The sequence below is a fragment of the Aegilops tauschii genome, chromosome 4 (assembly GCF_002575655.3).
Source record: "Aegilops tauschii subsp. strangulata cultivar AL8/78 chromosome 4, Aet v6.0, whole genome shotgun sequence".
In the NCBI taxonomy this organism is placed as follows: Eukaryota; Viridiplantae; Streptophyta; class Magnoliopsida; order Poales; family Poaceae; genus Aegilops; species Aegilops tauschii.
This window is the reverse complement of record NC_053038.3, coordinates 216,918,026-216,990,114: the sequence shown is the minus strand read 5'-3', so window position 1 is coordinate 216,990,114 and position 72,089 is coordinate 216,918,026. Positions and strand designations below refer to the sequence as shown.

Below are 72,089 nucleotides of genomic sequence, written 5' to 3'. Positions count from 1 at the left end.
CCTTGGGAAGTGCACCTTTTGCACCGACCGAGTATCTTTTCTTGGCTATGTTGTTACTCCACAGGGAATTGAAGTTGATAAAGCCAAGATTGAAGCTATTGAGAGTTGGCCGCAGCCCAAAACGGTCACACAAGTGCGGAGTTTTCTTGGACTCGCTGGTTTCTATAGGCGTTTTGTGAGAGATTTTAGCACCATTGCCGCACCTCTCAACGAGCTTACAAAGAAGGATGTGCCTTTTGTTTGGGGTACCGCACAGAAGAAGCCTTCACGGTATTGAAAGATAAGTTGACACATGCTCCTTTACTCCAACTTCCTGATTTTAATAAGACTTTTGAGCTTGAATGTGATGCTAGTAGAATTGGATTAGGAGCTGTGTTATTACAAGATGGCAAACCTGTTGCATACTTTTCTGAAAAATTGAGTGGGCCTAGTCTGAACTATTCTACTTATGATAAAGAATTATATGCTCTTGTTCGGACTTTAGAAACATGGCAACATTATTTATGGCCCAAAGAATTTGTTATAGATTCTGATCATGCATCTTTGAAACACATTAAAAGTCAAGCAAAACTGAACCGTAGACATGCTAAATGGGTTGAATTCATTGAGACTTTCCCTTATGTCATTAAACACAAGAAGGGTAAAGAAAATGTTATTGCTGATGCATTGTCTCGTCGTTATACTATGCTTTCACAACTTGACTTTAAAATATTTGGTTTGGAGACCATCAAAGATCAATATGTGCATGATGCTGAATTTAAAGATGTATTGCAGAATTGTAAAGAAGGTAGAAGATGGAACAAGTTCGTCGTTAATGATGGATTTGTGTTTCGTGCTAACAAGCTATGCATTCCAGCTAGCTCCGTTCGTATTTTGTTGTTGCAGGAGGCGCATGGAGGAGGACTAATGGGACACTTTGGCGTGAAGAAGACGGAGGATATACTTGCTACACATTTCTTTTGGCCAAAGATGAGACGGGATGTTGAGCGTTTTGTTGCTCGCTGCACTACATGTCAAAAAGCTAAGTCACGACTCAATCCTCATGGTTTATATATGCCTTTGCCTGTACCTAGTGTTCCTTGGGAGGATATATCTATGGAATTTGTTTTAGGTTTACCTCGAACAAAGAAGGGGAGGGATAGCATATTTGTTGTCGTGGATAGACTCTCGAAAATGGCACACTTTATACCATGTCATAAAAGTGATGATGTTGTTAATGTTGCTGATTTGTTCTTTCGTGAAATTATTCGCTTGCATGGTGTGCCAAATACTATTGTTTCAGATCGTGATACTAAATTTCTTAGCCACTTTTGGAGAAGTTTATGGGCTAAGTTGGGGACTAAATTGCTTTTTAGTACTACGTGTCACCCCCAAACTGATGGACAAACTGAAGTAGTCAATAGAACATTGTCTACTATGCTTAGGGCTGTTTTGAAGAATAATAAGAAAATGTGGGAAGAATGCTTGCCTCATATTGAATTTGCTTATAATCGTTCATTGCATTCTACTACTAAGATGTGCCCTTTTGAAATTGTGTATGGTTTCCTACCTCGTGCACCAATTGATTTGTTGCCTCTTCCATCTTCGGAGAAGGTTAATTTTGATGCTAAAGAACGTGCTGAATTGATTTTAAAAATGCATGAGTTAACTAAGGAAAACATTGAGCGTATGAATGCTAAATATAAACTTGCTGGAGATAAGGGTAGAGAACATGTTGTGTTTGCACCTGGAGATCTTGTTTGGTTACATTTGCGTAAGGATAGATTTCCTAATTTGCGCAAATCAAAGCTAATGCCACGTGCTGATGGTCCTTTTAAGGTGTTAGAGAAAATAAATGATAATGCATATAAACTTGAGCTACCTGCAGATTTTGGGGTTAGTCCCACTTTTAACATTGCAGATTTGAAGCCTTATTTGGGTGAGCAAGATGAGCTTCCGTCGAGGACGACTTAATTTCAAGAAGGGGAGGATGATGAGGACATCAATACCATTGTTACACCCACAGCCCCTACTGTTACATATAATGGACCAATTACTAGAGCTCGCACACGCCAATTAAATTACCAGGTACTTTTGTTTCTTGGTAATGATTCTAATGTTCACGAGAATATGATGCTGCCTAAATTGGATACTTTTGTTTTGCTTACAAATGAAGGGCCTAGCTTGGAGAAGGATGAACATTGGAGCAAGAACAAGCATGGAGTTGATGGCATGCGCAAGGGGAACAAGAACGGAGTTACAAGTGATGATTTCAGGACTTTGAAGCCACCATAAGGAGTGAATGAAGCCTTGGACGAAATATACAAGATGCCACTTCATAAATTTCGTCCAAAGGCTATTCTAGGTGCTGCGTCACCTTATTATTGGGCCAGGCCCATGTAATTTCGAAATACATAAGTATAGGCTGTTTTTAGAGTCCGTATGTGTGGGGAAATAAGAGATAGGGTTGGTTTCGGACCCCTTCCCCAAGGGCCACGAAATTCCCCCCCCCCCTCTTCCTCCATATATACAGCCCTTAGGGCACCGTTTAGACTTTGGGTTTTGTTTAGATTAAAAGTTCACCATAGCTGCAACTTCGCGTACTTCGTTTGTGTTCAACGACCAGACAAAGGCGTCACAGAACCCCACCTTGATCAATAAAGCTTTCCTCTTATATTTGCAATATCCAGATTGCAATCTTAGTTTCTTGCTTGTTCTTCGTTTGCCTGCAGGAAACAGACCTTCGTGGTCAGGTTGATCGTGCTCCGGCGTGGTCAATAACCTCTCGAAGTTGGTTTAGCGATTGCTAAGGCGCGACGTCCTCGCACGTTCGTAGTCGGATCGTCAAAGTCGACTTCCTCCAAAACGATAGCCACCATCTCATCGAAAGACGGGACACCTTTGCCTCTATCAAGTGGTATCAGATTACCAGGTTGTAGCGGCGAGCACGAGGGGAGGTGGTGGCCGGGCGCGCGGGGCGAGCAGCAGACGTGCACGGCGGCCGCAGGCGCTGGGCAGTGATGGCCCACGGCGACAGGCGGGAATGCGCGCCGGCGGGCGAGGAGGAGGGCCGCCGGCGGTGAGCACGCAGCGGCGGGGCGGAGGCGAGCGGCAACAGTGGCCGCAGGGCAGGGGTGCCGCCAGCGGGGGGTGCGGGGCTGCGCGGCTGGGCGCGGCCGATGAGCTACGGGATGCAGGGGGAAGTGGTAGCGGCGGACCGGCGCGTGTGCGCATGGCAGCGGGAGCCGAGGTGGTCAGTGGCGCGGCGGGCACAGCGGTGGGTTGCGGGGCCGCACGGCTGGAGCGGCAAGGCGAGGCGAGCCGCGGCGGGGAGCAGGGGCGTGGAGAGGTCCACGGGCGCGGACAGCATCGGGGCGTGCGAGGGAGAGAGGATGAGAGCCAGAGGCCGAGGGCCTCACCGGCGGGGCGTGGGGCACGGGGCAGCGGTTGTCGAGGCGGAAGACGGGGACGATACGCGGTGGGGAGGAGATCCGGCGAGGAAGCGTTCCGGTGACGTGGTGGTGGCGACGACGGGCGACGGCATGGGGTCAGCGACGAGGCGAGGCCACGGCTCAGGCGGGAGCCGCACGAGGGAGAGGAGGGGTGCGGAGGAGTCCGGAAGGGGCGGCGCCGGCGCCGGCTGGCGGCGGCCCTGGCGGAGCGGCGACTTCCATCGGGCGTGGGCGTGCGGGAGGAGGGGATCGAATAGGAGCGCCCCTCCTCCGTGCGTCGGCGTGTGTGTGTGTGCGTCGTGGGTGAGGCCTAGGGTTTGCGGGAGGGGAGGGGTGGACCGGGGGATAAGGAGGAGTGGAGTGGGCCTCCTGGTTGGCCTACAGGCCAGCTGGGCCGGGGCCCAGCGGGAGAGGGGGGTTTCTCTTCTATTTTTGTTTGCTTTCCTTTTATATTTTGTTTATTTTCTTTTACTGTTTTCTTTTATTTCTGTGGACTAATTTTGTTTTATTACCACAAAGTGAATTCCTGATTTAGTGTCTCATGATCACCCACTACCACAAAAAGTTTTCTTTTTAAACAAATAGATTAGTATTTTGTAAAATATCAAAAGCAATTATTTAATTGTTGAAACTATTGTTTTAATCAATTTAGAGTATTTAAGAATTTTATAAAAGTGTGGTTTCTCCATCATAATTACCTATGCATTATTTGGCACAACCCGAACATTTTAGTTTTAATGTTTGAAAACTTTTAATATTTGACTTGATTTTGAATTTGAAGTTGAATCGATTCTGAACTAACGCGAGATTAGCAACAGTAATTGAGGTGACGTGGCATCACCAGTAGAGGGTTACTGTAGGTTAGTTACCCGGGCATCACAAACGGTCACTGCACACAAGTCATGGTTAACTAGGTCAACAGGTCAACTATTGACCGATCAACAATTTAGTGCATATTAGCCGATCAACTAATCGAATGAACAAGCAGCAAAAAGGAAAAAAAAAACTAAGCAAACCAAAGGGACACTCCATTTGTTTGGTTGGCCTATGCAAGAGAGGCGTGAGAGCACCAAGCAGCTAACCGGCACTGAAGAGGCGCTCCTCGTATGTATGTTGTTGTTGCTGACCCTTGGAGGCTTTGGTTCGGTCGTGAACCCCAGATATAGTGAGTATATCTTGCTTCACGCAAGAGGGCCGGCCCATTAGCGCATACTAAAAAATGAGAAATAAAACAGGAGAAATAATGCACTCCCCGGGAATCTATCCCAACTCGCCTCAGTAGTGTGAGGTGCTGCTAGGCATTCCGTCACGGTCAGGATTGTGGTAATATAGTAGGCGCGGCCTACTTGAGGGAAAAGAGCCGGGGTTTCTATTTCTTTGTTTTTTCTGTTTTTGAATTTTTTTTTGGTTTTCTTATTTCTTCTCCGGTTTTAATTCTGTTTATTTCGTCATTATACTTCAGGTTTTTTCTTTCATTTTCCTTTTGGTTTCTTTTTGTTTCTTTCATGGTTTTTATTCTTTTTTTTCTCATTTTTCTTCCTTTTTTTCTTCAGTTTTTTAATTCTTAGATTATAACTTTTTTGTTTTTCTTTTTTTTTCGGTTTTCACTGTTTTTCCTTTCTTTTTGCATTTGTTTCTTCGGTTATTTTTCTTTTTTCTTTGGTTTTCTTTATTTTCATTGTTTTTTTTCATTTTTCTTCTTTCTTTTGGTTTTATTTCTACATTTTTCATATAAGTCAAGAACATTTTTCAAAAACACGTTCAACATTTTCAAATACGAGTTTAAAAAAATGCATGGTTAACATTTTTCTATACACGTTTACAACATTTTTGAAATATTTGATTAACATTTCTCAAATACAAGTTTAACATTTTAAAATATGAGTTTAACATTGTTTGAATACATGGTCAATCTTTCGTCTATACGCATTTTCAATATATTTCAAATGCTTGATTAACATTTTTCAATATATGGTGAATTGATTTTTTATACACGTTGTTAAACATTTTTTTAAATTCTTGATTAAAAAAATTCAATACAAGATTCACATTTTTTTAACACATGCTATGTGTTTTTTCTATACACTTTTAACATTTTTCAAATGCTTGATTAACATTTTTTTCAAATGCAACATTAACATTTTTTAATACATGGTCAACATTTGTTCTATATACATTTAAAATTTCCAAATGCTTGATTAACATTGTAAAAATACAAGTTTAACATTTTTTGAATAAAATACAAGATTTTTTTAATACATGGGGAACATTTTTTCCATATACAATTTTTAAGTGCTTGACTAATCTTGGTTACGTACTTGTTTAAAATTGTTTCAAATGCTTGATTAACATTTTTTGAATACACGATCAACTATTTCACACACATTGTAAATTTTTTGTATACATTTTTCGTACACATGTGAAACATTTTCTCTATACACATTCGACATTTTTCAAATTCTTTGTTAACATTTTTCCAAATGTGCTATGTAAAAAAATATAATATATTTATTTAGAATATTTGGAAGTATAAACGAAAGAAGAAAGAAATTAAAAAACATGAAAAAAATGAGGTCGTGGCTTTCCACGCGGCTGGGCTGGCCCATCTAGCGCCCCTGACGCGAGGCCAGAAATAAAAAAAAGTTCATCGAATTTGGAAACAAAAGTTCATCATCTTTTAAGAAAAATCCAACACATTTGAAACAAGATCATGAATTTTGGGAAATTTTGGTGCATCTAAGAAAAAAAGAAAAGAAGGAACAGAAACAAAAGAAAAAGGAGAAAACGAATAAAAACGTGCGGAAACTAAGCAGTAACCTAGGAAAACCGAAGAATGTAATAAATGGTAGACAAAAGCAAGTATGCATCAAGCCGGCGGGCTAGCCTAGCGGTTACTAATGTTCTCTTGGAACACTCGTGTGGAAGTTCAATACCTATCGCCCGCATCTTTTGGGGGGGGGGGGGGGGGGGGGGGGGATTTATAAACAGAAGAAGAAGAAGAAGAAGAAAAGTACATGGGTCGGCCCAGCTTGGAGGGTTCTATAAGAAGAAGAAGAAGAAGAAGAAGAAGAAGAAGAAGAAGAAGAAGAAGAAGAAGAAGAAAAGTATATGGATCAGCCCAGCTTGGACGGGTTCAAGCACCTGAAACATCAAATAGGAATCGCTAGACAAATAGGGGTTGTTTGCTTTGTGGACTGACTGCAAGCTCCAGCTTTCCGTAGGATGGGGAAGAGGGAAACAAAAATGAGGATAAAATTACACATTTCATCCTTCAAGTCTCTGGCGCACTATGATTTAGTCCCGTTACTTAAGAAACACTACAATACAGATCCTATACATGCGAATATGTAACACCTTACGGTCCTTTTACATAACACTCTACGGTCCCCCGCTTGGCTGCCACCGCGTGGCGCTGCTTTTTGCGTATAACCCCCTCGTATTTTGTGGAAACAACTCAGGCTCCTCCGGTCCGTGCTCCCTGCCACCCAGTCCACGCATCCTGCCCCGTCATCGTCGGGCCCACTTGCCGGCCTCCCGTGGTGCGCTGTCATGGAATCCAATGAGAACCCCTTTAAAGCTGCATGTAGGCGGTTCTGGAAAGTTCCCTACGTACCATGTGGACGGCCGCTCGAAAACTGCAAGACGCCTTGCACCGTCGAGAGGTCGCCCTTGCCATTAACGCCGCCCACCGGCTCCCTCCTCGTCGAGCGGCTATAAAAGCCAACTAGGTCGGCCTCCCCCGACGCACATCCCTCCCTGTCGCACTCCTCTACTGATGTTGTTCCTTCCCGCCATGAAGCCCATTCACCGCCAACTCCAAGCCCACTCCTATTGTTGATGGCCAACTACGTAGCCGGAAGCAACCGCGGGGGCGGCACCGCACCCGCGGGCTCATGGCCCTCTAGCCTTAGCCAGCCAGAGACTATGGAGATCTATCGTTGTGGCATGCTGGTGCCGCCGTCATCACGCATAGCAACGGGGTGGCATGTCACTGCCGACATTTACGCCTCACCTGGCCCTGCCGCCATCCTCGAGGAATTGTGCACCCACCCCGCTGGTCGTTGGAACATGGCAGAACACCACCGGTTCTGGGCTGGGCGCAATTTCTACGCCATCCTTCGCGCGTACCGCCGCGGCGAAGCACCCCCGCACCCCTAGCGCTCCCCTCACCACCTGCTACCTCTCCCGCCCAGTCGTCGCATGGTGCAGGCGGCCGCTGCTGCGCGTCTGTAGTCGTCGCCCCAACCGGCCGCCACCCCGCGCTTGCAGCCCCCTGCTCAAGCCCAGCTCCCACCGGAACTGGCTGCGTTGGAGGAGACGGGCGACCCCCGACGACTCGTCGGGGTTCATCTGCGCGATCCGCGACTCCACCGTTGCGCCCAGCTGGATTCCACCACCGGAGTTCATGGACCCTGCAAACCCGGTGGATGTGTCGGGGTACGAGAAGGCGTCGAGGGACTTTGTGGAGGCGCTAGTGAACTCGATAGCAAATGCGGATGAGTTCTTCAACTACTTCCGCGGTAGCGACGACAGTGACGATGGCGCGGACGACGACGCAGAAGACGGCGACGGCGGCGGCGTTGACCTTTATGGGAGCAGTAGCGACGATGAGTAGTTTGTTAGGGTTCGGGTTTATGTTTTCTAATTTGTTTCGTTCACCTTGTAGAAATCCTAAGACTTGAATGAAACTTGCTTGTGATGTTAAACTTAATTGTGTACAGTTTTCAATATGTGGACTAATCATTAGCTCTCTCGATGTTTAAATGCAATGCATAAACATGAGTTTAGTACATTCTTTTGGCTAACTAGAGGGTTCAACAAGTGCATTTTAGCATGGCAAATTGTCACACATGGGCAAATCCGTAATCAAGTGCATAAGATACAACTTACTTCATAGTTCAAAGTTGCATCCCAGTTCAAACTACAACATCAAATTCCATCATCTCTTACTACTACTTCCTCGACCAAATTACATCATCTCTTACTAGTACTTCCTAGCTCAAATTCCACCATCTCTTACTGGTACTTCCTAGATCAACTTGCATCATCACTTAGTACTACTTACTACATCAACTTGCATCATCACGTCTTCCATCCATCTGTAAAACAATGCATGTTAAAGAAAATAACAGTTTATAGTTCAAACTAATTTTCTAAATGTGCGTAATAAAAACAATATAGTTTTAATTATTATTTTCTAAATGTGTGTAATAGCATAATATAATTTAGCTATTTTTTTCTAAATGTGTGTACTAACACAATATAATTTCAACTAATTGTCTCTATATGTGTGCAATAATAGAAATATAATTTTAACTACTTTTTTTCTTTCTAAATGTGTGTATAACAAAATATAATTTTAACTATTGTGTTCCAAATGTGTGTAATAAATAGAATATAATTTTAACTATTTTTTCTAAATGTGTCACTACTAGGAAAAGGGCTATAGATGGAATGACCACTAATGGCGCACCATGGGCTGGTGCGCCATTAGTGTGAAAGACACTAATGGCGCACCAGACATACGGTGCGCCACTAGTAACCAAAAAAAATTCAAACATACTAATGGCGCACTAGGGCACAGTGCGCCATTACAAGTTCTAACTAGTAATGGCGCACCAGCCTCATAGTGCGCCACTACTATATTTTTTTATTTTTTATTTTTTTGCAAAACTACTAATGGCGCACCAGGGAACAGTGCGCCATTACTAGTTTAATGGCGCACTGTTCCCTGGTGCGCCATTAGTGTGTTTTTTTTTGCAAAACTACTAATGGCGCACCACCAGCAGGTGCGCCATTAGTAACCAGGGTTACTAATGGCGCATTTGTTGGTGGTGCGCCATTAGTAACCTGGGACGAGCTAGATATTTTGGACAGCCACACTACCCACTCACTTTCCCCACTTCATTCTCTCCACCTCCTCCTCCAAGCTTGTCTCGGCTGCCTCCTCCTCCTCACCTCATTTGCACCATAAATTCATCCAGATTAAGTGGTTAAATTACCTTTTTTGATAGGTAAGTAAGGGGGAAGCTATCTTTATGTTGTTCTCCCTCCAACAACGTGCACATGCACTTTTTATGGCCTAGCTAGATCTATGTATGTTTGTGGTGTTGCATATGTTTGTGATGTTGCATATATGTTTGTGTTTGCAGGTACCGGTATTTGAAATGCGATAGTTGCCAATATTTTGCCGGAATGTTGATTCATTTCCGTTTCGGCGAGAATTTTGGCACTATGCATTCTTTTTTGTCCTATTTTTAGGGAAAGTCATGCCAAATTTTTTCTTTGTTCTAAAATATCGTTTTGCTCTACCCCGCAGGCGACCATGGTCCGCACGATGACCGAAGGCATCGTGAATAGGTTTTTGAGCTCCGTGAAGGCCGAGATGCTTGAAAAGAACGAGAGATGCAAGCTGAAGAGCCTTATTGCGGACCCGGATTCCGGGCAGGTGCGGGACCACCTGCTCTTGCGTGGTTTCATGGATGGCTATCGGTGGCAAGGTGATGAAGATGACTATGAAGTCGTCCATGGGGGCCGGGCAAGAAATGAGGAAGGGCAGCAAGACAACCACCGCGGCTCGGGCGGGCGAGAAGACGAAGAATCTCCAGGACATGATCACGACGGTGATGCTGTACACAGTCATCATGTAGAAGATGCCGGACATGATGATGAGGAAGATGCCGGAGCAGACGAAGGGCATGATCATGAAGATGAAGATGCCGGCGGAGCAGACCACGATGGACCATCGATGGGCTGGGTGCAGGACCTTCATATTCAAGAGCTGCTTCTCAAGCAGACGGATAACACAAGAGCTGCCGCCCGAGAGAAAGCCAAGCTGGATCAACTGGAGATAGACGCGGTTACTCCATTGTATGAAGGATGCAGGCCCGAGGATACCCGCCTGAAAGTAACGCTCATGGCTCTGGAGATGAAGGTAAAACACAAAATGACCGACGCATGCTTCGACGAGAACATGTCATTCTGGCACGAACGTCTTCCCAAGGGGAACAAGTGCCCGACCAGTTTCGAGGAGGCAAAGAAAATCGTGTGTCCTCTGGATTTACCGCACGTGAAATACCATGTGTGCATGAACAATTGCATCATTTATCAGGACGAGCACGCGGAGTCTACCATATGTCCGGTGTGCGGCGTCACTCGATACAAGAAGAGGAAGAAAGCTCCTCGAAAAGTGGTGTGGTACTTTCCGATCACTCCTCATCTGCAGCGGTATTTCGCGGACCCTAAGGTAGCAAAGCTCCTGCGTTGGCACGCGGATAGGGAGGAGAAGAAGCGAGAAGATGACAGAAATGATCCGGAGATAAATAAAAAAGACAAGATGCTGAGTCACCCTAAGGATGGGAGCCAGTGGCAAGCGTTGAACTTCAAACACCGAGAATTTGGGAAGGATCCAAGGAACATCGTGCTGGGCGCGAGCACCGATGGAGTCAATCCGTTTGGCAGCCAGAGAAGCACACATAGCACCTGGCCTGTGTTTGTGTGGATGTACAACCTTCCCCCCTGGTTGTGCATGAAGAGGAAGTACATTCACATGAGTATGCTAATTGAAGGGCCGAAACAACCAGGGAACGACATCAATCTGTATCTGGGGCTGCTGAAAGAGGAGCTAGACACGCTGTGGAAACGCCAGCCAATACGTGGGACGCCGCAGAGAAAGAATATTTCCCTATGAGAGCCGCACTGCTCACGACGGTGCACGACTATCTCGGTTACGGATATCTCGCGGGGCAGGTGGTCCACGGATTTTCTGGATGCGTCAGGTGCATGGATGACACAACGTATCGCCAGCTAGATAGAGATCCCGGGTCTTCGAAAACCGTGTTCATGGGACATCGAAGGTGGCTTCGCGACGATGACCCGTGGAGGAAACGCAAGGATCTGTTCGATGGTGAAACCGAACCCCGAAGACGCCCGTGTACGAGGAGCGGCGAGGAAATAGACGAGCTGTTGAAAAATTGGAAAGATTGCCCACTGCCGGGAAAGAAGCAAAAGGCGCCAGAGCCGGGAAAGAAGCGAAAGGCGCCAGAGCCGCTGCTGAAGGTATGGAAAACGAGGTCTGTTTTCTGGGACTTGCCGTACTAGAAGATCCACCGTGTGCCTCACAGCCTTGATGTCATGCATATCACGAAGAACGTGTGTGAGAGTCTGCTTGGTACCCTGCTCAACATGCCAGAGAGGACCAAAGATGGGCCGAAAGCAAGGGCAGACTTGAAATCAATGGGCATCAGGGAGGAGCTTCACGCTAATGATGATGATGATGAGGCGAAGCAGGACACGGAAAGTCGTCACAAAGGAAAAAAGGCCAAGAAGAACGGAAATGACTTCCCTCCCGCGTGCTTCACTCTAAGTCAGGAGGAGATCGGTCAGTTTTTCACCTGCCTCGTAAGAGTAAAACTTCCTTACGGTTACGTGGGGAAGATAAGCAGATACCTAGACTCAGCGAAGTAGAAGTTCAGCGGGATGAAGTCTCACGACTGTCACGTGCTGATGACGCAGATACTTCCAGTTGCAATCCGTGGGATCATGGACGCGCACGTCCGTGAAACGCTATTGGCCTATGCAACTTTTTCGACGTCATCTCTCGGAAGTCGGTTGGCGTGAGGCAACTCAGAAGGCTACAGGAAGAGATCGTGGTGATACTATGCGAGCTTGAGATGTACTTCCCGCCCGCATTCTTCGACGTTATGGTGCATATGCTGGTCCATATCGTGGAGGATATCATCCAACTCGGGCCGTCATTCCTGCACAGCATGATGCCGTTCGAAAGGATGAATGGTGTCATCAAAGGATACGTTCGCAACATGTCACGTCCAGAGGGAAGCATAGCCAGGGGCTTTCTGACCGAAGAGTGCATCTCCTACTGCACGAATTATCTAGGCATCGAGAACCCCTTTGGTCTGCCTATCAACAGGCACCTCGGCAGGCTCGCTGGATGGGGTCACCGTGAGGGTCGCCGCGAAATGCATGTCGACTTCGATGGTCGACTCGCCGACTTTGAAAGAGCAAACGTAGTCGCGCTACAACACATAGACGTGGTCGATCCTTGGGTGGTAGAGCACAAAACCTTTATTGAGAAGACGTACAATGACTGAGGCCAACAGAGGACGGACGGAGATATAATCAAAGAGCACAACTCATGTTTCACGCGTTGGTTTAAGCAGAAGCTTCTGTCGTACCCTTTACATGAGGATTCTTCCGCGGAAGGACAACTCATATTCGCCGTGTCACAGGGCGCCGAGCACAACCTGATGACGTATGAGGCGTACGATATCAACGGCTACACATTCTACACCGAGGACAAGGACATGAAGAGCGATGGTTATCAGAACTCCGGGATAACGATGGAATCCTACACCGGTAATGACAAGGACAGATACTACGGAAGGATCGAGGAGATCTGGGAGCTGAGCTACGCTGGAGAGAAGGTCCCGATGTTCCGTGTCAGATGGGCCAAGAGCGTCATAAAAGAAGACCGGTATTTCACCACCATGGTTATACCCGAAGCCAAATCCAAGACCGCAGGCGCGAACGTCACCGCGAAAAATGAGCCATGGGTACTGGCTTCCCAAGTGGACCAATGCTTCTTCATTACCGACCCGTCAAAGCCCAGTCGTGTTGTCGTGAGGAGAGGCAAAAGGAAGATCATCGGAATGGATGGAGTCGCCAATGAGCAAGACTTCGACAAGTACGGCGACCCGAAGATGGAACATGACGACGACGATGAAGTATCAGCATACACCACAAGAAGAAGCAGGACCACCCTACCTAAAGGACGTCCGTTCAAGAGAAGAACTCCATTAACGAAAAATAAGGGCAAGAAGATTGTGAACAGATAGCTAGCTAAAATCGATTGTATTTAAATTGTAGCCTTCATTTCTCGATTGTATTTCATGGGCACTTTTTGAACTCATGAATATTTTTAAGCTTCATGGACACTCGATCCCGATCCCCCTCCATCTCGATCGCTATCCCACCTCGCCAGATCCGGTCCCCCTCGCCGCCGAGCACCCCCCGCACCCTCTACCCCGCTCCACCGGCCGCCGCCGACCCCCACACCCTCCCCCGCTCCACCGCCGCCGATGACCCACCGCATGAAGGAAATATGCCCTAGAGGCAATAATAAAGTTATTATTTATTTCCTTATATCATGATAAATGTTTATTATTCATGCTAGAATTGTATTAACCGGAAACATAATACTTGTGTGAATACATAGACAAACAGAGTGTCACTAGTATGCCTCTACTTGACTAGCTCGTTGATCAAAGATGGTTATGTTTCCTAGCCATAGACATGAGTTGTCATTTGATTAACGGGATCACATCATTAGGAGAATGATGTGATTGACTTGACCCATTCCGTTAGCTTAGCACTCGATCGTTTAGTATGTTGCTATTGCTTTCTTCATGACTTATACATGTTCCTATGACTATGAGATTATGCAACTCCCGTTTACCGGAGGAATACTTTGTGTGCTACCAAATGTCACAACGTAACTGGGTGATTATAAAGGTGCTCTACAGGTGTCTCCAAAGGTATTTGTTGGGTTGGCGTATTTCGAGATTAGGATTTGTCACTCCGATTGTCGGAGAGGTATCTCTGGGCCCACTCAGTAATACACATCACTATAAGCCTTGCAAGCATTGTGACTAATGAGTTAGTTGCGGGATGATGTATTACGGAACGAGTAAAGAGACTTGCCGGTAACGAGATTGAACTAGGTATCGAGATACCGACGATCGAATCTCGGGCAAGTAACATACCGATGACAAAGGGAATAACGTATGTTGTTATGCGGTCTGACCAATAAAGATCTTCGTAGAATATGTGGGAACCAATATGAGCATCCAGGTTCCGCTATTGGTTATTGACCGGAGAGGTGTCTCGGTCATGTCTACATAGTTCTCGAACCCGTAGGGTCCGCACGCTTAACGTTACGATGACAGTTATATTATGAGTTTATATGTTTTGATGTACCGAAGCTTGTTCGGAGTCCCGGATGTGATCATGGACATAACGAGGAGTCTCGAAATGGTCGAGACATAAAGATTGATATATTGGAAGCCTATGTTTGGATATCGAAAGTGTTCCGGGTGAAATCGGGATTTTTCCGGAGTACCGGGAGGTTACCGGAACCCCCCGGTAACTTAATGGGCCTTAGTGGGCCTAGGTGGAAGAGAGGAGAGGAGGCCAGGGCAGGGCCGCACGCCCCTCCCCCCAAGTCCGAATAGGACAAGGAGAGGGGGGCGGCGCCCCCCCCCCTTTCCTTCCTCCCCTCCACCTCTTCCCCCTCTCTCTCCTAGTCCAACATGGAAAAGGGGGGGAGTCCTACTCCCGGTAGGTGTAGGACTCCTCCTGGCGCGCCTCTCCCCTTGGCCGGCCGAACCCCCCCCCTTGCTCCCTTATATACGGGGGCAGGGGGGCACCTCTAGACATAGAATTGATCATTGATCTCTTAGCCGTGTGCGGTGCCCCCCTCCACCATATTACACCTCGATAATATCGTAGCGATGCTTAGGCGAAGCCCTGCGTCGGTAGAACATCATCATTGTCACCACGCCGTCGTGCTGACGAAACTCTCCCTCAACACTCGGCTGGATCGGAGTTCGAGGGACGTCATCGAGCTGAACGTGTGTTGAACTCGGAGGTGTCGTGCGTTCGGTACTTGATCGGTCGGATCGTGAAGACGTACGACTACATCAACCGCGTTGTGTTAAACGCTTCCGCTTTTGGTCTACGAGGGTACGTGGACAACACTCTCCCCTCTCGTTGCTATACATCATGATGATCTTGCGTGTGTGTAGGAAATTTTTTGAAATTACTACGTTCCCCAACAGTGGTATCAGAGCCTGGTTTTATGCATTGATGTTATATGCACGTGTAGAACACAAGTGAGTTGTGGGCGATATAAGTCATACTGCTTACCAGCATGTCATATTTTGGTTCAGCGGTATTGTGAGATGAAGCGGCCCGGACCGACATTACGCGTACGCTTACGCGAGACTGGTTTCACCGTTGCGAGCACTCATTGCTTAAAGGTGACTGGCGGGTGTCTGTCTCTCTCACTTTAGTTGAACCGAGTGTGGCTACGCCCGGTCCTTGCGAAGGTTAAAACAGCACCAACTTGACAAACTATCGTTGTGGTTTTGATGCGTAGGTAAGAACGGTTCTTGCTAAGCCCGTAGCAGCCACGTAAAACTTGCAACAACAAAGTAGAGGACGGCTAACTTGTTTTTGCAGGGCATGTTGTGATGTGATATGGTCAAAACATGATGCTGAATTTTATTGTATGAGATGATCATGTTTTGTAACCGAGTTATCGGCAACTGGCAGGAGCCATATGGTTATCGCTTTATTGTATGCAATGCAATCGCCATGTAATTGTTTTACTCTATCACTAAGCGGTAGTGATAGTCGTAGAAGCAATAGTTGGCGAGACGACAACGATGCTACGATGGAGATCAAGGTGTCGCGCCGGTGACGATGGTGATCATGACGGTGCTTCGGAGATGGAGATCACAAGCATAAGATGATGATGGTCATATCATATCACTTATATTGATTGCATGTGATGTTTATCTTTTATGCATCTTATCTTGCTTTGATTGACGGTAGCATTATAAGATGATCTCTCACTAAATTTCAAGATAAAAGTGTTCTCCCTGAGTATGCAACGTTGCCAAAGTTCGTCGTGCCCAGACACCACGTGATGATCGGGTGTGATAAGCTCTACGTCCATCTACAACGGGTGCAAGCCAGTTTTGCACACGCAGAGTACTCAGGTTAAACTTGACGAGCCTAGCATATGCAGATATGGCCTCGGAACACTGAGACCGAAAGGTCGAGCGTGAATCATATAGTAGATATGATCAACATAGTGATGTTCACCACTGAAAACTACTCCATTTCACGTGATGATCGGTTATGGTTTAGTTGATTTGGATCACGTAATCACTTAGATGATTAGAGGGATGTCTATCTAAGTGGGAGTTCTTAAGTAATATGATTAATAGAACTTAAATTTATCATGAACTTAGTACCTGATAGTATCTTGCTTATCTATGTTAATTGTAGATAGATGGCCCGTGCTGTTGTTCCGTTGAATTTTAATGCGTTCCTTGAGAAAGCAAAGTTGAAAGATGATGGTAGCAATTATACGGACTGGGTCCGTAACTTGAGGATTATCCTCATTGCTGCACAGAAGAATTACGTCCTGGAAGCACCGCTGGGTGCCAGGCCAGCTGCAAGAGCAACACCAGAGGTTATGAACGTCTGGCAGAGCAAAGCTGATGACTACTCGATAGTTCAGTGTGCCATGCTTTACGGCTTAGAACCGGGTCTTCAACGACGTTTTGAACGTCATGGAGCATATGAGATGTTGCAGGAGTTGAAGTTAATATTTCAAGCAAATGGCCGGATTGAGAGATATGAAGTCTCCAATAAGTTCTACAGCTGCAAGATGGAAGAGAATAGTTCTGTCAGTGAGCATATACTCAAAATGTCTGGGTATAACAATCAGTTGATTCAACTGGGAGTTAATCTTCCGGATGATAGCGTCATTGACAGAATTCTTCAATCACTGCCACCAAGCTACAAGAGCTTCGTGATGAACTATAACATGCAAGGGATGAATAAGACAATTCCCGAGCTCTTCGCAATGCTAAAGGCAGCGGAGGTAGAAATCAAAAAGGAGCATCAAGTGTTGATGGTCAATAAGACCACTAGTTTCAAGAAAAAGGGCAAAGGGAAGAAGAAGGGGAACTTCAAGAAGAACAGCAAGCAAGTTGCTGTTCAGGAGAAGAAACCCAAATCTGGACCTAAGCCTGAAACTGGGTGCTTCTACTACAAGCAGACTAGTCACTGGAAGCGGAACTGCCCCAAGTATTTGGCGGATAAGAAGGATGGCAAGGTGAACAAAGGTATATGTGATATACATGTTATTGATGTGTACCTTACCAGAGCTCGCAGTAGCACCTGGGTATTTGATACTGGTTCTGTTGCTAATATTTGCAACTCGAAACAGGGACTACGGATTAAGTGAACACTGGCCAAGGACGAGGTGACGATGCGCGTGGGAAACGGTTCCAAAGTCGATGTGATCGCCGTCGGCACGCTACCTCTACATCTACCTTCGGGATTAGTATTAGACCTAAATAATTGTTATTTGGTGCCAGCGTTAAGCATGAACATTATATCTGGATCTTGTTTGATGCGAGATGGTTATTCATTTAAATCAGAGAATAATGGTTGTTCTATTTATATGAGTAATATCTTTTATGGTCATGCACCCTTGAAGAGTGGTCTATTTTTAATGAATCTCGGTAGTAGTGACACACATATTCATAATGTCGAAGCCAAAAGATGCAGAGTTGATAATGATAGTGCAACTTATTTGTGGCACTGCCGTTTAGGTCATATCGGTGTAAAGCGGATGAAGAAACTCCATAATGATGGACTTTTGGAATCACTTGATTATGAATCACTTGGTACTTGCGAACCGTGTCTCATGGGCAAGATGACTAAAACACCGTTCTCCGGAACTATGGAGAGAGCAACTAATTTGTTGGAAATCATACATACAGATGTATGTGGTCCGATGAATATTGAGGCTCGTGGCAGATATCGTTATTTTCTCACCTTCACAGATGATTTGAGCAGATATGGGTATATCTACTTAATGAAACATAAGTCTGAAACATTTGAAAAGTTCAAAGAATTTCAGAGCGAAGTTGAAAATCATCGTAACAAGAAAATAAAGTTTCTACGATCAGATCGTGGAGGAGAATATTTGAGTTACGAGTTTGGCCTACATTTGAAACAATGCGGAATAGTTTCGCAACTCACGCCACCCGGAACACCACAACGTAATGGTGTGTCCGAACGTCGTAATCGTACTTTACTAGATATGGTGCGATCTATGATGTCTCTTACTGATTTACCGCTATCGTTTTGGGGTTATGCTTTAGAGACGGCTGCATTCACTCTAAATAGGGCACCGTCGAAATCCGTTGAGACGACGCCTTATGAACTACGGTTTGGCAAGAAACCAAAGTTGTCGTTTCTTAAAGTTTGGGGTTGCGATGCTTATGTCAAGAAACTTCAACCTGATAAGCTCGAACCTAAATCGGAGAAATGTGTCTTCATAGGATACCCAAAGGAGACTGTTGGGTACACCTTCTATCACAGATCCGAAGGCAAGACATTCGTTGCTAAGAATGGATCCTTTCTAGAGAAGGAGTTTCTCTCGAAAGAAGTGAGTGGGAGGAAAGTAGAACTTGATGAGGTAACTGTACCTGCTCCCTTATTGGAAAGTAGATCATCACAGAAACCAGTTTCTGCGACACCTACGCCAATTAGTGGGGAAGTTAATGATAATGATCATGAAACTTCAGATCAAGTTATTACTGAACCTCGTAGGTCAACCAGATTAAGATCCGCACCAGAGTGGTACGGTAATCCTGTTCTGGAGGTTATGTTACTAGACCATGACGAACCTACGAACTATGAAGAAGCGATGGTGAGCCCAGATTCCGCAAAATGGCTTGAAGCCATGAAATCCGAGATGGGATCCATGTATGAGAACAAAGTATGGACTTTGGTTGACTTGCCTGATGATCGGCAAGCCATTGAAAATAAATGGATCTTCAAGAAGAAGACTGACGCTGACAGTAATGTTCCTGTCTATAAAGCTCGACTTGTTGCGAAAGGTTTTCGACAAGTTCAAGGGATTGACTACGATGAGACTTTCTCACCCGTAGCGATGCTCAAGTCTGTCCGAATCATGTTAGCAATTGCCGCATTTTATGATTATGAAATTTGGCAAATGGATGTCAAAACTGCATTCCTGAATGGATTTCTGGAAGAAGAGTTGTATATGATGCAACCGGAAGGTTTTGTCGATCCAAAGGGAGCTAACAAAGTGTGCAAGCTCCAGCGATCCATTTATGGACTGGTGCAAGCCTCTCGGAGTTGGAATAAACGCTTTGATAGTGTGATCAAAGCATTTGGTTTTATACAGACTTTTGGAGAAGCCTGTATTTACAAGAAAGTGAGTGGGAGCTCAGTAGCATTTCTGATATTATATGTGGATGACATATTGCTAATTGGAAATGATATAGAATTTCTGGATAGCATAAAGGGATACTTGAATAAGAGTTTTTCAATGAAAGACCTCGGTGAAGCTGCATATATATTGGGCATCAAGATCTATAGAGATAGATCAAGACGCTTAATTGGACTTTCACAAAACACATACCTTGACAAAGTTTTGAAGAAGTTCAAAATGGATCAAGCAAAGAAAGGGTTCTTGCCTGTATTACAAGGTGTGAGATTGAGTAAGACTCAATGCCCGACCACTGCAGAAGATAGAGAGAAGATGAAAGATGTTCCCTATGCTTCAGCCATAGGCTCTATCATGTATGCAATGCTGTGTACCAGACCTGATGTGTGCCTTGCTATAAGTTTAGCAGGGAGGTACCAAAGTAATCCAGGAGTGGATCACTGGACAGCGGTCAAGAACATCCTGAAATACCTGGAAAGGACTAAGGATATGTTTCTCGTTTATGGAGGTGACAAAGAGCTCATCGTAAATGGTTACGTTGATGCAAGCTTTGACACTGATCCGGACGATTCTAAATCGCAAACCGGATATGTGTTTACATTGAACGGTGGAGCTGTCAGTTGGTGCAGTTCTAAGCAAAGTGTCGTGGCGGGATCTACGTGTGAAGCGGAGTACATAGCTGCTTCGGAAGCAGCAAATGAAGGAGTCTGGATGAAGGAGTTCATATCCGATCTAGGTGTCATACCTAGTGCATCGGGTCCAATGAAAATCTTTTGTGACAATACTGGTGCAATTGCCTTAGCAAAGGAATCCAGATTTCACAAAAGAACCAAGCACATCAAAAGACGCTTCAATTCCATCCGGGATTTAGTCCAGGTGGGAGACATAGAAATTTGCAAGATACATACGGATCTGAATGTTGCAGACCCGTTGACTAAGCCTCTTCCACAAGCAAAACATGATCAGCACCAAGACTCCATGGGTGTAAGAATCATTACTATGTAATCTAGATTATTGACTCTAGTGCAAGTGGGAGACTGAAGGAAATATGCCCTAGAGGCAATAATAAAGTTATTATTTATTTCCTTATATCATGATAAATGTTTATTATTCATGCTAGAATTGTATTAACCGGAAACATAATACTTGTGTGAATACATAGACAAACAGAGTGTCACTAGTATGCCTCTACTTGACTAGCTCGTTGATCAAAGATGGTTATGTTTCCTAGCCATAGACATGAGTTGTCATTTGATTAACGGGATCACATCATTAGGAGAATGATGTGATTGACTTGACCCATTCCGTTAGCTTAGCACTCGATCGTTTAGCATGTGCTATTGCTTTCTTCATGACTTATACATGTTCCTATGACTATGAGATTATGCAACTCTCGTTTACCGGAGGAACACTTTGTGTGCTACCAAACGTCACAACGTAACTGGGTGATTATAAAGGTGCTCTACAGGTGTCTCCAAAGGTATTTGTTGGGTTGGCGTATTTCGAGATTAGGATTTGTCACTCTGATTGTCGGAGAGGTATCTCTGGGCCCACTCAGTAATACACATCACTATAAGCCTTGCAAGCATTGTGACTAATGAGTTAGTTGCGGGATGATGTATTACGGAACGAGTAAAGAGACTTGCCGGTAACGATATTGAACTAGGTATCGAGATACCGACGATCGAATCTCGGGCAAGTAACATACCGATGACAAAGGGAATAACGTATCTTGTTATGCGGTCTGACCGATAAAGATCTTCGTAGAATATGTGGGAACCAATATGAGCATCCAGGTTCCGCTATTGGTTATTGACCGGAGAGGTGTCTCGGTCATGTCTAAATAGTTCTCGAACCCGTAGGGTCCGCATGCTTAACGTTACGATGACAGTTATATTATGAGTTTATATGTTTTGATGTACCAAAGGTTGTTCGGAGTCCCGGATGTGATCACGGACATAACGAGGAGTCTCGAAATGGTCGAGACATAAAGATTGATATATTGGAAGCCTATGTTTGGATATCGGAAGTGTTCCGGGTGAAATCGAGATTTTTCCGGAGTACCGGGAGGTTACCGGAACCCCCCGGTAACTTAATGGGCCTAGGTGGAAGACAGGAGAGGAGGCCAGGGCAGGGCCGCACGCCCCTCCCCCCCCCCCCCAGTCCGAATAGGACAAGGAGAGGGGGGCGGCGCCCCCCTTTCCTTCCTCCCCTCCACCTCTTCCCCCTCTCTCTCCTAGTCCAACATGGAAAAGGGGGGAGTCCTACTCCTGGTAGGTGTAGGACTCCTCCTGGCGCGCCTCTCCCCTTGGCCGGCCGAACCCCCCTTGCTCCTTTATATACGGGGGCAGGGGGCACCTCTAGACATAGAATTGATCATTGATCTCTTAGCCGTGTGCGGTGCCCCCCTCCACCATATTACACCTCGATAATATCGTAGCGATGCTTAGGCGAAGCCCTGCGTCGGTAGAACATCATCATTGTCACCACGCCGTCGTGCTGACGAAACTCTCCCTCAACACTCGGCTGGATCGGAGCTCGAGGGACGTCATCGAGCTGAACGTGTGTTGAACTCGGAGGTGTCGTGCGTTCGGTACTTGATCGGTCGGATCGTGAAGACGTAGGACTACATCAACCGCGTTGTGTTAAACGCTTCCGCTTTCGGTCTACGAGGGTACGTGGACAACACTCTCCCCTCTCGTTGCTATACATCACGATGATCTTGCGTGTGCGTAGGAAATTTTTTGAAATTACTACGTTCCCCAACACCGCACCCTCCCCTGCTCCACCGCCGCCGACGACCCACCGCACCCTCCCCGGCCCGCTCCACCGCCGCCGACGACCCCCCGCACCCTCCCCGGCCCGCTCCACCGTCACAAAAAATTATTACTGTTTTTATAAAAAATTATTACTGTTTCATATTCATATTCATTTTCTAAAAAATTATTAGATGCAACAAAAAATAATATTAAAAAATTACTTATGGCGCACCTCTGGCTGGTGCGCCATTGCTATATAAAAAAGATTACTAATGGCGCACCTCTAGCCGGTGCGCCATTGCTATATAAAAAAAAGATTACTAATGGCGCACCGATCGTGGGTGCGCCATTGCTATCTAAAAAAACATTCTAATGGCACACCGCTTCGGGGTGCGCCATTAGTAAGTTTCCCCCCTAGCTAATTCCTCCCTCTCCCTCGCCAGATCCCCTTCGTCCCTCTCCCTTGCCAGTAACTCCCCGACCCCCGCCGGACTCCACCCCCGCCGCCCCCGCGCCCCTGCGCCCCCCACCACTGCAGCTCCCCTGCGCCGCTGCCCCCGCGCCCCCACCACTGCAGCTCCCCCGCGCCGCCGCCCCCGCGCCGACCCGCGAAGCACGTGGCCGTCGGCCTCCCCACGACCAACCGAGGCGCCCAGGAGGACCGCCGCCGTCTTCCTCTTCGACTACGAGGACCCGGACGAGCTCGGACGCCCTCGAGCCATCCCTTCGACGCCGCCACCGCTGCCGACCCCGATCCCAACCCCGACCCCGACCCCTCCGGCGACCGGCCGCGCCCGCCCAGGTCCCTCTCCTCCTTCCTCCTTCCTCCTTCTTGTTCAGCACCCGCCGCCCCGACAACATCTCCAGCAGCACCACCCCGCAGTTGTCCATCTTCCCCTTCTCTTCTTCCCTTTCTAGTTTTCTTCTTCGTCTTCCGCATCTCATGCGTGCGTGTGTGCAGTTTGTCAGGAACAAGATCGCCAACGTCGAGGGGCTCCGGGAATTGACGAAGCTTCGCGTACTCAACCTCTGCTTCGACCCCCTCCGGCCTCCAGTGTTCCAGGTCTCACCCCTCCACCCAAATTCACTTCTCTTTGTTTATCAAAATCCCTGCTCATTTTCCCCTGCACGAATCATATGCCGATGGCACCACTGTTAGCCCCATCTGATCCACCATTGCGTTGGGAGCCTGCAAAAGAAACACACAGATTCAGATAGACACCAACCTTCGGAACTGAAACTGAAGAAAGCAGTGGCATCCTTTCCACAAGCTGCATTCTCTTCTTTGATACACACTTGGGTACTGTGATAAGTGTCAACACACAACAAACACGAAAAAGGAAGAAAATGAAAACAGTTACTCTCACGCTCCTACTTCTACCCCACCTTGAAATCACATTTTGCTTTGTCAGAATACTTGAGTCTGGATGGATGTTGTAGTGTAACTAGGGAGGGGGAGGTGGCCTGGACTTGGGACTATCTTGTTCTAAGCACTGCTATTTAAGAAGGTTTTAAGCATAAAAACTTTAGCTTCAAGAATGGCTGTGTTCTACTGGTGGTGTGGGGGGTTCAGTTTTGTAAAGTGACCAAGCTTCCCTCTCAAGCACCAAAGATTCTTGGCAATGGGGGCAAGAGCTCCTTTCCCTTTTTTTTGCAGAAGTGACTTTAGTCATGTTAGTACTCCTACTACTATTAGCACATTGTTTGGTTTTGATGCCCATTTTCTTTTTCCCTTGTCACTGTATCAGTTTCAGAACCAGACAGTAAGTTTTGGCACAGAGGAAACAAACAAGAGGTCAGCAAACAAGGACCAATACACAATCTGCAGGTTCTCACCTAATAAAGTAACCCTGCTCAGTAGAGAGGCTTTTGCCAGTTCCCCATCCTGCTTTGCCTAGCCTATTGTACATGTCCACTTTTTGTTACATTGCGTTATCTTTCTGTAGAGTAGTAATGCTCCACTTCCACATATTTTTAGTTAGTTATCTTCCAGTAGTATTTCAAATTGAAGCCCTGAGCAGCAACACCTCTTGTGTTGTTCACTATCACATAGTTGCAAAACTGCAGTTGCTTTGGTGCAGTTCTTCTGGCCACTGGCAGTTTTTATGCTGCATGACACTCCTAGTTCATGGGGTGGATGGTCCATGGCTCATAGCTCAGAAGATGGATATATGGCTATTTAATTTGCAGTCTCTTATCTACCCTGCCAGTTAATAAACAAGTACTCTATTTTCAGATAGCTTGATAGTTAATCAACAAGTACTCTGTTTTCAGATAGCTTGATCATTGCAATTTGTTGCTGTCAGCATGAGTTTATGTTGTTATAAGTTTATGATCGTACAACTGCAATTTCATTTATGTTGTTATAAGTTTGTTGCTGTCAGCATGAGTTAACTTGCTGTCATTTATCAAAATTCAGAATGTGCTGGACTATATGTTCATTGGTACTACTTGTGATGCTGCTACTGTACTACTTGGGAATTTTGTCAACTTGTGATGCTTCTGCTGTACCCCGAGAGGCCCTTGAGTTTGCTGGAATGTCGATTAACTTCCGTTCCGGCAAATTCGGGTACTCCATATGTCCTATTTTTAGCAAAGGTCATGCTGAAATTTTCCATGAATTTTAGCATGACTTTGCTAAAAATAGGACATATGGGGTACTTGTGACTAATGCATGGGCCGGGGTCTTAGTACTTAATTAAGTAGGATCAACTGCCCCTTTATTCTTGCTGCATTAAACCATAGGTGGCAATAGAGCCAAGTGATTAGGCCCAACTTAGAATTCTCCTTCCCAGCTTAGCTTTTAGGGTGCCTCGGTGTCGATGAGAACCTAAATGATGTACGCTTAGGCTTTTAGGGTGCCTCGGCGTCGACAAACCCTAAATGATAAAAGCTTAGCTTTTAGGATGCATCGGTGTCAACAAACCCTAAATGATGAGACCATGATCTTGTTCCTTGACAATAACCAACTTTTTGACCAAACTTTTTTCCTATTTAGAGCGAAACATGGCCCACAACGATGAGGCCGGCGGTTCGGACGGCAAGCAATTCTGGGAGCTGTCACAGGAGATGGAGGAAGAACCTCACCGCTATGAGGACGCCGCCGCAGAAGACACCGATCCTGACTACACAACCCCTAGTGGCGTCGGGGATGACACCACTGATGGTGCCGCCGAGGATGCCACCACTGATGATGGCGGCGCACGCACAGATGGCAGCCAACCGAAGAGGCAACGGAAGGACAGATGTGCGCCATTGCTATATAAAAAAATTTACTTATGGCGCACAGATGGCAGCCAACCGAAGAGGCCCAGTGATGACTGCAGCTCTCTTCTATGTGATGGTAGTTTAGATGATCGATATCGACTTGTAATGTGAAGACAAACTCGCTACTCGCGGTCTCGAGACTTGTAATGTTCTATCTTTGTTCGGTCTTTTAAATTCGGAGACTAATATGATGAATTGTATTCAGAGACTAATCTTCTATTGTATTCGATGAATCTGCTGTTGCTGTGTGGTGCTGTTTATATTCTGTCCAATAATATATTTTGTAATCTGTGCAAATATCAGAAAAGAAAAAAATCCCTAATATACATACTAATGGCGCATCACCCCAACGTGCGCCATTAGTATGCCAAAGGATACTAATGGCGCATCACCCCGCAGTGCGCCATTAGTATGGCAAAGCACATGGGTAAATATGGCCCCCTGGGAGGCATACTAATGGCGCACCATGGCCTATACTGGTGCGCCATTAGTAAAAAATACTAGTGGCGTGGTACTAGTGGCGCACCAGTAGTGCGCCATTAGTAGGCAAAACTGGTGCACCACTAGTAGGCCTTTTCCTAGTAGTGTGTGTAATAACATAATATAATTTTAATTAATTTTTTATCTAAATGTGTGTACTAACACAATATAAGTTTGACTAATTATTTTTCTAAATGTGTGTACTAACACAATATAATTCAAACACATTTTTTTTCTAAATGTGTGTACTAACACAATATAACTTTAACTAATTTTTAATCTAAATGTGCGTACTAACACAATATAATTTTAACTAATTTATTTTCTAAATGTGTGTACTAACACAATATAATTCAAACAATTTTTTTTCTAAATGTGTGTACTAACACAATATAATTCAAACTAATATTTACCTAGCTAGCTACAATATAATTCAAACCAATATTTTACCTAGCTAGCTATAATATAATTCAGAGTAATATTTTACCTAGCTAACTACAAAATAATTCAAACTCATTCATGCTTACTAAACCCTAATACAAATTTTCTACCGAATTACAATAAAATTGAGATTGGTTTTACCTCTACGGCGTGCCGGCGGAGCGTGCAATCCTCGGAGAGCGCCAGGGGAAGCGGGGAGAGCGACACGGCAGGGTCACCTCCTTTTCCCTTGCATGCATCCTCCTCCTACGTAGGTTGGCTGGCGAGGCACCGGGCAGCGCATCCAAGCCGCATCACCATGACCGCCCTCGCCATGGCCTTGGTCGCCCTCGCCCGCGCCCTGGACGCCCTGGCTAGCTGCATGACTTGCGCCGGCGCCAGTGCCCCGCCCAGCGCCATGAGCCGCGCCATCAGCAAGGCTTGATTTGCATGCCCTCCAGCAGTACCTCTACACCGGATCGTTGCTCTCCGCCTCCATCATTGCCCAGTAGAGGTACTCCACCAGAAGAGAGCGGTTCGGGCGCATGCGGACCTTCTCATCGTCAATGAGACAATAGGCGATGTCGACCGCCTCCTTGTAGAGCATCACAAGGTCAGGGAACCATGAGCATATCTCGTGCAGACGGGGGAGCTTCTCCGCATCGCCGGCAACCACCTGAATGAGGAGTTGTGCCAGCGAAGGAGTGATCTCCATTGCCGATTAGAGATTGTAAGGTGACGGCTGCAGATCGATTGGCGAGGGTAAGGAGAAGGGTGACGGATTTGGGGGAGATGAGGAAGAGACGAAGCGAGAGGAGTGGTGGTGTCCGTGGCGGCTGGCTCGGAGTGGTGGACTGGAGGCGGATGGCTTACTCAATAAGCATGCCGATTTGACTACCGGACGTGGGTGGATGACAAATGGGTCCGCGTGGAAGGGAGCGTGGACCGGGGGAGCGTGGGTTGTTTCCACAAAATGCGAGGGGGTTATACACAAAAAGCAGCGCCACGCGGCGGCAGCAGAGCAAGGGACCATAGAGTATTATGTAAAAGGACCGTACAGTGTTACGTATTCGCATGTGTAGGGACCATACTGTAGAGTAGCGAGACTAAATCGTAGTGCGCCAGAGACTTAGGGGATGAAACGTGTAACTTTCTCCGAAATGAGCTCGCTCGTGGGAGGAGACTGCTCGAACCCGTGTGCTCTTCTGTCACTTGGGGGGTGGCATTCCATCATAATTTTAGTCAACTCCATCTCCTGCAGAAGCTGGCAGCCCGGAATGAGCAGCTTCCCTACTCCAAGAAATTTGCACTACGGGCACCACCAACTCTCCTCAGCTCGGAGGTGATCAATGCGTGTTCAAGCCAGGAAAGAATACTGAGCGAAGGTACTGCAGTTTATGTTGATTGTTTTATCTTGCAGGTATGATCGCAAGTCTTACACTGCCTGAGGGAAGGCAATAGAGCTGCTCCTAATATTGCTAAATTTGCATATGATAATGATGTTTCCTATAATTGAGTTGATGAGCCCCCTGATTTTCTTGTGAATGACCTTCTGAACGATGTAATGACATTGCCAAATCAATAAAATTAGACATATGGCATTCTCCCGAAAGAAAAGAAAAACTATCAATAAAATTAGACATATGGCATTCTCCCGAAGAAAAGAAAAATTCTCCTTCTCAACTCCGCAGAGTTGAGACGTCCAACCCGGCTCCGACCACTGAGTTGGAGAAGCTGGCAGCTTGACATTCATTTGGAATTACTCGGTATATCATTACAGACAGCAGAGGAGAGAGTTACAGAACAAGAAAGGTTGGGAAAGATTTCACCACAACTGGATTTTGGCGCGAGATTTTTCGCAAATTTTATTGTAAACTTTTTAAAATGTGTATTTAGACAATGGGTGCATATGCACCTACGAGCCATTGCCAATTTCCGGATAATAACAGTCTACAGCTATTGCATTTACAGGTACATATCTAGTAAAACAAGAAAATTATTGAGCTATCTACAAATACTATCCTTTTGTCGTGGAGATTCAGAACACATCAAGGGAGGGCCGGGAGATCCTATCATCTTCCAGTAGCTCATATGGATCAATGTATGGTGGTGGCGCGACTGGTTTCTTGCTCCCGTCGTGTACAAAGCTTTGCCCAAAATACTGCAATGAGAAATCCAGGACAAGCACAGTGTCAGCTTTCTTACATCATGTAAAACTTCAAAGATGCACTTTCGGTCAACTCAAAATGTTGTCAAAATCATAGACAGAAATCTCCCTTCGTGTATTATTAGATGATGAAGCACAAGAGACAAGAGAGCACTGAAAAGAACAGAAATTATATATTGTTTATGCTTTCTGCTATTATTTCGTTTCTTGTATAGTTCCAGTATCTAGGGAAGAAAATGTTCCCAACAAGCTTGTGCATCGTCCCATGACTGCTCTGCGATCACTCAGTTTATGATTCGGTTTAAGGAGTTTAACTTGCATTGATTGTACCCCTCCTTTTTCTCTGTGTGATGATGACAATGTGTGGCCACCACTCCAAATTTATCATGTTGAGCACAAGCTCATAATGTCACATCAAACCTTAAGATGTTCAATTGGTTATGTAAACAATATGTAAATAACCAGATCATATCCAACTCTCCTATTCAAGCTGTACAATATAAACATTCAGTGTCAAGAGCCAGAAGCGCTACACAGGGAGATTACGAGCAAAGCACATACTGGAGATAATAAGGTGTGTATTCTGTATTCCAATTGTACCATGCTGAACAAAAATCATATAATGGTCTCAATGTGTTCAATTTGATTTAGATTAACATAATCAGATACTAACTGAAATTGTACAGCGTATATGCACGCCATGTCATAATAGGGTCGACAAATTGCTACAAAACTACACGCAAGTAAATCAGGGGCCAAATACATAATGACTACATGAGCGAGTATGAGCACACAAAGAGATTAGACAGCTTACCAGATAAAGACCAGCAAATAGAGAAACCGTGACAATAATCAGAGGACCAAATGCCAGGAAAAAAGTACCACCAAGTGATAATAACAGCTTTGCCCGTGGTACTAGACCCTGAAAATAGATAAATAGATGATAACAGGTAAGGCTTCCTGGTGATTGTATCATTATCATCTCAGTGTAAACTGATAAGCAATCAGTGGCGACGAAATAGCGAAACATGAATGTTTACTATACAAACTTTCAGACGATTATTTGTATCAAACATTTTGAATCACATATGACAATGAAAGGCTTCAGAATATTCATGCAAAATTACTTTAACTAAGCCTATGCTGATGCCCGTCGACATTGGTTGGGGAACAAGTAATGTGCATAACAAGGAAAAAGGGCAAAAGGTAAAATGGAGCATCAAACAATAAGGGAGACATGCTATAGACCAAGAAATACATGTTGCATAAATGGCCTAGCTGGGGTGCATGATTTCAACTACAGAAAGGAAAATGTACAAGTAATCACTGGGTATTGCAGTAAGCGAGGACACACGGTGCCACACATCATAGACAAACAAAGAGAAAATATAACGGATTACTTTGTTGAGATCATGAACATTATTTCTCAACAGAAACAAGAGCTATGCCGATACAAGGTAGATTTCTCAATGATGGTTAAAAGAACCATGACTATTTTTCGCAAGGAAAAGATTTCAGTGTCTACCCCACAAAAATAGATTATGCGTGTTCATAATTTTATAGGCAGTTCTGTAGTCAGAATGGCTCGCTCTCGCTCCGCCCAGCCCCTCCCTCCTAGCTCCGAGTAGCCCCCCAGCATCGCCGCCGTCGAATACCCGCCGGTAGCCCTCCCTCCCCTAGCACTCCAGCCCCGCCGCCATCGAATCCCCGCCGGTAGCCCCCCTCCCACCCCTTCCTCCCAGCCCCTTCCCTGTCCTGCCATGGCGTCCTCCAGCGCTGACCCCGCCGACCACGGAGTGACCCTCTCTGACGAACGTGTGTCCTCCAGCGACCGCTAGCTCAACTCAGGGAGCAAGTCCTCTGCGCGCTCCTACTGCAAGGTCGCGCGCCGCCCGGCGGCCCTCCCCACGTCGCTGGCGCCCCTGCCCCTGGCCACGCGCCGGTGCCACCCAGATAGCCTGCTAGGAGCCGCCTCGGTCCCCGCTCCGAGGTGCACCACGTTCCCGGGGCCAACGCGGTCGATGCCGACAGGTTCCAGCAACCAAGGCGCATGAACCGCCGTCGCCGCCCGCGCCAGGCCGATGCGCCCAGCTCCCATCCGCGCCGCCCATCCCTTGAAGAGGTGGCTGGGCTCTGCTTCCGGTGCCTGGACCCCCGCCACCGCATGAGGGACTGCACCAATGACATCAGATGCCGCCGCTGCCTGATCTGCGGCCATGACTCCCGCTCTTGTGACGCCCAGAGCCAAGATGCGGAGCGCCGCCCCCGCGCTTCGCCTGGCAACTCCCGGCCGGTTGCTGTCGAGCCTCCTCGCCCCCAGGCCACACTCCTGCCCCCGCCTCCGCAAGCAACTCCAACAGCACTGTTGCCTGATGTCCGCCCGCCCAAGCCGGAGCGCGTCATCGTCCCACACACCATGGAGATGGAGGAGACGGAACAGGTCCTGGCTCGCGCGCTGGTGGCCTCCGTCACTGGCAATCGCCCGCACGTCTCCGCCAACGAGGTCGGCGCGGCGCTCTACGACTCCTTCAGGCTGGTCGACGGGGACTTCACCGTGCACGCGCATCATCCGGAGGACTTCCTGATCCTCTTTGGCTCCCAGGCTGCCATGGACCGCCTCGCCGGCGAGCACTTCATCCGCTCGCCCCGCTTCTCCCTCTCGATGCGCCCATGGAGCAAGCTTGCCCACGCTGGCTCCGGCGAGTTCGAGTACCGCGTCAAGCTTGAACTCCGCGGCATTCCTGCTCAAGCCTGGCACCTCTCACTGCCGAGCACATCCTTGGGAGGAGCTGTGGGATCGAGCGCCTCCATCCCCAGACTCGTTCCCGCGCCGACCTCGCCACTTTCCGTCTGTCTGGGCGCACGCATGACCCTGCCGACATTCGCCGCGTCGCCGTTCTGGAGGTCGTCGAGCAAACCCCCGCGCGCCTTAGCACCGACGCGCCGTCCATCAGAACGGTCACCTTCCCCATCTCCATCGCCATCGTTCGCACCGAGATGATCAGAACTGCACATCCTAGCGTGCCGACGGGTCCAGGCCCGGACCGGAACAGGGGCACCGGCAACGGGCCAGGCCATGGCCATGGCCATGGACGCGCGCGCCGCTGCGCCGATGCTAAGGCGCAAGCCGCCGGCCGCGGCGATGGCATGGCGGTCGACAGCCTCGGCTGACGCGCCGGAGACCAAACCTCCCACGCGAATGGTGTGGCCATTGCGACGGGGTGGCCCGCTCCGCTCGGCGCGACGACGCGTACGGCTGTCCAACCACGGAACGGTATGCTACCATGGCCGGTCAGCATGGAGCCCACCGCCGTCGTTACCGTGCCAGAAAAGGAAAGATAAGCCTACTTTACCCGTGGGACAGACATGCAGTGCTGTCGCCGCCCCCTGATGGCGCACAGCCAGGCTCGACAGGGACAACCGGCAGCGTGCCAGTGGCTACGGCAGCATTGGATCCATTCAGAATTTTGAATTTGGCGGCCACCCACGAGCCCGAGGACGATCGCGCGGGGCCGCCAACTGCCTCACCTGATCCTTCGGCCTGTCGGGACCTGGCCGTGCTCAACGAGCTTCATGCCAGAGCTGACACCCACCTTGTCGGGATAAAGTGGTGTTTCCCCCACAACCGATCCCAAGGTGGAGCCAACCCCGTGTGCTGACTAGTCCTCGCCCCCGTCCGCGCACGCTGGGACGGACCGCACGGTGCACGAGCTTCGCGCCACTTCTCCCGCCCGCGCATTGGTGACCCCACCCTTGGACAGATTGCTACCGCCATCCCCGGACCAACGGGACCCGCAGACGCCCATGCAGAATCCCATGGCCCCGGTCTCACCCGGGCCCACTGGGGCTCTCCACCAACCCCGAGCAGGCACGTCAGAGCATGCATGGGTCTGGGCCAGGCCGCTTCGCTTCCCCACCAATAATCATGCGTCAATCCCGCGGATGTGCACCTGTCGCTCGCTCATGGACGCTAGGGGACTTTCTAGCCGCTGCCACCAAGGAGCTCAACGCTGCTTTGTCGGCGCCAGGGAAGAGGTCCCGTCATCCTCTTGATTTCACCCCCCGCCATGGCCGCTCAGCTGCCGCTACGCCCACGACCGCTGCTCCTCCCACCGCCGCAAGACGCGCACAAGTGCAAGTCCTTCGCACGGTTGGAATTGTCGGGACCAATCAGAAGATCTCGGCCGCGGAGGTGAAGGCATACGACGATCTGTTCGCGGCGCCCATCCCGCTGTCGGTGCTTACGGCCATCGCTGCGCTGGTCGATTGTGAGATCCCAGCTTACCTTGTGGTGCAGCCGACTACCCCGGCGCGTGTCGACATTGCGTGCGAGACTTAGGCCCCCCTAGACGTCCGCTCTCGTCGATCCAATCTTTATGGATCACGGCCTCAAGACCGTGGTATGGAATGTGCGCGGTCTCAACGCATGCATGCGGCGCCACGCTATTCGCATGTTGCTTGACACAACTGATGCCTCCATTGTATGCTTGCAAGAAACGAAGATGGAGTTGATCTGCTCGTCCGTTGTTCTTGACACGCTTGGTTTGGAGTTTGACGATTGCACATACCTCCCGGCCCAGGGCACGCGCGGCGGTGTTCTCCTTGCGTGGAAAAGCGGGGCTGTGACTATCACGACCCCTTTGTTCACCACCAACACGATCTCTGTCTGTGTCGCCACGGCCGCCGGCACGCCGTGGTGGATCACAGTTGTATACGAACCCCGGGATGATGCGGCCAAGGTCGCCTTCCTGGAGGAGCTGCGCGAGTTCAGAGCGGACTGCCCCGGACCATGGATGCTTTGCGGTGACTTCAACCTCATCCTCTGCTCCGAGGACAAGAATACGAGCAACCTCAATAGACGCATGATGGGCAAATTTCGCCGCCTAGTCAACGATCTCGCACTCAAGGAGGTATACCTCAACGTGCGAAGATACACGTGGTCAAACGAGCAATCACCACCGACCCTGGTGCACCTCGATCGTGTGTTGTGCACCTCGGACTGGGAGGACGGGCACAACAAATGCCACCTGAGGTGCCTCGCGTCTGTTGTGCCAGATCATTGCCCCTTGCTGCTGGATTGCGCCCGTGATGCACCGCAGGTTCCACTTCGAGGACCATTGGCTGTGTTTGGATGGATTCCACGATACGGTGGCCGCGGCATGGGGCTCCATTCACGACATCGACCCCTTCCACCGCCTGATGCTGCGTCTCCATGCCACTGTGCGTAGCTTGATGAGTTGGAGCGCCAAAGCGGTTGGCTACATAAAGACCAAGCTGGCCATTGCTAGAGAGCTCATTGCGCGTTTCGACAAGGCCCAAGAGGACCGCATCCTCACGCCCTCGGAGGACTGGCTGCGCAAACAACTGAAGGTTTTGTACCTTGGGCTCGCGTCCCTTGAACGGGCGATCGCCAGACAGCGCGCCCGCATTGCTAACCTCAAAGACGGTGATGCCAACACCGCCTTCTTCCACAGGCAATGCTCCTTTCGACAGCAGAAAAACCGTGTCTTCAACCTCTCCGTGAATGGCACTGTGCTCACAGATCACGATGAGATGGCCGAGGCTGTATTCCGGCACTATGACACATTGCTTGGTACTGCTGTCGAGCGCGATCACACGTTGGGCCTATCGCAACTTATCGAGGGTAGCGATCTCTCCGACCTCGATGCACCCTTCTGCCCGGCGAAGATCTGGGACTGTGAAGCGCCTTCCTACGCGCAAGGCGCCAGGGCCCGACGGCTATGCTGCTGAATTCCTCCGCGCGTGCCGGAGCATCGTCAAGCAGGACTTCATGGATGTGTTCCGGCAGCTTTTCGAGCTGCGTGGCCATGGCTTCTGCAAGCTTAACCGGGCCCTCCTCACGCTGTTGCCGATGCGCGCCGATGCCCAGGAGTTGCGCGACTACCGCCTGATATGCCTCATTCATCTCGTGGCCAAGGTATTCGCCAAGGCCCTCTTGCTTCGGCTCGCTCCAAAGCTTGACCGCATTGTCAGCCGCAATCAAAACGCATACATCATCGAACAGAGCCTTCATGACAACTCCGTGCTCGTCAGGCAATCGCTCAAACTGTTGAGCCAACTAGGGGCCCCTAGGGTGATGCTTAAGCTCGACCTCACGCGCGCATTCAACTCCATCTCCTGGTCGTTCCTCTTTGAGGTCTTGCGCCAATATGGGTTTGGGGATCGCTTCCTCGAGTGGATTGCCATCCTCCTGTCCTCGGCTAGCACCCGTGTCTTGATGAACGGTGTACCAGGCCCACCGATATGGCATAAGGGAGGGTTGCGGCAGGGTGACTCCTTGTCCCCGCAGCTGTTCGTGCTCATGGTCGGCTGATGCGGCGCGCCCATGAAACGGGTATCCTCCAGCCGCTGCATCCTCAGAGGCCGATACCGGCTATATCTCTATAAGCCGACGACGTCATGCTCTTTTGCCATGCCATAGAGAGCGACGTGACCGCAGCCAAGGAAATCCTTGCCCTGTTTGGCAATGTCTTGCCTGAAGGTGAACTACGCCAAGAGCTCGGCCATGGTTCTGATGGGGACCAGACTGCCTCCGAGATGATCATCAGCTTGGGATATCCGACCGCCAAGATCCCGGTCACCAACCTCGGCATCCCCCTGGCGATGCGTCGCCCCTCCGCCGGGCAGCTATAGCCCCTTGTCGACAAGGTTGCTGGCCGCTTGCCCACCTGGAAAGCATGGCTCATGAACAGAGCCGGCAGGCTGGCCCTCGTCAAGTCCGTCCCTGCGCCATCCTGGTGCACCAACTGCCTGTGTTGCCCCCTCCCCCCAAGAAAACCCTGCAGCGGCTCGAGAAGATACAGAGAGGTTTCCTATGGGCCGGGTGAACTGCTACCAACGGAGGGCACTGCCATGTCAACTGGCGCCATGTCTACTGCCCCCTCGAGCTCGGCGGCCTTGGAGTTCACGACCTCGAGCGCGCGGGTCTCGCGCTTAGGTTGCGGTGGCTATGGTTCTCGCGAACGGACACAGGACGCGCCTGGCAGAGGCTGGACCTCCAATTCTCCAGCAACGAGCGCACACTGTTCTCTGCTTCCACCTACATGACCATTGGAAACGGCCTGAACGCCCTATTCTGGGAGGATCGCTGGCTCAATGGGCGCTCAGTTGGCGAGCTCATGCCTTTGCTCTACAACTACACCCCCAAACACCGGCGCAAGGTCAGAACGGTGACCGAAGGCCTTAACAGCAATGCATGGGCCCGCGACATTCATGGTGTCCTCGGCATCCATGAGATTGCCCAGTACCTGCAGCTCTGGCAACTCGCGCAGCATACCACGCTTACCGACGTCCCTGACCAGCTGATCTGGAAGGGGTCCGCGAGCAGCATCTACTCGGCACAATCTTGCTACGCATCCACCTTCCAAGGATCAACGCACGGCTACTCCTGGAAGCTGATTTGGAAGACTTGGGCGCCACCTCAGGTCAAGTTCCTCCATTGGTTTGCCAATCTGGACCGTTGCTGAACTGCCGACCGTCTGGCCTGCCACGGGCTGCAGCATCATCCGCGCTGCCTACTCTACGATCAGGCACCGGAAATGCTCCGGCACCTGCTGCTCGACTGTCCCTTCTCCAGACAGGCATGGCACGAGACCCTGGCCTAGCTTCGCACACCAGCGCCGATTCCCAACCAGGAGCCCACCCTCACGGACTGGTGACAGCACGCCGCAGGCACAACGCAAGGCCCTACAATCCGTCGCACTACTCGTACCGTGGATGGTCTAGAACCATAGAATAGCTGCGTCTTCGACAACGCAGCACCCTCCCTAGGCACGCTCATGGACATGATCAAGGAGGAAGCCTGTTCCCGGGCCAAGGCTGGAGCAGCAGGCCTTAGAGTAGTCCTGCCTCCTTCATGGGATGTGCACTGAGCGTTGTATCCCGATCCTCGATTGTTCGTCCTCGGACGACTGTAACTGACTTACTACCTTTTCAATGAAAAGAAACGCAAAGGACTTTTGCGTTTTCTCGAAAAATAATTGTATAGGCTTCCTGGTGCGAAGCACCCCATGGACATCACCATGGTTCCTGCACCAACACCCCAAGCACAAAGTGGACCTATGACACGAGCACAAGCACGTGCCATAAAAAACGAGGTGATTTCACTCCTACTTGAGTTTGCCTTCCAATTGAATGATACATGGGTTCTGTTAAGCTTCATGCACTAGCCAACGCAATCAAAAGTCCGAATTGATAGGGCTAGGCAATCCACATATACACTTTAACACCCCCTCTCATGTGTGACGCGGGAAGTCAACACGTAAATATACTCAGAAGTATGACTTAAGAGGCCTACACGTGGACACGGAGGGGGCAGCAACAACTTATAGCTATGACTTCAACTCAAGAGCTTAGGCTTTGATACCATCTTAAGCTTCATGCACTAGCCAACGCAACCAAAAGTCCAAATTGATAGAAAGGGCTAGCCAATCCACATATACACTTCAACAGGTTCTACCTCAATCCAGAATGTACGAAGGCATGGACCTAGAAGAAGCAAGGATGGAACCCCAAGACTCAAGCGAGTAGCGGAAGCATGAAGAAAGAGAAAAGGAGTTGTGCATACTTTGCACAACAAGGTTAGAATAGCACTATGGATAATTGTATTATCTCTCAATTATCATCTTGTAGTGCGAAAATTATACATCAGATTTTTAGTTTTTTGGTTCAATTCTTGATGTTCACCGGTTATGAAGAGAAGAGTGTTGTCAAGCACCTTAATGATTAATTCTTTTTAAGCATCGCCTAACTAAACATGACTTTGCTTGGGGATTGCATGATACTCTACATGAAAAAGAGAATTAGCAGCTAAGTTTTTCCGATAAAGTTAGTACTCCCTCCGTCCCAAAATTCTTGTCTTAGATTTGTCTAAATACGGATGTATCAAGTTTAACACGGATGATGTGGTGCTAGTTGACGATAGTCGAACGGGGGTAAATAGGAAGTTAGAGTTATGGAGACAATCCTTGGAATCGAAAGGGTTTAGGCTTAGTAGAACTAAAACCGAGTACATGATGTGCGGTTTCAATACTACTAGGTGTGAGGAGGAGGTTAGCCTTGATGGCCAGGTGGTACCTCAGAAGGACACCTTTCGGTATTTGGGGTCAATGCTGCAGGAGGATGGGGGTATTGATGAAGATGTGAACCATCGAATCAAGGCCGGATGGATGAAGTGGCGCCAAGCTTCTGGCATTCTCTGTGACAAGAGAGTGCCACAAAAGCTAAAAGGCAAGTTCTACAGGACGGCGGTTGGACCCGCAATGTTGTATGGCGCTGAGTGTTGGCCGACTAAAAGGCGACATGTTCAACAGTTAGGTGTGGCGGAGATGCGTATGCTGAGATGGATGTGTGGCCACACGAGGAAGGATAGATTCCGGAATGATGATATACGAGATAGAGTTGGGGTAGCACCAATTGAAGAGAAGCTTGTCCAACATCGTCTGAGATGGTTTGGGCATATCCAGCGCAGGCCTCCAGAAGCTCCAGTGCATAGTGGACGGCTAAAGCGTGCGGAGAATGTCAAGAGAGGGCGGGGTAGACCGAATTTGACATGGGAGGAGTCCGTTAAGAGAGACCTGAAGGATTGGAGTATCACCAAAGAGTTAGCTATGGACAGGGGTGCGTGGAAGCTTGCTATCCATGTGCCAGAGCCATGAGTTGGTTGCGAGATCTTATGGGTTTCACCTCTAGCCTACCCCAACTTGTTTGGGACTAAAGGCTTTGTTGTTGTTGTTGACGGATGTATCAAGTCACATTTTAGTATTAGATACATCCATATCTAGACAAATCTAAGACAAGAATTTTGGGACGGAGGGAGTAGTAATTTTATCTTATTGGCAATGGAGAGTTGGGTCTACACTAATACAAATGTAACCATGTTTCTATAGGCAGCGAAGTGGGAAATTATTAAATTATTATGATAGTTACTCTTATCAATTTTTATAGGGTCGAAGTGGCAAATTATTGAAGCAGCACAAAGGTTGTGGAGGAGCAACTCCACCTTGCTGCTACAATGTGTACAACACAAGTATTGAAGGAACAACTTCAACGTGTTGCGCTAGATATCGCTCGAGGCGAATGTAGGCCGATATGGCAGCAAGAGTTCAATCCAGAACTCCTAGAGCACAAGATCTACTCCGAGATCTTAGATAAGAACAACAAGTTCTATTATAGGTAGTGGGTACATAGTCTGGGTTACAAAGTAGAGGTGAGGACCTCTACTTATAGGGCTTTGGGAAGCCTTCACATACTTCTACTTATAGCTGGAACACTCTAGAAAACATTATTTAGGATTCACCATTCTACTCACAGCTACTTATAACTAGAGAACTCTAGAAACAGGAGGTAGGGTAATGAAAAGAAAAAAAATACTACACTAGAGTGGAAGCATCTAGAAGTAGCCAGAAAAATCTGATATATGATTTTTTTTCTCATCTAGTGTTCCTCATCATTCTCCCCCGGTTGTTTGGAACTTGCCCTCGAGTTATCTTCATAGAGCGCTTCTTCTGGATGGTAGAGAGTCAAGTCCGCAACACTGAAAGTGTTGGATATGCCATGTCGCTTGGAAGATCTATCACATAAGCATTATCATTTATCTTCCTCATGATAGAGAAGGGCCCATACCTTCGCTGCCTAAGCTTCCCCTTAACACCTAAAGGCAGACTCTCTTTTCGGAGGTAGACCATCACCTTATCACCAACTTGGAATGATTTTGGCCCCCTTTCGCAATCAACAAGTTGTTTATATTTCTGATTTTGTGCTTCCAGACCACCACGAATCTCTTCAAATAACTCGATGTAATTATCAGCAAAGGACAATGCTGATTTTGAGTTTCCCCTTGATGGTAGCTTCACCAGGTCCACCACATGTGTTAGAACTTTAGTGTCGACGATGAAAAAAAGGACTCCTTCCTGTGGATCTATGCTTGGAGTTATTGTAGGAGAACTCTGCAAGAGATAGAGCCAAATCCCATTGTCCCCTTCTTTCTACACAAATGCAACGGATCAGGTTACCCAAAAACTTGTTCACCACTTCCGTTTGTCCATCTGTTTGTGGATGAGCAATGCTAGAAAATTTCAATTTAGTGTTGAATTGCTTCCACAAAGTGAGCCAAAATGCAGCAAGAAACTTGCTATCACGGTCTGAGACAATGGACCTTGGAACTCCATGATGTCTGACCACTTCTCGAAAGAATAGGTTTGCCACATGATGAGCATTCGTTGTCTTGCGGCATGGGATGAAATGAGCCATCTTAGAGAATCTATCCACGACCACAAATACAGCATCACTTCCTCGTCTTGTTCTTGGCAAGCCCAAGACGAAGTCCATAGAGATGTCCTCCCATGGAGCAACAGGAACAGGCAAAGGCATGTATAACCCTGTGTTCTGGACTTGGCCTTTGCAGGTTTGACATATGGGCACCGCTGAACAAACTGGCCAGCATCTCTCTTTAGTTGTGGCCAAAAGTAGCGAGCTTCCAGGTTATCGATAGTTTTGTCCCGTCCAACATGGCCACTAAGATCACTTGAATGGAGTTCTCTAATTAGTTTGTCACGCAGAGAACTCCTTGGGATGCACAAACGGTCATTTTTTAAGAGATAGCCATCCTGCACCAAATAGTTGTCACCTAATGGCTGGCCCTGATGTGCTTCACCCAAACATGGCCAAAGTCTACATCATCCTCATACAACTCCTTTATTTGATCCATGCCTGAAAGTTCAGCTTCAAAAGAAGTCAAGAGGCATGCACGACGACTCAAAGCATCGGCCACTCGGTTAGTTGTCCCAGATTTATGCACAATGAGATAGTTAAACCTCTCCAGATATGCTGCCCATCTCGCTAGCATGCGGTCAACATGCTTTTGATTTCTAAAATGCTTCAAGGATTGATGGTCACTATATACAATGAACTCTTTAGGCAGCAAATAAACTTCCCAAGTTTTCAAGGCTCTGAAAATGGCATACAATTCTTGTTGATAGGTAATCCATTTCTGTCTAGCTTTGCTTAACTTCTCACTAAAGAAAGCAATGGGCTTCCTTTCTTGAGATAGAACAGCTCCAATGCCTACTCCACTTGCATCACACTCCAACTCAAAAGTCTTGATGAAATCGGGTAGCACCAAGACAGGAGCTTGTGAGAGTTTTTGCTTGATCTCATTGAAACTAGTTTCAGCCGCTTCTGACCATTGGAACTTTCCTTTCTTCGGGCACTCGGTAATTGGTGCCATGATAGTGTTGAAATTCTTCACAAATCGTCTATAGAAAGTTGCAAGGCGATGAAAACTTCTTACCTCAGAAACTACACTAGAGTGGAAGCATCTAGAAGTAGCCAAACAAATCTGACATATGATTGTTTTTCTCATCTAGTGTTCCTCATCAATTATTATATAAATGCAACCATGTTTTAAAATCGTGTTTTTATCAACTTGACTTGGCCCACCATATTGAAGTCCCGGCTTCGCCTTTGGATCTGGACCCCCTATGCTCAAATCCTGGCTTTGCCCCTGGACGTGTCGTTCGCTGATGCACTCATGTCATAAAACTAAGTCCAAAGCTCAATCTCATGGTCTTTACATTACAAATTCCATATGCACCTTGGGAGGACATAAACATGGATTTCGTACTTGGCTTGCCTAGAACTAGCAATGGAAAGGACTCGATTTTTGTGGTTGTTGATAGATTCTCAAAGATGGCACATTTTATTCCATGTAACAAGAGCAACGATGCTTCACACATTATGTAGGGAAATATTGCGTTTGGATGAGTGCCCGGGACAATTGTCTCAGACCGTGATATCAAATTCTTGAGCTACTTTTGGAAGACAGTATGCGCCAAGCTAGGAATCAAGCTATTGTTCTCCTCAGCATATAATCCTCAAACCGATGGCCAAACGGGGGTTGGTCAACCGCACACTCTCCACCCTCCTTCGCGTACTCATCAAGAACCTCAAGGAGTGGAAAGGCTGTGTGCCCATCATTGAGTTCACCTACAACCGTCCAAGACATACAACAACGTTGAAGTCGCCATTGGAGGTTGTCTATGACTTCAACCCCTTGTCGTCATGGGACATACTTTCGCTTCCTCTACAAGAGTGTGCCAGTATGGAGGCAAGCGACCGAGTCGAGTTCATGAAAAGGTGCATGAAGATATAAGGACCACCATTGAGCGTCAAGTCCACAAGCATGCTACCAAGATCAACATCACCAAGAAGCCAATGGTGTTCCAACCCGGAGATCTTGTTTGGTTACATCTTTGCAAAGACTGCTTTCCGGACGAGCACAAATCCAAGCTTCTACCTCGAGCCGATGGTCCCTTCAAAGTCCTAGAAAGGATACAACAACGCTTACAAGATAGACATCCCACTCGACAAGTACTCGGTGAGCAACACCTTCAGTGCCGCCGACTTGGCTCCATTCCATGGCGATGAGGTTTTCGATCCGAGGACGAATCTTCCCCAAGGAGGGGGAGGGATATGGTGCAGGGCAGCACATGGATCACCATGGATCCTACACCAATCCCACAAGTGCCAATTGGACCAAAGCCTAAAGCCCGTGCAAGTGCCAAACCAAGGTGAATTCATTCGCTTCAAACTTTCTATGCATTCATTTGAGACAACCTCAATCTGACACCCTATGCATACTGAGGTACTAAGGATTCATCCATGAAGAAGTGAGGGTAGAAGGCCAAGCAAAGAGAAGGGACAAGGAGAAAAGTTGTTGAGCTACACGAGCCAGATAGTCCAGCCAAGAAGCCGGACTGTCCAGCATGAATCCCGGAGACATTAGAAGCTAAATACATGTAGTCTGGCGTGTCGTCCGACCACTTGCCTGACTATCTTGCCCCTGAAGATTGACTGGTGCTTCTAAAGCCTGTGCCAGCCCGGAGCCGCACCAGCGTAAGCAAACGGACTGTCCGGCTTGCTTCTCGAACTGTCCGGTCTGAACCCAGACTATTCGGCTTGATTCCCGGACTGTCCGACCCTTGCATGCAGATCTAGCCAATAGGCCATGTATCCCCTCTCTTACCTACCCCCTTTCGTCCCTTAGCTATATAAAGATACCTTGGACTCAAATTACGATTAGCAAAGCATTTAGATAAAACTTGAGAGGGCATTGCTCATCTATCCTCTCTTTTGGAGATCAAGGCCTCCACAAGGAGAAGAACCCTTGTGGTTAATCAAGACCTCCATATCATTTGGATTGGAGAAGATCTACCTCTCAAGACCCCTCTTCTCTTAGAGATTTGGAAAGAACTTTACCTTGTTTCCTTGTTCCTTTTGTTGGTTGTGGATCTTGATTTGTCTCATACTTTGGATGCTTTGAGAGGACGCGTGATGTGAACCTTGTTCATTAGTATTATTCTTCTTGAGTTTCTTGTGTTCTTTGCGTTTTGCTCCTTGCCACCTTCAAATTGTGAGGATTGGGACAAACCTAGGCCTTTGTCCTACATCACAGTTTTACCATCTGCAGATAACAAAGCATCTGGAGGACAAAAAAATCTACAAGTCAAAGATACCACTAAAAGTTAAAAAGATAATACAGGGTATCTTCGCCGAGGTACGGTTCTAACAAATGATAATCTGCTCGACACAATTTGCAGGGAAGTAAGAAGTGTTATTTTTTCATCATGACGAGACAATTGAGCATGTTTTCTTTCAATGCACTTTTGCGCGCTCTACATGGTCAATCATGCGTCCAACTTGTATCCTCCTCGCAAGGTTGCTAACATGTATAGTCACTGGCTTGATGGTATAACTCACAAGTTTAATGCACTTACAAGGGTGGGAGTGTCTGTTTTATTATGGTCAAAGTTCCAAAAGGTGTGCCTTTTGTGAGCTCCTAATCATGTCCACGCGCGAAGCAATGGGAGAATGCATCGCGCCTGTTTATGTGATGAGCCCAACCAGGCAAAGCGCTTTTCCAATCTATGCTCGATTAAGCGTGTGTCAGCAGCGCTACGCACACGTAACCGTTGCTGGGCGAAGAGCAAACAGACCAAAATCGTAGAGGGAAAAGAGGGGTCTGTTGGCCATAATCGCAGCAGCAAAGATATAGGAAAGGGTGGCACGGGCTAGATTTTGATGAGTAAAACGCACACACATCTCTCATGGGCTCCTCACATGATAGGATGTCGAGGCGGCGACTCTGAAGCCGTTGACCCTGACCTTGCGCCGCCCCGACCTCCTCCTCTCGTTGCACCCCGGCACCACAAGCTACTCCTCGACTCGCCACATGCCGCCGACCTCCTCGTCCGAGCCCGAGCTTCTCCTCCTCGTCTCGCTCTCTTCCAACGCGCCCTGCTGGTCAGCTCCAACTCCCCTTTTTCTCTCCTCCCTCTTAGGTGATTGATCCCTTCCCTCTGGTCTAGTCCGTTCCAGTGATATTGCTGTGAGCCTGTGATGTTGATTTTGTGATATGATCTATTGTATTACCTATTAATTTGCTCGATCTCCCTTCTTCTCCTATTTTGTGCTTCTGCTCTGCCATGGGACATGGCTACTATCTATTGCTCCCTAGCCTCCCAGATTTGTCCCATTGGCCTTTCCGTATGAAACGCCTAGGCAGCGCAATAAGCAAGTTGGGTGCAAGTAGGTCCCAAAACCTATAATTAAGCCTAATGCCTTTTTGAACTTCGATTATGGTCGATGAGGCTACGTAGAAATGATATGGTTTTCAATGATAAAATTTCCTGTATTGCAGGTTATCTACCAAAGCATGCACTGGCTCTGTTCCTGGTGTACTCTGCAACACATGGAACATCAACGGTGAAATGATATGGTTTTTGATGATAAAATCTCCTCTATTATGCAGGTTATCTACCAGTGCACGCACTGGCTCTGTTCATGGTGTACTCTGTCCGTGGCTCTGTTCGTGGTGTATTCTACAACCCAATCATTTCTACGTTGACTGATTTTTTTTACAGCTCTGTACGTTGGTTGATATTATTATAAGCAAATACTACAAATGTATTAATCACCAAATTCGGGAATGAAAGCTAAGATTTAACCAGGGAGGGACAAGGTCAGAGACCTCAAGGCCTTCGCTGTTGAGCGCCACGGACCGCTCTCTCTGCCCGTCCGCCCCCGACGCAGCCCTCTCGAACTCCGCCGCCGCCGCACCGACCCCGCGCTTCCTCCCCGCCTCTCCCCCTGGGCCGCCTTCCTCCGCCTCCGCGGCTGCCCCCGACTTCTCCCCGGAAGGGACGGACCCCGCCGCCATACCCCGCCGCCTCAGCTCCTTTGCAAACAGCGACTCGGGCTCGTCCTCCTCGCTCCCCCGGGCTCCACCCCCCTCATCCCCGTCGATGCGGCACCTCACGCGTAGGCGCAGCATGCGCCGTCCACGCGGCCGCAGCGAAGGCGACGGTGTGAGGGCTGGGCGCGCGAGGTGGATCACGGCCAGTTCCATGGACATGGTTTGCTAGCTTCAGTTGGTTGCGTGGCTGCGTGATCCCTGCTGCGTCGAGGTCACGGAAGCACAAGTCTGACTAGACTTGGCGACAGGGTGACCCCTCGGCGAGGGTTCTGACCGTCGGTTCGGTGCTGAGATACGCGATTAGGCGGATGGACAATGCGGATCTAGCGGAGGGTTCATGCGGCTGGTGATGATTGAAAGCCGAGGACGCAAGGAAGCGGGACTAATGTATGGTTGTCGTGGTTCGTCGGAGCTCGGAGATGTGCGGGCTCATCTCCAACGATGTGTGTTTTTTACCGCGAAACAACGATTCTTACGGGATAATTTTCTACTCCCTCGATCTTCATGCAACCCGTAAATTTCTTTCTGCATCCGTTCGCGGACAGAAGAGACGAGTCCGCGGACACAGATTCAAAAGGATGACATTCAACACTAGTTGTATATATTTTGGCAACAACTCAAATCAACCGGACGAAATCCGATCGAATCGGGCGAATTTGGATATAAACACGGCGAATTTCATTAAAGCTAGTATAATTTATACATAAAACCAAATGATATTCCGTTTGATGAACTAATAACCTTAAATTAAAACCCTAAATTATTCTATATTCGACAGTGACCTCATAGGTCATGCCGAGCTGGCCAGCGGCTCCTCCGTCATTGACGCCTAATCCGGCGTCGTCATCGTTATCGGGCGACGGAAGGTGGTGGCGTCGCGGCAGGGCTTCCCGGCGGCCGCCTGACACTCGCGGATATCTCCGCTTCCCCATGTCGTGCACAGTATGGCCGCGGCCACTGAGGACGTCGGCTGGGGGAGAGGGCGGCGGTCGTTGGAGGAGGCATCATTGGCGGCGTCGATCTCAGCGAGGGACCATTCCTCGCCGTACATGGCCATCTCCCCGTCGAGGCGGCGGAGACGGCGCTTGGCCGTCTTCGACATCGTCACCGAGCGGTCCAGGGCCCAGGCGTACGCCAGGTCCGGGTCAGCCGCGATGTGTGGCGGGGGCGTCCAAGTCCACGAACTTGGAACAGCGCGCAGCATTGCGGCTGTCCCGCCCACGCTGCTCCCGGTCGGCGTACTCCTGCACCATCATGGCGCTCCAGGAGGACGAACAGCTCCCGCCGCTGCCGAGGTAGTGCAGAATGCGACCGCACGCCTTGGGCAAGGGCGGCAACGTGTGACGCTCCTCCTTGACGATGCACCGGGGCGGCGGCTGATGTCTACTATGCAACTTTATTTCTTGTAGACTTTGTTGGGCCTCCAAGCGCAGAGTTTTGTAGGACATCAACAAATTCCCCTCAAGTGGATGACCTAAGATTTATTAATCTGTGGGAGGTGTCTGATGAAGATGGTTTCTCTCAAACAACCCTGCAATCAACTACAAGCAATTTCTTCTATCCCCAACACACCCAATACAATGATAAATTGTATAGGTGCACTAGTTCGGTGAAGAGATGGTGATACAACTGTAGTATGGATAGTAGATATAGTTTTTTGTAATATGAAATAATAAAAACAACAAGGTAACAAATAACAAAAGTGAGCATAAACGGTATTGCAATGCTTGGAAATAAGGTCTATGGTTCATACTTTCACTAGTGCAATCTCTTAGCAGTGCTAACATAATTGAATCATATAACAATAGCTCAACGTGCAACAACTAATCACTCTAAAGTTTCTATCGGAGAACGTAGGACGAAGACGTGTATCAACCCCTATGCCTAGATTACCCCAATGTCACCTCAGGAATCCGCAAGTTGATTGCCAGAACATATATCAAGTAACTCAATAGAATACCCCATTGTCACCATGGGTATCCACATGTAAGACACACATCAAGTGATCTCAAAGAGCAAGACTCAGTTCATGACAACAAGATAGAGAGGAAAAAACATCATATGATCCGACTATATTAACAAAGTCCATGGCTACATCAAGATCGTGCCGGATTAAGAACAAGAGAGAGAGGGGGAGGGAGGGAGGGAGAGAGAGGGAGAGAGAGAGATAGAGAGAGATAGAGAGAGAGGGAGAGAGAGAAAGAGAGATCAAACACGTAGCTACTAGTTGATAACCCACAAGTATAGGAGATCGCAACAATTTTTTAGGGTAGAGTATTTAACCCAAATTTATTAATTCGACACAAGGGGAGCCAAAGAATATTCGTGAGTATTAGCAGTTGAGTTGTCAATTCAACCACACCTGGAGAACTAAATATCTGCAGTAAGGTGATCAGTAGCATAGTAGTATGGTAATTTGATAGCAGTGGTAACAGTAGCGGTACTAACGGAAACAGTAAGAGTAGCAGTTTTTGTAGTGATTGTAACAGCAGCAGCAGCGAAAGTAACTTAGCAAAGATCAATATGTGAAAAAGCGTAGGCATTGGATCGGTGATGGATATTTGTGTTGGATGACATCGAATAACAGTCACAACCTAGAGCGATACTCAATAGCTCCAATTCATCAATGTAATATGCGCATGCATTCTATATATAGTCATACGTGCTTATAATAAGAACTTGCATGACATCTTTTGTCCTACCCTCCCGTGGCAGCGGGGTCCATAAGGAAACTAAGGGATATTAAGGCTTCCTTTTAATAGAGAGCCGAAACAAAGTATTAACACATAGTGAATATATGAACTCCCCAAACTACGGTAATCACCGGAAAGAATCCCAACTATTGTCACTTTTGGGTATGCGGATCATAACACGTAATAGATGCGTATAACTTGCAAGATTGATCAAGAACTCAAATATATTCATGAAAACATAAAGGGTTCAGATCTGTAATCATGGCACTCGGGCCCTAGTGACAAGCACTAAGCATGGCAAAGTCATAACAACATCAATCTCAGAACATAGTGGATACTAGGGATCAAGCCCTAACAAATTGACTCAATTACATGATAAATCTCATCCAACCCCATCATCGTCCAACAAGCCTATAAAGGAATTACTCGCTCCCGATGGTGAGCATCATGAAATTGGTGATGAAGGAGGGTTGGTGATGATGATGGCGACAAATCCCCCTCTCCGGAGCCCCGAACAGACTCCAGATCTGGCCTCCCGGTGAAGAACGGGAGGTGGTGGCGGCTCCGTATCATAAAATGTGATGAAACTTCTTCTCTATTCTTTTTCTCGGGGAAAAGGAATTTATAGGCTTGAGATTAGGGTCAGCTGAGCCCCGTGGGCCCCAGAAGGCAACCTCACGCGCCTGGGGGGTGGCTGCGCCCTATTGCCTTGTGGGAAACAGGGGGCCCTCTGGTGGGTCCTGGCTCCAGTATTTTTTATATATTCCATAAAAATCTCCAAAAAGTTTTGCCCAATTCCAAGAACTTTTATTTCTGCACAAAAAACAACACCATGGTAGTTTCGCTGAAAACATCATCAGTCCGAGTTAGTTTCATTCAAATCATGCAAATTACAGTCCAAAACAAGAGCAAAAATGTTTGGAAAAGTAGATACAATGGAGACATATCACTAGTGCATACCCTCAGCCCTGAGAGTGAACTACTTTGATGTGGAGCATCCTATGGTCATCCCCATGGACCTACCTACGTCGCAGTCCATCCGTCGTTGTTAATCAACCGACGGAAATCGTCGTGGATTCATTTTTCTTCTAACTGATTCGAGGGTTTTCATTCAAGTGTCCACAGTGCAAGCACAAAAAGTGTGGTCGCGGCCAGTCGGAAACGAAGTTCTATCTCACCATTTCGGATAACTTCAGGGAGCGCTCGGTATGTTCAGTCTCACCCTACCACAGTCGGCATGGCCTAAATTTGTAAACATATACCGTGTATTGCTACATTTGGATAAAAGGCATGGTGCCACATGCAGCCTAAACGTCGAAGCCGATTTCCCCCCTATATTAGTTAAATTAATGATGTATTGTTCATTCAGTTACTCTCATATTTGCATCAAATCTTTGTTACATTATCTCTTTTTAATTATATATTTTTTTACTTTGCTTTTAGCTATATATTGTTCTGTTCTCTCGGTTACTCCCATATTTGCATCCTGCTCTGTTATTTCAGTATATCTAATTTACGATCTTAATTTTCATTCCAAGAAGTACATCCCTTGCTTTGCAAGAACACAAGTAGAAGGAAATCTTAGGCTTTACTTTGTTGATGACTCCATGGATGTCATATTGACAATGCATCATGGATTTACAATGACAGTTAGCATAAAACTTGATAAATATGGTCACTCCTTTTTTTATGCGGACATTTGGAGAAAATTTTCTAAGTTTTATGAACTGAAAGATGGCAATAAAATTCTAGTGTGTGAACCCCATGTTGGTCTAATTAACATGGATATTTACTTCCCTAACGTCATCAGCCGATCAAAGTCTGATCGAGGTTAGTGTTCTTTCAACTTTCTCCATGCTGGCATATTACTTAGCAAAATCGGGGTATTTTTTTTGACTAACTAATCACTATTTAAGCAACCAATTGTGATTTCATTTTCTGACTCCGTTCCTAGGCAGTAGCAAATTATATTTACCAATTTTATGCGCACTATATAGTCTTCTGCCATGTTCTGAATAAATAATACCTTTCCACCTTTTAAGTAGGATATGTTGGATGCATAGTTAATGATCTGTATGTTACTCAGCGTACCGAATTTCACTAGAAAGAATTGAAGCATGTCATAAAATTTGTTGATAATCTGACAGAGATAGCATAGCGTATGAATGCTGGATTTTGGATGGGATTAATTCTACCTATGGTGCACACATTGAACAAGACCAAATTGTATGCACAAAATGCTGGTACAAAGTCTTATTTTTATGTTGGTGTTCATTAACTATATATATCTTCAACGATATGTTACAATTGGTTTTGATTCTACATTTCAACAGAAATTGCCCGCTGAAGCTGTTCCGGAATCGATTTCCCGGCATGGTCGAATTACACTCGTGCCTTGCTAATAACGCCAAAGTGATTGCAAGGTACTGCATTTCCCACAGAAATGGAGCATTCAAATTAACAAGTTCTCACTTGTCGTGGCAATGCACCCACATTGGAAAACTGGAGACACTGTTCTACTCATGCTCTACCAAGGCACAAGAGTGTTCTTCCTTTTCATTGACGAGATGCCGAGTCACCGTGATCAAGCTGCTTCTAGCGGATTGTTATGGTTGTTGGCCCTTAGCCTCTTAAAATGTGCTAGTTGTTACTATGTTAAATATGTAGATATGGACCATATGGTTTTAAAACCGTGTTACCAAGATCCGCCTTTTGTCGAATAGTGTCACCACTATATATATGTTACTCAAGTGTTGTTAGCCAAGTTCTTAAATTTTCATGGAAAGTATTAGTATCATACACAGTTGTGACGCCTGGATAATTAAGCTACAGTAATTCTCTATTAATGATGCCATGTCACTACTTTTACTCTTGCTAAACCTCACTTGTTTCAAACACAGGTCAAATTCAAAATTCCAAAAACAAGTCAAATTCTAAAAAAAAATTCAACTTGTCAAGTAAAAATGTTTGATGGGTTGAAAATATTCGCTGACTAATTGTCATGAATGATTCAACATCATTTGAGATATTTAATTTCCCTTGGAAACTAAAACAGTTCCAAATCAGCTTGTTTTTATACTTTTCCATTTGTGAAAAATCCAAATCAATTCAAACTCCTCCCAAACTTTTTGTGGCAGTGCCAAATATTGTAATGTATTTATGTGGCCAAGTTCCACATTTTACAAAGACCAATGGCAGCTCAGAATATTGCGAACAAATTCTGCAAACAAATTTTGTAAAATAAAAATAAAATAAAAAGAAAAGGCCTAACTACTATGTGTTAATGGGCTCTAGTGCCATTATGCACTTTGGCCCATCTAACAACATTGGCCCAGCCCATCTATGTTGTCCCCAACCTCCCGCTACAGGAAGGAGGGAGGGCGTGTCAGCCATCCCGCGGCCATGGACGCGCTCGGCCACGTGCCAACCATCCACCGACTCCTCCCGCGTATATAGGCTCTCCCAAAACCCTGGCGCAACCCTAACTCAGTTTTCCCCCTCCCTCTCGCTCGCCCCTTCGTCTACATCGACATCCAACGTCGTTGCCACCATGCCTCACCTCGCCACCATGGCCAACGAGCTCCTTGGCGGCTGAGTTGCTGTCTAGGGGAGCCAATGTGCTCGTCTACTTCGTCTACCCCAACAAATCGAAGCCGAGAGCCCCTGCATCACCGGATCCGTCGCCTTCTTCAACCTTCGGTCGCCGGAAAACTTCACTGATTCCTACGCCGTCACTGCACCCCACGCCTCCTCGAGCGATTCCTCGTCAACGATGTGAGCAGGCGCCCGAAACCCCTCAGTTTCCCTATTGAATCTGTGCCCGTAGCCTAGCTTCCCGTCATGCCCGAACCTCATCGTCACCATTGCCGTAGCTGCTACTACTCTGTTGCCTGCTGTTGCCGCTGCCTTGCACACCCGCACATGCCCCCGAGGCACCCCCTGCTCACGCCTCGTTGCTCGCCGCTCATTGTTGCCTGCGTACCCCGCCCGCGCGACCCTACTGCCGCAGCTCCGTCGTGGTTGCCCGCCTGCGCGTCGCGAGCGCCGCGCCCGCCGTCGCACCCCTGCATCGCTGCGCGTGTGCACGGATGTGCCTGCTGTTGCTAGTGCTGCCGCTCGCCACCTACGTTGTCGCGCTGCTCTGCTGCTACCTCTGCCGGCCGCCGCACCTGCGCCCCCGCTCACCCACTGCTGCTGCTTCCCGCGCGGCTGCTGTCGCCGCCGCTGCGCCAGCCGACGCCTACCGCGCCCGCGTCACGCCCTGGCGTCGCCCCCGTCGTGGCCTCACCGCTGCCGGCACAGCCCCGGTCGGCCGGCCTCGCCCCTTCGCGTGACGGGCGCCTGGGTGCGCCCCGCCCCAGCGCCCGTTAGCCGCACCCGCTCCAGTGGCCAGATGGGCCACTGACAGCGGGGCCCCACATCCCCTTTTTCTTTAAAAAATAGGTGTTTTTTTAAAAGATATATATAAGAAAATAATAAATAATAAATAATTAGATTAATCTTGTCTAATTAGGCTAATTACCTAGTTTAACTAGTTAAAACTGTTAGTTAGTCACATGTCTCAATGACACGGGGACCCCACCCCCTGTTGACCAGTCAAACGTTGACTGGTCAACTGGGACCCCCTGGCCCACTTGTCATCCTCTGTGTACACTTCTGTGTACACATAGCTGGGTACACGTAGCAATTTGTTATTTAATTTCGATTTAAAATAATTTCAGGAAATTTCTTAAAACTTTGAAAAATCATAGAAAATAAACCGTAACTCGGATTAAAATACTTTGTACAGGAAAGTTGCTCAGAACGACGAGACAAATCTGAATACGCGGTCCGTTCGTCCGCCACACATCCCTAGCATAGCGAACAAGCAACCGCCCCCCTCTTTTCGTCTATCCAAAAATGCCAAACTTCGGGGAAACATTCCCGGATGTTCTCCCCCTTCGCCGGTATCACGTAGTACTATGTTAGAACACCCCTAGCTCTGCTTGTTGACTTGTCATGCATCTGTGTGCTTTGTATTGACTGTTTCTTCCCCCTCTTCTCTCCGGTAGACCCCGAGACTGATGTTGCCCTGTGATCGACTACGTCGACGACGACCCTTCTTCCCTTTCAGCGGAGCTTCCAGGCAAGCCCCCCCTTTGATCATCCCGCTATCGCCCATGATTTTGCTACTGTAATTGATTGGTCCTATTCTGATGCATAGCCTGCTTTTTGTAACCTGCTGTTGTACCTTACCTGCTTATCCTAAACTGCTTAGTATAGGTTGGTTAGTGATCCATCTAAGACCCCCACCTTGTCCTTGTTGCCCCTGCTTCATCATCTACGACTTGATCAACGTGATCGACGACCAAAGCCCGACACCTCACATCACATCATGCCCCTTTTGTTGCTCGACTCTGCAGAGTTACCATCAAGTGCCGAGGGTGATACCTCGTACATCACTCCTGATGTGACCTCTGTAGTGTAGCTATTCTGTCGTGGTCATCGAGGGTGATTCCTCCCTAACCACTTTCAATACGACTCTGTCGTGCAACCCCTCAAGTGTGAACCTCGAGGGAGGTTCCTCCTACGTTCACCTTGATGATTACATCGAGTGGAATCCATCGAGGGTGATTCCTCGGGGTTTCCTTCTTGATGTTTGGACACATGGTTACCTTGACTTTACTTGAGACCTTTGTGAAAGTCGGGCGGGCCCGGAGAGCACCCATAAGATAGTTACGTGGCACGGCCGGGCATTCTGGGCCCTTGCCGTAAGTCCACGAAACGGGGCAACGGGGTCACATTGATCGTGAGTATCTGCTCGTCTCCGCAAGCTAATAATACACTATGTTTTGGGTATTTGTTCTGAGTTGGCCTTTGGCCTTTACGCACTAACCACCACGCGATAATAGTTATGGGCCTCGACGACGTAGTATCAGCCGAAGCTTTGTCAGATGTCCAGTTTATCATTGCGGCACGGCTGGGCCGGCACCATCCTGTAGTGGTGGAGCCTGGATCCGCCGTGCTCGCAACGACCCGGAGTGCAACGGGCGATGGGCCCAGATCCCGGAGTGCTTAGGATGTAGACCGGCGGGGACCTCTCTGCTGAGCCTAGGTAGGGCTACGACGTGTTGATCTTCCGAGGCCAGGCATTGACCCAGAAAAGTGCGTACGACCAGAGTAATCAAGCGTGTTGGAAAACGTGGTGCACCCCTGCAGGGAAGATTATCTATTAATAGTCGTGTCCACGGTAACGGACGTTCAGACTTATATCCTGATCTTTTACAACTAGAACTGGATACTTGAGATATGTGGCCCCGGGATTGCTTTCTCGCAGGGAGTCGAGGAAGGATCTCTGGGCATTATTGCTTCAACATGCTTGTTAATTATAAACTGCTATTCTTTACTCTTCTACATGTTGCAAGATGCTTGGAGCTGCTTGAAGATGCTAGTCTTCGATGGACTAGGCCTTCCCCTCTATTCTGGCATTCTGCAGTTCAGTCCACAGATACAACCCTTCCATTTGATACCAATTCATACTTAGTATAGGTCTGATGCTTGAGAGTACTTTGGATGAGTACTCACGGTTCCTTTGCTACCCCTTTCCCCCCTTCTTTCTTCTTTCCGGTTGTTGCAACCAGTTGGTGGATCCCTGGAGCCAGATGCCACCATCGACGGATACTACTACATGGAGGCTGCCGAAGACCAGGAGTAGTTAGGAGGTCCCAGGCAGGAGGCCTTGCCTCTTCGATCGTGTTGCTTTTGTGCTAGCCTTCTTAAGGCAATCTTGTTTAACTTATGTCTGTACTCAGATATTGTTGCTTGCGCTGACTCTTGTGTATCGAGCTTTTGTATTCGAGCCCTCGAGGCCCATGGCTTGTAATATAAAGCTTGAATTATTTTAAAATTCGTGTCTAGAGTTGTGTTGTGATATCTTCCCGTGAGTCCCTGATCTTGATCGTACACATTTGCGTGTATGATTAGTGCACGGTCGAATCGGGGGCGTCACAAGTTGGTATCAGAGCCGACTGCTTGTAGGAACCCCCTTTCCAACTCCTTGGCCGAAGTTGAGTCTAGTCTTTGAAAAACTGATTTACTAACATGGTTGTGTGGCTTACGGGCCCACATCGCCATTGGGTGGTATTAGGATCTTTTATTTCTCGTCTGTACTCTAGGAATCTGATCTCTCTTCTATTCAGGTCAAATGATTTTGCTAACTCTAACTCTAGGTTCTCGTAAATGCTTTCTCCCGGAGAGCCCCTCACTTGAGATGATTGCTTGGTGCACCAGAAGATTCTGAAGATACTCTCCGATGTTTTCCCGAGACCCATGTGCCATTCGCCGTTGCGATCCCTACCACCGATAAATCCTTATGTGTAACTACCTACGTTGTCGTTCATACCTTCATTCCTAGTTGCTCTTGTTATTACAAGATGTCCTTAAATACTCCTCGATGTTTCGAGAATCCTTTATGCTTACTGTCCTGCAGTTCCTTGTCGCATGAATACCCCTATGGATAATTACTCACGCTTGCCGAGTAACCGTTCGTCCATAGTTGTTCATGTGTTTCACAAAATTCTTTGGAATGCTATCCGATCTTCCGAAACTCCTCAGTAGCCTATTACTCATGTTCCTCCTTACCTGCTTACATTATGGTTACTTCCATATGTCTAGCAATGTTCATTAGCATCCTTTGACATCGTAATTTTGAGCATTTGATTTGGTATGTTTGTGAATGCTAGCAATCATAAATCACAATTAGAATTCTTCCCTTCGGCTCAGACGTCACCCCGGACATGAGCTGGTGTTCGGCAAATAAAACCTTGATTGATTGTCGATCTATGTCTATTCAACTTACTTGTCTTTGATTAGAGCCTCTACTGTTGATCCCCCATTTTGGAAATCATAATTCCTTTGCATTTGAGTTCTGAATTAGTCAGTTGTTTCTATAATCTGATTTCCTTGCATTCTTTCTTCTTCTGGTTGAGTACCGATGCTCACATCAGATCCCTTGTGGACCAGCAGATCCTTTGTTGGGTTTTATCCGACAACGTCCTTCATATTCAGTAACCTTGTGAGCCTTTCCTCGGATACATAATGTCGTTGGTAAATTGTATCCCCCACTCTTATCAACCATACTTTGCTTCCGGGCTTAGTTATTTACTCGTGAAGTTTGTGGTATATGTTCCTAAGATGCCCCAGTGGGTTGAACCTACGCCTTCCCTAATCTGTGTGAGCCCGAATATGTGGGTTATATCTACCGGCGTTTCTTCGGATAAATTTCAATTCTACAACTTTGTTGAAGACGAGAAGTGAATGGAAGGTTGTGCATTAGAGAAGTGGGAGTCGACCTTGAACGTTTGTGTTCATGCCCATGGACCCGATGTGGAACTTATCTATGAAGCTTCTTGTAATAAAATAATAATCCCCTTGTGATAAGTTCATTTTGTATCTATGTTTGGTCCTTTGCAACCGTGGTTCCTACCAGATTGTTCTTATTTGATCCCATTTCTCGGACAAGTTGAAGTACTTGTCTTCTGTAGATCATTTCACTGGTCCAACCTCTATCCTATTCTACATTCGAGTATTACCCTCTGGTATCTCGAAAATATCACGGAACTACGTAACTTCTAATGAGTTCTTCATCAACTATTATTTCTCGCTGGCTCAAATTTTCCACCGGTTCCGAGTTGTTAGACACTCAAGAACACTGATAACTGACTCGTGTCTACACTTTCCCTTCCATTGTTTTGTTTAACATTTCTTGTAACCTAACATATCTGGGCAGTGATAATTCCCTGCTTATGTAAACACCTCGGTGTACAAGCTCTGTCAGTAAGACCTTGTTACTATTGTTGATGACATTCTGGTAGCCACCGATGGATGAGAACTTTGCCTATTGGTCCGCCTCATCTTAACAAGCAGGAAAATGGTTCTCTTCGTCCCTCGCCCTTGGTACCAACATTGTTGCCAACATAATTGACAGGCTATCCTCTGACCTGCCTTGCCATCATGACCGTGCAAAATGTTAGCGGCTTCCTGCTTTTAACCCACATGGTGGGCCCATAACCCACAGTTCCACAGGATCAAAACCCGACTCTCCTGTACATCCTTGTTTTCCAAAATTCTCCCTCGCACTTGGCTTCGTATGTAAATCACGAGCCACCTTCCTAGTGTTCTATTCTGGTATCAGACGCAACACTTATTCCCATTGCTCTGAACCCCTGTCACCCTCTGTTTCAGGCAATGAACGATTGCCTACCCGGTTGAAGCTTCTTATTGCACCTTCTTACCTTGCTCTCAATGACTTTCTTGAATTTCAACTCCAGAGATGCCTCTATGCCATGTTGAGGTACTTATCTTGTGTTGAGCCCGTCCTTCCTGATTCTTTCCCCCTTACTCCAACCCTTAAATCTCGGGACGAGATTTCTTGCAGTGGAGCAGAATTGTGACGCCTGGATAATTAAGCTACAGTAATCTCTGTTAATGATGCCATGTCACCAATGTTCCTCTTGCTAAACCGGACTTGTTTCAAACACAGGTCAAATTCAAAATTCCGAAAACAAGTCAAATTCTTATTTCTTCAAACTGTCAAGTAAAAATGTTCGATGGGTTGAAAATATTCACTGACTAATTGTCATGAATGATTCAACATCATTTGAGATTGGAAATTAAAACAGTTCCAAATCAGCTTGTTTTTATACTTCTCCATTTGTGAAAAATCCAAATCAATTCAAACTCCTCCCAAACTTTTCGTGGTAGTGCCAAATACTGTAATGTATTTATGTGGCCAAGTTCCACATTTTACAAAGACCAATTGGCAGCTCAGAATATTGCAAACAGATTCTATAAAATAAAAATAAAATAAAAAGAAAAGGCCTAACTACTACACGTTAATGGGCTCTAGTACCATTATGCACTTTGGCCCATCTAACAACATTGGCCCAGCCCATCTATGTTGTCCCCAACCTCCCGCTACACGAAGGAGGGAGGGCGTGTCAGCCATCCCGCGGCCATGGACGCGCTCGGCCACGTGTCGTCCATCCACAGACTCCCCCGTGTATATAGGCTCTCCCGAAACCCTGGCGCAACCCTAACTAAGTTTCCCCCTCCCTCTCGCTCGCCCCTTCGTCTGCATCGACATCCAACGCTGTCGCCACCATGCCTCACCTCGCCACCGTGGCCACCGAGCTCCTTGGCGGCTGAGTTGCTGTCTAGGGGAGCCGCTGTGCTTGTCTACTTCGTCTACCCCAACAAATCGAAGCCGGGAGCCCCTGCATCGCCGGATCTGTCGCATTCTTCAACCTTCGGTCACCGGAAAACTTCGACGATTCCTACGCCGTCACTACACCCCGCGCCTCCTCGAGTGACTCCTCGTCAACGATATGAGCAGGCGCCCGAAACCCCTCTGTTTCCCCATTTAATCTGTGCCTGTAGCCTAGCTTTCTGCCACGCCCGAACCTCATTGTCACCATTGCCGTAGCTGCTACTACTCTGTTGCGTGTTGCTGTCGCTGCCTTGCACACCCGCGCATGCCCCCGAGCCAGCCCTTGCTCACGCCTCTCTGCTCGCCGCTCACTGTTGCCTGCATACCCCGCCCGCGCGACCCTGCTGCCGCTGCTCCGTCGTGGTTGCCCGCCTGCGCGTCGCGAGCGCCGCGCCCGCCATCGCCCTGGTCGCGCCCCTGCATCGCTGCGCGGATGTGCCTTCCGCTGCTCGCCACCTACGCCGCCAAGCTGCTTTGCTACTACCTCTGCCGGCCGCCGCACCTGCGCTCCCGCTCGCCCACTGCTGCTGCTTCCTGCACGGCTGCCGCTGCCGCTGCGGCACCCGCCGACGCCTACCGCGCCCGCGCCGCGCCCTGGCGCCGCCTCGCCGCTGCCGGGCACAGCCCCGGTCGGCCGGCCTCGCCCCCTCGTGTGATGGGCGCCTGAGTGCGCCCTGCCCCAGCGCCCGTTAGCCGTACCCGCTCGAGTGGCCAGATGGGCCGCTGACAGCTGGGCCCCACAACCCCTTTTTCTTAAAAATATAGGTGTTTAAAAATATATATATATATATATAATTAATAATTAATTAGATTAATCTTGTCTAATTAGGCTAATTACCTAGTTTAACTAATTAAAACTGTTAGTTAGTCAGATGTCTCAATGACAGGGGGACCCCACCCCGTGTTGACCAGTCAAATGTTGACTGGTCAACTGGGACCCCCTTGGCCCACTTGTCATCCTCTGTGTACACTTCTGTGTACACACAACTGGGTACACGTAGCAATTTGTTATTTAATTTCAGATTAAAATAATTTCAGGATATTTGTTAAAACTTTGAAAAATCATAGAAAATAAACCGGAACTCGGATTAAAATACTTTGTACAGGAAAGTTGCTCAGAACGACGAGACGTATCCGGATATGCGGTCCGTTCGTCCGCCACACATCCCTATCATAGCGAACATGCAACCATCCCCCTATTTCCGTCTGTCCGAAAATGCCAAACTTCGGGGAAACATTCCCGGATGTTCTCCCCCTTCGCCGGTATCGCGTAGTACGATGTTAGAACACCCCTTGCTCTGCTTGTTGACTTGTCATGCATCTGTGTGCTTTGTATTTACTGTTTCTTCCCCTTCTTCTCTCCGGTAGACCCCGAGACTGATGCAGAGCTTGTGATCGACTACGTCGACGATGACCCTTCTTCCATTTCGGCGGAGCTTCCAGGCAATCCCCCACTTTGATCATCTCGATATCGCGCATTCCATTCTCTCATGCTTGCATTAGATTTTGCTACTGTAATTGATTTCTCCTATTCTGATGCGTAGCCTGCTTTTTGCAACCTGCTTTTGTACCTTACCTGCTTATCCTAAACTGCTTAGTATAGGTTGGTTAGTAATCCATCTGTGACCCCGCCCCCCTTTCCTTCCAACGGAGAGGGGGAAAGGGGAAAGGAGGGAGAGGGAGAAGGAAAGAGGGGGCCGTGCCCCTACCCTTGTCCAATTCGGATTGGGGCAAGGGGGCGCGCGCCACCTGCCGTGGCCTGCCTCCTCTCCTCCACTATGTCCCATTAGGCCCATTAACTTTCCCAGGGGGTTCCGGTAGCCTCTCGGTACTCCGAAAAATCCCCAAACCTTATCGGAACCATTCCGGTGTCCGTATATAACCTTCCAATATGTCAATCTTTACCTCTCGACCATTTCGAGACTCCTCGTCATGTCCGTGATCTCATCCGGGACTCCGAACAAACTTTGGTCACCAAAACACATAACTCATAATTCAAATCGTCATCGAATGTTAAGCGTGCGGACCCTACGGGCTTGAGAACTATGTAGACATGATCGAGACACATCTCTGGTCAATAACCAATAGCGGAACCTGGATGCTCATATTGGCTCCTACATATTCTACGAAGATCTTTATCGGTCAAACCACATAACAACATACGTTATTCCCTTTGTCATCGGTATGTTACTTGCCTGACATTCGATCGTCGGTATCATCATACCTAGTTCAATCTCGTTACTAGAAAGTCTCTTTACTCATTCCGTAATGCATCATCCCGCAACTAACTAATTAGTCACATTGCTTGCAAGGCTTATAATGATGTGCATTACCGAGAGAGCCCAGAGATACCTCTCCGATACACGGAGTGACAAATCCTAATATCGATCTATACCAACTCAACAAACACGTTCGGAGACACCTGTAGAGCATCTTTATAATCACCCAGTTACGTTGTGACGTTTGATAGCACACAAAGTGTTCCTCCGGTATTCGGGAATTGCATAATCTCATAGTCTGAGGAATATGTATAAGTCGTGAAGAAAGCAATAGCAATAAAACTAAACGATCATAATGCTAAGCTAACGGATGGGTCTTGTCCATCACATCATTCTCTAATGATGTGATCCCGTTCATCAAATGACAACACATGTCTATGGTTAGGAAACTTAACCATCTTTGATTAACGAGCTAGTCAAGTAGAGGCATACTAGGGACACTCTATTTGTCTATGTATTCACACATGTACTAAGTTTCCGGCTCATACAATTCTAGCATGAATAATAAAAATTTATCATGATATAAGGAAATATAAATAACAACTTTATTATTGCCTCTAGGGCATATTTCCTTCACCTACCTTCGTCTACCAATTGCCAAGTGGACCGACGACACGTGCACGTGCAAGAGCTCTCGATACCGAGGTGACATCACTCATTTTGCAATTCCCTTTTGAAACACGCGAGACATGGCTACTATCTGAAGCGGAGACACTTTGCATACTCATGTACCAAGGAACTAGCCATAGACAACCTAAGGAGCAAGGCCGAACGAAGGGAGAAGAGGAACGTCAAGACGAGGAAGAAAACGTGCAAGTCAGAGGCCGCCCGGACGATCTGGACAAAGTCCCGGATGATCCGGACCATGCCGGGATGATCCGGACTCCATGCACGAAGAGTACAGCAACCCTCCAGATGAAGCTGGATCATCCAAAACTATGCCTAGCTCATCCGGACCCAGCCGGACATCCGGACTAGGTCCCGGACATCCGGACCCCCCTCCCCTGAAGCTACTATGACACATCCGGATGATCCGTACGGCCGCCCGGATCATTCGGACCCCCGAAGCCCAGATCATCCGGACAACCATAAGGATCATCCGAAGCACGCTTGCGTGTGTGACTTGGGCCGAAGCCCATGTAACTCTACCTACCCCTAGACTATATGTACTCCAACTCCGCCCAAATTTTAGGGTTAGCATTGTGATAGCTCAACATTGATATTGGGCATTGCTGATCCACTTATCCCTACTCCTATGGAGACCAAGACCTCCTAGGAGAAGATCCCCCAAGTGGATTCAAGACCCCTCTTGAGAGAAGACCTCCCTAGTGGATTCAAGACCTCTTTCCTCACAGATTGGGATGAACTAGTTACCGTGTATCCTCCCTTGTTGACGTTCGATCCTGTATATCCCCTTTGTGTATGTGGATTTAGCACATGTGTGATTGGATCTCGTAGATTTGAGTGTTTTCATCTCGTGTGTTCATCGTGTTCTTCGGGAATTTCCCTCCAAATTGTGAAAGATCGGCCATTAGGATTCCACCCTACACCGGCGTGGCTTATGTATGTTAGTTGATACTATTGATCCATATACTCTATGGGTGTTTATATGTCTGTTAGTTTTCTATATTATTGGTTGATTGACTCAGTATTTTGAATTTTGAAGCATCGCTTATCTTCTGAAATTCATATCTTAATGGGAGTACACTAGATGTTACATGTGTCATTCATGTTACAGTTGACTTGGACATAAAGTGGTTTCAAATTTTCGAATACACCTTAAACTAGACTCTACCTTCTGAATTCGAGTATCTGCATTTGTAAATCATTTTCATATATGAAAGTGGAATTCATCTTTGTTGTGATTTTGAAGATATATAAAAAGAATAGAATGATATATAAAGATTCGTATAAGAATACAAAATGGATTCAAATTTAGTTGCCAGGGTAAACATGAATGCTTATTCTCCCAAAATTTGAAAGAAGCGACAAAACACCCAGTCCCATGTCGGCTGCCCGAAACTAGTGTTTGTAGTATGGAAATCACTGTGTACCCCTGACACGCACAACCTATCGGCCCGATTTCCACTGCTCTCAATAGGGGTAATAGGGGTAGGTTAGTAACTTCAATCAGACGTGACACAACCGCCTCTCACCCCACTCACACATGGTTGGCGCCAAACATGGGCGGCAAAACACATTAGATTCAAGATCATATGAAAGACCTCTGGCTCTCCTTTTATTTCTCCATTCATACACGGTGGGCGGCAAAAGAAACTCTCCTCGGCCGAAATTGATCTAGGCAAATATTTTAAATAGGGGCAGGCTTGTAACTTCACTCATATCTGACACAACCGCCCTACCTATCATTCCTTTTCATACACCCTCTCCTCGCCCCAAATCGCTCTCGGCAAATATTGGGGAGATGCGAGATTACCGTCCTATCCCAACCGACGAGATGTCCAAAATTTTCAACGTGCACTAAGTTTGTAACTTCCCCATATTTCAGACAAGCGCGTCCCAAAGACATGGTCCGCCTTAACTCTCCCTCCATTTTTCCATTCATACACCATCGACGCTAGAACACCATCCCCACACCAGCGTCCTGTGTCCGCTACCCCATCCATCGCCGTCGTCCTCTACCATACCGGAGCGCCTACCGAGACCATGTGGTCCACCGCAAGAGATTGTCGTTTCTCATCCATGGTGCCAAACCAGGAGCCTTGCATTGTGTCCTCCTGCTTCATTCGTGGTGTCATCCACCTTGCCGGGGCCGCTCCAAGGACCTTCTCGTCCCCTGATGCCTCTGTCTATCGTCGCAGATCTGCTTCCACGCCACCGACGGCCATCACACCCCCGATGCCTACACGGTGCCGCATGAGAGGTGGTACTCCTTCATATCTGCTCAACTTTTTATCTCAACCAGAAAATAGATCATCACTTGGTTATTGTACTTTCTTTTTGGCTCTTAGAATCTTAGTTGTTAGTTCAAATCAAACATTGGTTGCTAAGTAGTCTTTATGTGGTTTGCAGCTTCAAATCTGCCATGGGATAATTATAATAGGTTTTAACTAATCATGCTTAGGGTTTCCCCCCTTTTATGATCACTATACGACTAGCCTACGTGCTTCGTGTCATAGTAGCACTGCTCCACCCATCAAGCTAAACAAGCCTAGTTGTTCAAATACGAATCTAATATGATGTTGATATTAGTAAAAAAGTATTTAATTGGTTAGCTAAATGTTCCTAATTTAGTTTCGAAATGCATGTAAGCCACTAGGGCGGATCTACAGGGTGGCCACGGTAGGCTGCGGCCCACCTTGGGATTTTGATTGGCACAGACCTCGATTCCCCTCTGTTCTGCTGCGCTTCCGATCTTTACTCGCCCCCAGCCGCCTACGTCACCAGCGACATGCCGTCCCTGGACGACATGACTTTAGTAGAAGATGCCGGACTAACAGGAGGTCAGGAGCCCCTAGCTCAATAGCGTCACCGCTGCCCGGGCCTGCCAGCGTGCTTACCTTCCTAGTCTGTTTAGGGCTCACGCGTGCAACACCCACTTAGCCAACCCAATTTATCCCGAGATACGTTCTCAACACTCAACAACCACCCAACAACCATTGGTTTGTTGTGTACTGAGTGCTACCTACACATAATGGTTTAGATGTTTCAGTAATCTTTAGTACCTATAAAGTTGACAGGGTTTCAAAATTCCTCGCCTAGGAACAGACACTACTCATGTTGTATTGTTGGTCATAGTGACATTAACCCATATTACAACTGCAGGCCAGGTTTTGTCAAGACCCCGATCCTAAGTCACACCGATCTAGCATGTAACACATCATATCACTTTGCGGCCTCACGCACGGTATTCCCACGGGTGCCACCTTACCTAGCCCGGGACCATTTGCGCCTTTTGTCTCACATATATGATAGTGTCGCTAGCATCCATATGACAAAGAACCCGGGCCGACATGACTAGTCGTGAATCCAAAGTGGCACTAACTTACAGGGACAGGCATACATGACCCAGCAACGAACGTGTCGGTCATCAACGTATGAACCCAAGTCGTAGCAAGCTACAAGGACTTAAAGGAACAACGCGTGACATTTCTGCGAAGGGACAGACACAGGAACAAAGAAGGACACATGCCGGCCAGCCTAAGTGTTCCGGAGTAGTAGCAAGCTACCATGGCGCAGTGGAAGCACTAGGAGACATTTTTGGGTAAGAGAGGCTACCAAGAATAAACAACTAGGTTGTCAGATCCCACACATACCCAGCATTTCAATCATACACACAATATGCTCGATATGTGCAAATACAACATGGCATCACAGCAAAACTCTACAACTCACAATATTTATTCATTAGGCTCTAAAGAGCTAGATATTACAAACATGGGTCTGATGACCCAGCATTCAAGTCATACAAGCAATAAGCACATGCGAAAGGTTAACTTGTCTGAGTACACACAACTACAAATGAATAAGGCTGAGAAACCTGACTATCTACAAGACCCTGCCGATGGCACAAGATCGTAGCTGAGGTAACAAGCTAAACGTCGAAGTCCATGCGGTACTACATGTGAGACTGAAGTCTCTCTGTAAAAACATAAATTAAGCAAACGTGAGTACAAATGTACCCAACAAGACTTACATCAGAACTAGCTACATATGCATAGTATCAGTAAAGGGGTGGTGGAGTTTGACTGCAGCAAGCCAGCTTTGACTCGGTGGCTATCCTGAACTACAACTGCAAGTAACTCTTTTGAGGTGGCGCACACGAGACCACATATTCACCATATCAATACACCACTATGGATCCGCTCCCTTCTCCCTACGAGAAGGCCATCCATAGCACTCATGCTTATCTTGCGCATTTTAGAGTATCCACTTTCACTTGTCTATGAACTGTATAGGCAACACATAGGTCCTTTACCGTGGACGTGGCTATTCGAATAGATGATGTTAACCCTGCAGGGGTGTACTTCTTCACACACGCTCTCGCCACTTACCGCCATGTACACATTATGTATCTCGGCAACCTTCAAGAGGAAGCCTGGCGAGGGTGTCGGCCACGACCTGACTAACCACACAAGTCCCTAGTCCAGGTTTATCGCCTATTCAAGTTCCATCCGCAGGGAGTCCGGCCGAGGTTTCCACATACGGCCCCGAACGATGTGTGCAGGGTTCCCGAGGCACCAAACGGGGCGTCCCGGTACACCGTGCCACGTGCCTACTGCATCACAGCCCACCCCTCGGGTCAGCGCTGCGCACGGCCTCCAGCATGCTACAAACACCAGAAACTACTTGCAACTCCCGGACAGAGGACATGGGCGGTTAATAAGTCGAGAGGGTCCATTGGTTTCGGGCCCAACACGTGGTAGTAGCTGTTCATGGATCATAAACACATAACTTAGTTCTTGAGGATGGTTTCAATGGGACAACCCACCATGTACTCCTACATGGCCTCTCACCGCTACCTTTACCAAATTGTGTTCACACACTTAGCTCACACACAGTAGGGCATGATCATCACCATTCCAATTCATCCCCGATGAATCAGACCTGACTCAACTCTAAGCAGTAGCAGGCATGACAAACAACATGAAGGAGTAGGCACATCAGGGCTCAAACAACTCCTACTCATGCTAGTGGGTTTCATCTATATACTGTGGCAATGACAGGTCATGCAGAGGAAAGGGGTTCAACTACCGCAACATGTAACAGTTGAATCATTGTTGTCCTAATGCAGTAAAAGAGAGCAGGAGCGAGAGAGTGGGATTGTATCAGAATGAACAAGGGGGTTTTGCTTGCCTGGCACTTCTGAAGATAGTATAGCTCTTCATCGGTGTCATCGAACTCATCGTCGGAACCACGTCTACTGAGAGGGGTCGAATACTGGCAACAGAGAAGGAACACAATCAATGCAATGTGCAATATGATGCATGATCATGACATGTCAACATGCTATGATTTGAGCTAATGCAACTAGAACAGAAGGGTTTGAGCTTATTTGAACCAAGGGTTCAAATTCAAACTCAAGTCATGAACTCATATAATGCATTATCATGTTTTGATCTAAACAACAGGGTTAAGTTTCTTTATCATGCATGAAACCAGTACAGATGGATAGATTACATTTTTCTGATCATTTTTCATATATAAATTATTTCATTTGGAGTTACGGTTGAATTTCTATGAATTTTAGAAGTTTTAAACATTTTTTGGAATTTCCTGGTTATTCTAATTTAAACTAAATCCAGAAAATGACTTATTGCATCAACATGACATCGGTGTGATGTCAGCAAGTCAACATGCGCGGTCCAGTCAAACCTGACTAGTGGGACCCGCGTGTCACTGGCTAACTAAGCTAACCTAGTTCAATTAGCACTAACCTAACCTAAACTAGTTTAATTAGTTGGGCGGGCCCCGCATGTCATTAACCCTGGGGAGATCAAACAGTGGTCAAACCCGGGTCAACTCGCCGGAGTTGACCTGCGGCTCATCGCCGCGAAGCCAGAGACGACGGAGGGCGTCGGGTTTCGCCCTCCGGCGACCAAACGAGCGGCGATTTGGCTTGGCGTGATGCTGGTCCTCGTCCGCATCCAACAGAGCCATCAACTCGTGCCGGAGAGGACCAGAACGACGGCGACGAAGGGAAGTGCGGTGGCCGGAGTTCGGCCGGCAGTTTGGGCGATGCAGGGCAAGGGAGGATCCGTGGTTGGTCGTCTTCGACTCACGGCAGTGCGGTGAGTGCAGCGGGGTGAGCTCAGACGCAAGCTGTGGTGGTTGTGGCCACGACGGTGACTCGGCCGGCGGAGCCGAGCTCGCGGCTCCGGTGGAATCGGCAGCTACACGACAGGAACGAGCTCGGGGAAGAGGGGGAAAGACGCAGCAACTCACAGCGAGTTGAACGGATGCCTCGACATGCTCGGGGAGGGGCTGGTGACGACAGGAGGTCGCCGGCGATCTCGGTGGCCCGAGGAGGAAGAAGACGTTTGTCGGCGTCTTGGGAATGGGGGTCCCCAGACTTGCCTGCCTACAGCCCACAGCGTGGCTCCACCAGCGGCCTTGTACGGACCATCCTCACCAGCAAACACTCAAGACCCTCGCGAGGGGCCAAGCCTCGCGAGGCGCACGACACAAGGCCTCCTCGGGGGCGGCCTCACCAGGCCGGCTCGCGAGGGGCGGAGAGATCAAGGCAAGGGACACCTCGTGAGGTTTCTGTGACGCAAGCCATGACAACTGGAGCCAGGCGGGCGCGAGCGCGCGCAGTGTCCTTGTTCCCTCTTTGGTGCTAAAGAGGCAAGCGCAGGCGAGGAGTCCCGAGGCATCAGGCAAAGGTTTCCATATCGGTGCAACGAGACCAAGACCGGCAGGACAGCAGGACGGAGGTCACCGTGGAGCCCAAGACGGCGTCACCACCAGAGCCTTTGGCAGGCGAAGACCACCTTTAGTCAGGATAACCTGTACAAGTTGTCTCCCTTCGAATTTGGCCGTTGTTGGATCCCTTCCCGCTCAATATTTGGGGAGAGGACCAGGGCCTCTATAAATAGGACTAGCCACCACCATAGGAGGCATCTGATATCATCTCATCTGGGATCGGAGCCATTCCATCCATAGCCACACACAAGTTCACCAAGCATAAGAGCACCTCTCCCCAGGAGGCTGTTCTTCCCTTGTAACTGTTCATCCTCTGCCCAAGAGGCAATCCACCACACCACACTGGAGTAGGGTATTACACCGCATCGGTGGCCCGAACCAATATAAGCTCTCGTGTCTCTCGTTCTGTGGGTTCGTCGAGCTAGGCCTTGTGATTGTTGCGAGAGCGATCTAGGGAGAGAGAGATCTTCGTGCGCACCCCAGTGTTCGAACCTCAAGGGTTTTGCCGGAACCCGAAATCCGACATTTGGCGCGCCAGGTAGGGGTGCGTCGGAGCTTTCCTTCCGTCGATCTTTGCTTCGCCATCACCGCGCCTCGCCCCCATGGCCGGCGCTGCTCTTCCGGCTGCGATGACCGATGCTCGTGGCGGGGCCAGGGGCTCCGAGCCTTGGCCCCAGCCTTACGGCAGGTGCAGTGGCCACCCAACTTCAAGGCGGAGATGCCACCGCGCTACGACGGTGCGGCGGACCCGTCGGCTTTCCTGCTGGCGTACGAGGAGGCCGTCCATAAAGCTGGGGGCGATGGCAAGGTCATGGCCAACTGGCTTCCCATGGCCCTCACTTGGGCACCGCGCGCCTGGCTACTCAACCTCCCAGGATCTATGATGACATCTTGGGAGGAGCTGCGCAACCTCTCCGCTGAGCGCTACGCGGTACCGGCGCCTCACGCCGTCGCGGCCCTCCTCGGCGGCTCACAAGCGCTGCCCTCGGACCGTCATGCCTAGTTGTTCTTTCGCCAGATCGACGCCGCCTCCATGCGGTAGGGGGCTCCCCCAGGTTGGGCGGCGCCCAAGGCCGACCTGACCTTCGACCCAGGAGATCACCCCGTCACCACTGTTGGCTCAGCGCGTGCTCCCAATGCTTTGCACGCCCACCATCTGCAGCGTGGCCGTTACCAAGACCCTCATCGACGGCGGCGCCGGCCTCAACGTGCTCTCTGTGGAGGCTTTTAGCCTACTTCATGTACCGCTCGAGCGGCTCCGCCCCAGCAAGCCCTTCTCCCGGGTCGGCGGCGGCTCCTCCAGCCCCCTGGGGCAGATCCGTCTTCCCGTGACCTTCGGCACCCGCGACAACTACCGCACGGAGCTGATTGACTTTGACATCGCCCGCATCGGCCTACCGTACAACGCCATCCTCGGGTACCCAGCTCTGGCTCAGTTTATGGCGGCGACCCATCCGGCCTACAACCTCATGAAGATGCCCGGGAGCAAGGGCGTCCTAACCGTAGTTGGAGATACCAAGGAGGCTCTGGTGGCGCTCAAGCTTGCCCTCAAGGCCGCCGCGACGGCATGCCCGGCCGAGGAAGCCACCTCTAGAGTCAAGGAGGCCGTGCCAGCCAAGAAGAAGCAGTTGTTCACTCAAGATCGGGCGGAAACCGAGCAGGTGCCGGTCGAGGAAGATGGGTCTTCTGGAGCCACCTTCACCATAGGTGCCAACCTCGACTCAGATCAAGTGATAGAGGCAAAGGTGTCTTGATTTTTCGATGAGATGATAACTATCGATTTGGTGGAGCCGACTTTGACGATCCGACTACAAACGTGCACGACGTTGCACCTTAGCAATCGCTAAACCAACTCCGAGAGGTTATTGAGCACGCCGAGCACGATCAACCTGACCACGAAGGTCTATTCCTGCAAGCAATCGAAGAACAAGCAAGAATATGATTAAGCAATCTGAATATTGCGAATCTGGATGAAGTATTGATAAAAGTGGGGTTTCATAAGCGGTCTTGGTCTGGTCGTTGGACACAAACGAAGTACACGAAGTTGCAGCGATGGCTAATTTTAACTAAATAAAACCCAAGTCTAAACGGTTCCATAAGGGCTATATTTATAGGGAAATAGAGGGGATTTCGTCCACCCTTGGCAAGGTGGGACTAAAACACCTCCTAAGTCGTTTCCCCTACAAAACGGACTCTAAAAATAGATTACATGGGCCTAGCCCAAAATAAGGTCGCGCAACACCAATAATAAACTATGGACGAAATTTATGAAAGTCCATCTTGTATATTTCGTCCATCTTCTTGTATGTCATCATGGTGGCTTCAAAGTCCGGAAATCTCCACTAGAACCTCCGTTCTTGTTCTCTTGGCACACACCTTCATCTCCGTGCTTGACGATGCTCCAATGTTCATCCTTCTTGTCCGTGCTAGGCCCTTCAATTGCAAGCAACACAAATGTATCTAAGTTAGGCAGCATCATATTCTCATGAACACTAGAAACATTACCAAGAAACGAAAGTACCTGATACTTTAATTGGCATATGCGAGCTCTAGCAATTGTTCCAAGATGTAAAATAGCAGGGGATATGGGTGTAACTATGGTACCCATGTCCTCATCATCCTCCCCTTCTTGAAAACAAAGCCGTCCTCGGCGTTGCTTAATCTGTAATCTGGTTAACAAAAGAGACAAGGTGTATACGTTGTATATGTATATGTCATCCATTTTTACTGATCTCAGTTGGGGCACATGTGACACAATTATACAAGAGCACCCTTCAAAAGTCATGAAATATAAATCCAATATATTATCACAAGAAGTCAAAGGCATGAAAATATTGCAACTCAGTTTGCACATATAATATCAAAAGATTGACAATGCTTATCATTAAACCATCCCAACATTGATGAACCATCACCAAGATTAGAGGTCATATCAAAATGATTAAACATTGGCACAATTATTTTCAAACGTATTTGATCCAAATCTGATTTATTCCTTGATTCACTTGATTCTTTTGCATCGATAGTTAATTCAATGGGTTCACTCAAAATTGTTTGATCACATGGCAAAGTCAAATCATCAACATAGTCCTCTAAAATAGCTGGTGTGATCAAAGTAGTGGGTAGCTCACCGCATGGTGCATTTAAATTGACAAGACATTCATCATACTCATGTAGAGGTGGAAGATTAGTACCTTTGTCATTACCTCTTATGATCAACTCAGATGATGTAGGCACTCTCGGTGATGATGTCTCACATGGTGGAGGTGATGTAGTCCTCACAACAACGGATGTGGTTGTCATAGTATGCCTAGTAGTTGAAGGGACAACCGTATCAACTCTTGGAATGTGCATCTCGCGCTTGTTCTCCTTGTGGGCAACATGTCGTTTTATTTCCTGTTCAGCTTTGCAAGCAAGATGAAACAAATGGTCCATAGGATAACACTCTTCATGAATTAGTATCTCCTGAATGTCACGATTTAATCCTCCCCAAAATCTATCCATAAAATCTTCTTCACTTTCTACTAAAGAGGAATGCAGCAAGGTAGTTTGTAAAGTATCATAATATGTCGTTACGGTGTCACTACCTTGTTTTAAATGTTGCAACTTTTTAATCATGTCACGAGTATAATAAGCGGGAATGAATGTATGTCGCATGGCAAGTTTCAAATCATGCCAAGTAGTAGGTATATCATTACGGTGTAACCGACAATATTCACTCCACCAAACTATAGCATAACCAGTGAAAGAACCAACCGCAACCTTAACTTTTTTACGTTCATCAAAATTATTGGAAGCAAATATATTATTTATGTCAAACTCCCATTCAATATATAAAGCAGGTCTAAAACGTCCATTAAATGGTGGTGTAGAAACATTAACCTGGTCATGTGCATTTGAATGTTTGTGCACCTCTCGTGACGGTTGTGGTATTTGCATAGGTGATGGCACGTCTCCCACGATTGACAAACCCCATGAATTGACTCTAGATCCTATCATGATTAGTAGAAATAAGAAACAAAATTCAAAAATAATGTTTCTATGAACTACTGGGAAATGATGGTAAAACGCTGACAGTATAGCAAATCAAAGTCTTACAAGTTCTTACCATGCAGCAGGTGGTGATCGGCAACCAGCGGTGTCAAATAACTCCAAGAGTTGGGTAAAGCGATTTCCAGGTGAACGTATGTATGCACAAGTAGAAATAGGTGGAGCTGGGTTGGCTTTATATATGTGGGAAAAATGCTACAACCACGCTAATTAATGCAAGCTGAAAATTCGCTCAAAGTGGTCGAGTGCTGGTCCTAGACTAGACCGTGCTAGAGACGCGAGCCTAAAACACAAGTGAAATCACGCGGCAACGCGAAGGGACAACTGTAAAAGAAAAACGCTTGCAGATATTGTATAATGTGAAGCAATGGAGCAAGAGAAGGCGTCAACAATATTGCGGTGGCGAATGAATAAGAGCGGACGCAAAGCAAATAAATCTTGAACTACCTTCCCTGTAGTAGGCACGGAACCAAACTGCCCAAGTCACCAAACAAATCAGCATACTTTCCACAATGATTTTTTCCAAACAACACACGTGAAAGCCTTCTTGGAACAGCCCA

General features: G+C 47.8%; 1 protein-coding gene across 1 annotated transcript; it reads right to left on the bottom strand.

The window, feature by feature from the left end:
* Positions 1–28,274: 28,274 nt before the first annotated feature.
* LOC109757285 (uncharacterized) lies at positions 28,275–45,225 on the bottom strand. The gene is made up of 3 exons (XM_020316112.4): positions 44,651–45,225; positions 29,417–29,524; positions 28,275–28,596 (listed from the first exon to the last, which is right to left on the bottom strand). Exons 1-3 carry the CDS (start codon positions 45,032–45,034, stop codon positions 28,474–28,476), a joined length of 615 nt encoding a protein of 204 aa, XP_020171701.1. The 5' UTR covers positions 45,035–45,225; the 3' UTR covers positions 28,275–28,473.
* Positions 45,226–72,089: the final 26,864 nt, after the last annotated feature.

Coding starts and splice junctions, on each gene's coding strand:
- LOC109757285 (XM_020316112.4), bottom strand. CDS start 45,034: ATGTCCATGGAACTGGCCGTGATCCACCTCGCGCGCCCAGCCCTCACA. Junction 29,525..44,650: donor TCAACAGCGAAGGCCTTGAG/GTCTCTGACCTT, acceptor ATCTATTTTCAG/GGTCTAGTACCACGGGCAAA. Junction 28,597..29,416: donor TATTTGCTGGTCTTTATCTG/GTAAGCTGTCTA, acceptor TTCTCATTGCAG/TATTTTGGGCAAAGCTTTGT.